Consider the following 56,402-nt stretch of genomic DNA (forward strand, 5'->3'; position numbering starts at 1 on the left):
AAAAATATTGTATTTTCAAAACCGAAAGTAAAAGATGCAAAAATAAATGTAAGAACGGGAAGCATAAAAATAGCGCACATAGAACAGATCTAACACTTCTTAGACTGTGAATTTGGATGGGTCGCCCAAACTTAACTATCACTTAATTTCCTCTCAAAACCGAAAACTACTGAACCAAAATGATATAGTGCCTAGTCAACAGTTTTTTTTCAATTGTTCTTGTGCTAGTTTCACAAGTATGTGTGGAATTTTCAAAATTCTTAGTACAAAACTCCAAACAGGAACACTTGTTATGCAGCCAGTCTTAAAGTCATTGGTATATTCCCACCGGGCACAGACGTCAGTTCAAAGTCTAGTTGATTTTCATTTGCTTGAGTTGTCAACTAACGTGAATTCAATGTGAAATCAACAAAAAAATGTCAGCTTGTCATATGATTTAGGTTCAAACTTGGATTAAAAAAAATATGAAATCCAATCAGTTTTCCGTGTTGATTCAATGTCATAAAATGTATTTTGGGGGGTTTAAATGACGTGGAAACAACGTTAATTTAACCAGTTTTTGTACAGTGCATTGAGACAATAAGCAGCCTTTCTGGTCTAGTCTGTTTAGAAAGGTGGATTTGAATCATAACAGAATGTGGTGCAGCACAATAGTGTTGGGTGAGATCTCAATCTTGTGGTGTTATAGGAGATGTTTCAGAGAAAGACAACATTTGTGTGTGTCGTTTTTTTGAGCACACTAAGTAGGCTATGGTAACGAATATTTCAGCTAACACACATACACACTCCGCTTTTGTGTTCACTGACAATTTTACAGTTGAGCCAGGACCTCTTTGTGCAAGTTTATTTTGCAGTATCTGTGTTTCTGCAAAATCATGCCACCACAAAAATAACCATATAACAATGCTTTTAATTCAAGACACCTCGTAACACAAATAAGACTTTTGGACCAACAAAGACTCTTTTATTTGGATTCTTTCATTTCATTGTGTACATTCAACATCACTGTACAATGATCATTAAGGGGTTGTGGCAGAGGTCTGTGGACCACTCTATGAAGGTTGTGGCTGTTCAATACCCCATACCTTACATTTAATCAAATTCTAGGGATCTTCTTCCATTTCTTGGCTGTAAGTAAGATAAGGAAATGTTACTGATGAATGAAATCAAACAAACATTTTAACAGAGTTTATTCCTGTCCTCTGAATGTGTGTATTCATACCCGATACAAGAAGTATCCTCTGCTCTGAATTCCCTCAGGTCCTTGGAGATCATCCTAAACAGAAGGCACAGCAGGACAGAATATATTAATGAACAGGTGCTCTACATTCAGGTATGGTCTCATGAGTATGGCAGTATTTATTCAGCCGACAACTGCTTCCAGACTAAAAGAATGTCTTACAATTTCAGTTGGAACAGAAAGCAGTGTGCTAGATGTTGAAGCTTATTTCCACTTATTTCATTCTTTCGTAGGCAAAACCATTAGAGTAGAGATCACTCCCATTGATTTTCCACCGTAAACAGACACACACTAAGCTGAGCACTTTTCCTCTCACATTTCTGCTGTAGCTACTATGTCAACGCCAATCCCATGTAGGATGAAGGATTAATTATGTTGAGTTTAAACACAGCAATGTGGAAGTTCACCTGTCAGATGCACTAATTTTAGACCGTAATTACCTGCATCATGGAAAAGAACAGCTAATGTAGACAGAGCGAGTACAGAGTGACAGTATGTGTGTAAAAAAGGTAGCCTCGATACGCACAATGAATCACATGCTTATACTGTACACACAGACATCACATACACAACAGTCTCATAATAGGGTAACACACTGAAAAAATGACAAATCCTGTACACATTGACAAAGTGAAAAGAGCATATCCTCCAGATGCCCTATATTGACTTCTGAGTGGTGCAGCAGCACTGCATCTCAGTGCTACAGACCCTGGTTCGATCCCAGGCTGTATTACAGCCAACCGTTTTTCGGGAGTCCCATAGGGCGGCGCACAATTGGCCCAGCGTCATCCAGGTTAGGGGAGGGTTTAGCCGGGGTCTGCCGTCATTGCAAGATCTTACAAGATCTTTCATTTGATCATTACTATAACAAAGTATGGTAAATTGTGGTGGCTTTGTTGTAAACTCAGCAAAAAAAGAAACAGCTCTTTTCAGGACCCTGTCTTTCAAAGAGAATTAGTAAAAATCCAAATAACTTCACAGATCTTCATTGGAAAGTGTTTAAAAACTGTTTCCCATGCTTGTTCAATGAACCATAAACAATTAATGAACATGTACCTGTGGAACAGTCGTTAAGACACTAACAGCTTACAGACGGTAGGAAATTAAGGTCACAGTTATGAAAACTTAGGTTTGGGCGACCCAACCTAAAGAGGCCTTTCTACTGACTCTGGAAAAACACCAAAAGAAAGATGCCCAGGGTCCCTGCTCACCTGCGTGAACGTGCCTTAGGCATGCTACAAGGAGGCATGAGGACTGCAGATGTGGCCAGGGCAATAAATTGCAATGTCCGTACTGTGAGACACCTAAGATAGCACTACAGGGAGACAGGACGGACAGCTGATCATCCTCGCAGTGGCAGACCACATGTAACAACACCTGCAAAGGATCGGTACATCCGAACATCACACCTGCGGGACAGGTACAGGATGGCAACAACAACTGCCCGAGTTACACCAGGAACACACAATCCCTCCATCAGTGCTCAGACTGTCCTCAATAGGCTGGACTGAGGGAGAGAGGCTGGACTGAGGGCTTGTAGGCCTGTTGTAAGGCAGGTCCTCACCAGACATCACCGGCAACAACGTCGCCTATGGGCACAAACCCACCGTCGCTGGACCAGACAGGACTGGCAAAAAGTGCTCTTCACTGACAATTCACGGTTTTGTCTCACCAGGGGTGATGGTCAGATTCATGTTTATCGTCGAAGGAATGTGCGTTCCCCCGAGACCTGTACTCTGGAGCAGGATTGATTTGGAGGTGGAGGGTTTGTCGTGGTCTGGGGCGGTGTGTCACAGCATGAGCTTGTTGTCATTGCAGACAATCTCAACGCTGTGCAAGACATCCTCCTCCCTCATGTGGTACCCTTCCTGCAGGCTCATCCTGACATGACCCTCCAGCATGACAATGCCACCAACAACACTCGTTCTGTGCGTGATTTGCTGCAAGACAGGAATGTCAGTATTCTGCCATGGCCAGTGAAGAGCCCGGATCTCAATCCCATTGAGCACACCTGGGACCTGTTGGATCGGAGGGTGAGGGCTAGGGTCATTCCCCCCAGAAATGTCTGGGAACTTGCAGTTGCCTTGGTGGAAGAGTGGAGTAACATCTCACAGCAAGACCTGGCAAATCTGGTGCAGTCCATGAGGAGGAGATGCACTGCAGTACTTAATGCAGCTGGTGGCCACACCAGATACTGACTGTTACTTTTGATTTTGACCCCCCCTTTGTTCAGGGACACATGATTCCATTTCTGTTAGTCACATGTCTGTGGAACTTGTTCAGTTTATGTCTCAGTTGTTGAATCTTGATATGTACAAATATTTACACGTTAAGTTTGTTGAAAATGAACGCAGTTGACAGTGAGAGGACGTTTCTTTTTTTGCTAAATAAATAATAATAATTTGGTGGGTGCCTATATTCTATTTCACACATGTACAAGTGTGTATTAATACGCATGTGTGAATTAGAATAGTTTTTTTTGCATATCCGAAATCTCCCTGAGACACTCTTGGAGAATGGGGCCATGGTCTGCTATTATCAACGGCAACCCTGGAGCAATTAGGATTAAGTTCCTTGCTCAAGGGCATACTGACAGATTTTTTACTTTGTCGGCTCGGGGATTCAAACTAGTGACCGGCCCAATGCTCTAAACACTAGGCTACCTGCCACCAGCTAATACAAGATTACCATAGGGGTCTCCAACAGGTCAATCGTGAGCTACCAGTAGCTCGCAGACCACCTATGAGTAGCTAGCCAAACAATTATGAAAGTACATGCAATGTTCACGTGTTCCGGAGCAAGCTGTCATAAATAAATCTCACATATATCAGACAGCCAAGCTCCCAGCTACTGTCTAACCAACACAACATTAACATTATCCCACACCCGGTAAGCCACTATTGGCTTAAAAAGCCAAACCTAACACTAACTGGCAATTAGTTTCCAGCAATATTGCCCCTTTATATCTGTGCGGTGCGGACCTTTGTCTATCACTCCGTGTGTAGCCAGTAGTGATGGGTCGTTCGTAAACCATTGTCTCTTTTTGAACGCCTCTTTTTGGTGAACATTGGCTCCCATATTTGCATACTTTTACCACTGCTTTTTGAACTCCAGGCATCGATTATCTGCAGATAAATTATAAAAACATTATCTGAAGATGGTAATTCCTCAGTGCAGGAACAATATAGTGAGGAGAGCCTCATCCTAGTCCAAGCAAATCTTTTCAGTGTGTAACTGTCTTCATTTATTTTGTAGGCAATCTAATAATTTGGTCAGGAAATGTTTTATTTGAACTCACATTTCACGATCTGACATAATGTTAGGTAATGTTTTAGGCTTTAAAATGGTTGTAGGTCCATTTCTAAGCATTACCTAACAAAGAGCCACTTGGGAGCCATAGGTCTCTTTTAGGTGAACTGAACCAAATGATCCGGCTCAAAGAGAAGACTCGGAATGCCCATCACAGTTGATGTGATAACCATCTTGTGGGATGACAGATAGTTTTCCCAAAACCTTCTCAATTAAATGTTAACTGCAAAGTAGGCTTACCTGGCAGAAATATATCATGAGTAGGTACAGTATATAATTTGTATCTATTGTTATTTTCAAACTTTGCAATGAAATGAGCAGCAACAGTACAGAACCATTAGTAGCATGTGACATGTTTCATTTTTTTAAAGTAGCTCTCATGCTAGAAAAGGTTGGAGACCCCTGGATTAGTGTGATATTTCCTCTCCAAAGAATCAATGTTTTATTTGTCACATGCGCCGAATACAACAGCTGTAGACCTTATAGTGAAATGTTTACTTACAGGCCCTTAACCAACAGTGCATTTAATAAAAATACAAATAAATCATTAAAGAGCAGCAGTAAAATAACAATAGCGAGGCTATATACGAGGGGTACCGTTACAGAGTCAATGTGCAGGGGCACCGGTTAGTCGAGGTAATATGTACATGTAGGTAGAGTAATTCAAGTTATGACGCAGATATGTAAAAAGGAACATGCAGATGGTACATACGCGGACCACAAACTCCTCTCCTCTCTCTCGTCTGGTATTGAGTTGAGGAACTAGCTGCAGGAGGGGATGCATCACAGGGGACTGACACATCCACAAAACATACAGACAGACATGAAGAAACATGAGAACCATGAACAACTGCTCTGAGACAGAGACAAAGGGGTGGGAGCTGTAGAGAGGACTCCATATACACTCACAGTACCACTAGACACCCCATCCACACCCCCCACACACACCTCAGTACAACCCTGTGTTCATTTGCAGACTCTGCATTCATGTTTAGATCAACAAAGCACATAGTGACAACACGCCCTCCCCATGCAGGCCATGCACAATGTCTAGGAAATACGTCCTATTTTCATTGTTATCTGGTTGACATATTTTACATTTTGTCAACTCAGCTTGATTTTCCTGTGCTAACATCCTCTGAGGATAAACTATAACAAACCTTTGCAAAGCCAATCTCTGCCCAGTGACTGTAAACAAAGCTATATCCTAAATGAATAAATGAAGCCTTCACTAGAAATGGAGGATGGCATTTTGGTTCCATTACAATAACTTGGAGACTTGAGAAGAAAATGATTGGCACTTAAAAATACAGTCTGCCATGAATTATTCAGATGGGGCAGAAAATGTGTCCGTTCCTTGTCATTTCTGTTTATCTAATTTACACTGATGGTGTTCCCCACGTCAGTCAAACTGATGACACAGCGGAAGGGAGGGAGGCATGAGGAATTCAAAGTAACTTGTGCAAACAAGACAAGATATATGGATGTGGACACATGCCGCACCAAAAATTGTTTCCAATAAAGTGTGCATCTTGCATGTAGAGCAAGAGACAAGGAGAAGGGAAGCACTGTGACAGGTGGAGCAGTGTTTTTCAAACTTTCTTTATACCACAGAAAACTGGTATTCTCTATACCAAGAACCAGAAATGTAGGGGACTATCTCCTTGGAGGACAGCTATTGAGAACTGACTATGTTAACAATCTGAGGGACTGGGCAGCAATAGGGTCTGTGTTTGTCTGCGTGCATGCATTTTGAGAAGGTAAGAGCTGGGTAATGTAATATGCAGAAGAGTGTGCAATTCATGCCTCATAATATTTTGGTTACTCTGGAAATAAAAACTAAGCTAAAACGTAACACTTTTTCAGGATAAAAATTCATGTTCTAGAGTAAATAAGTCATACAATACTAAAAGCACAGTACAAGTAACAAAGAATAAAAAAATTCAGTGTGCCTTGTCAAGCAGTGCAAAGTGAACTTTAACCCAACTTACCACCCCCTCTGTTAGGCCAGCACCTTGTTGCTTAGCATAATGAAATAAAAACTATACACAAGCAAACACACACACACACAAAAACACACACAAACAAATAAAATTGTTGATTGCATTGATAGGTGTTCACTAAAGGGAACATATTTGAATAGACAGATGAAAGACTTGATGAAGCAGACATGATAAAACCGACAATGTCACACTTACCCTTTTACTAGGATTGTCCCGCACTTTCATGTCCTGCAATGACAGGAAAACAAAACTACATTTACGATTGAAAATGATTAAAGGAGTAATTCACTATTTTACAACTTGATGTTAGATGGTTCCTCACCCTGAAAGTAGTCTATGAGCCAGGAGAAACTGTAATCCATGGTCCAGTTTCTTGAAACAGCCATTACAAACTTCAGCTAACTTTAACCACTGCTATTTAAAAATCTATGGAAATGATAGTGGCATGTGTGCATGTTTAAAAAATATATGTCCAAATCACCTGAAATCAACTATATTTGGTTTGATGTTACTTAAAGGTGATTTGGCCATTTAAAAAGAAAACATGCTCACGTACCGCCATCACTTCCATAGATTTTTCACTAGAGGTGGACAAAGGTAGCTGAAGTTTGTAATGGCTGTTTGAAGAAAACTGAACCATGGATTCATGAACTACTCCTTTAAACACTGCATATACACTGAGTGTACAAAACTCTTTCCATGACAGACTGACCAGGTGAAAGCTACGATCCCTTACTGATGTCCCTTGTTAAATCCACTTCAGTCAGAGTAGATGAAGGGGAGGAGACAGGTTAAAAAAATGATGATTTAGCCTTGAGAGAATTGAGACATGGATTGTGTATGTGCCATTCAGAGGGTGAACATACAGCCAACTTGACACAACTGTGGGAAGCATTGGAACAACATGGGCCTGCATCCCTGTGGAACACTTTCGACAACTTGTAGAGTCCATGCTCCGACAAATTGAGGCTGTTTTGAGGGAATCTCAATAGTAGGAGGTGTTCTTAATGTGTTGTACACTCAGTGTATGTGCAACTGTGCTGTGCTCACAGAACAGAATAAACCACTATGTGTGTACATGTGATATGATTATTGTTTGAGCTACTATGCTGGAACATGAAGGGTGGAATACCTTAGACTTCTGTACAAGGATTAACACACAGAGTTCTCCCAAAACATCAGGTGTCTAGAGTAGCAACCAGAGAGCAAGGGGGAGGAGGTGAGAGAAAGAATCTGATACAGTTGTACAGATACAGTTAATTTCAAGCCTGTAAGTGACTACCGTAGTTCAATTTGATCATAATTGGAATTGATCCTGAACTTGAAAATATACGAAAGTGAGAAAACATTGAACATGCATCTTTCCCTTCAGTGCTTTTTTTGTACCTTTATTTAACTTCCTTTGATCATTTCATTTTTCTCGTCTTACTCACCCGAAATGGCAGGTCTGCAGAAAAGTAGGATGAGCACACATCTTCAAGCTATGGGAGACAAGACAGGTGAGTGCTGTTATGAGAGGGGGAGTGAAAAATACACATCTCTTTGTTTCAAAGGAAAGCAACACCTCACAGTCTTAGTATGGGAAAATGTATTAACACAGAGAGAGCGAGAGAGAGAGAGAGAGAGAAAGCGATGTGCTGTGGTTCTGTGGCCTACCTGGTTGAGAAGCTGGTCCTGGTATATATTTGCACTCTGCTGTTGTATTGGAACACCTTCCATTGAAACAGACAGACACAAGAATCATTCCATCTCTATCATCATATTGATGATGTAGCAGTAAGGTGGTGGGAGTGTGCAGATTGTGATTACACAGCCATAACAATCCACTTCCAGTACATCACGGACATCAATTCATGCATTTTAACAACATAACATAAGGATGGGGACTTGGAGAGTGCATTGAAGCTTTCCTACACTCTTAGAAAAAAAGGGTTCCAAAAGGATTCTTTGGTCATCCCCATAGAACCCTTTTTGGTTCCAGATAGAACCCTCTGTAAAAAGGTTACTTCAAAGGGTTCCCCTATGGGGACAGCCAAAGAACCCTTTTAGGTTTTAGATAACTTTTTTTTCTAAGAGTATGTTATGCTGTAATCATATCTGTTCATATTCAAAAATTCATAGTGACCAATAAATTAAGGCTGTGCTTCTACATCTGCATTGCTTGCTGTTTGGGGTTTTAGACTGGGTTTCTGTATAGCACTTTGTAACATCGGCAGATGTAAAAGGGGCTTTATAAATAAATACATTTGATTGATTGATCAGTCAAAGCCGCATCAAATCGCTCAATGTCACAGAAAATAACCCTTAACAAATATAATTTCTCACCTCACTGAAGAGGGATTGACACAGTTGCCATTGTAAATATATGTATGTTTCAATTATTTGTGATATTATTGCTGTTTGGAGCCAAATCCAAGCCACTGTTAGGAGTCATTAAGGTTTTGCCTGTTTGTCAATGCCACGGTTTGCCTGCATCAGATTAGGCTGACATGCCTCTGCCCCATGCATGGCTGGGGAGTTAGAGAGGGAGAAGAGAGACATGCATGAGAGAGAATAGAGAGAGAGTGAAATTACCAATGCAGTAAGTACTGTTACAGGTTTAGGTTTTTCCATTTATCTTTTGAGGTTGGACATTAACACGTAGGGCTCACCGATTGGTGTCACCTCATTAGTCAGTATGTGTTACACCTGTACTGGTTACCATCTTGTTAGTGGGAAGGTGTTTCACCTGTGCTAGCCCAGGTACTATTTAAGAGTGGCTGGCCCAGTGCTCCAGTTGTTTTGATGGATGCGGAGGGTTAAAACCTTTAGTTGGCACACCCTTTTTTGTGTTCTATACAAACAATCCTATATTTGATTTTGTTTGCTTCCTGTCTTTATTAAGTTTGGTGTGGGTTTTTCTTTTGTTTGCAAATTTAGTGGGCGCTCATGGTGGATGTCTTTAAGGTTTCAGTTGTTGTTGCTTGTCAACTTTCAGTGGACAACCCCATGAGTGTCTTTCAGAATCCCTCCTAAAACCCAACATGTTTCATTTTGGTTGTTGGTCAGTGACTCTTTGTTAGTTCCCCTTCTGTTTGAGTGACATGTTTTGCTTTAGAACTTAACAGTACACTCAAATTCAAATTTTACAGAATATTACCAAAACATTAGGACTTCCTCTCCAACTGATATGTTATGTATATGGTTATGTGGAGGCATTCGAGTAAAAGTATAATTACGTACTAGAACAACAGGCTGATGTCGCATTAGGCCTACTGGTGGGTGCAGCTTCTATATGCTTTAGGCTACTATGCTGCACAGATTAGAATAAATACAATTCCAGTCAGAGAAAATCCCATATCGAAAATAGTCTTGGATAATAGGTTATAAACCAACAAGACACCAGGGCCTCTTCATAACAAAATAAAATTACAAATTGAAAGTGCTGAAGTATGTCAAATATTTCTCAAACCTTCTCTCCGTTGCGCAAATTCACAAGAATGCGTAATTAGTTTAAACATTTATGGGTAAATTCATATTGTAAACAATTCAAATATACTGTACCTTTGGTCTACAGTTTTATTTAAGGAGAAGTAAACTCATTGCACTTTAAACCTATAACGTTTTATTTTGTAAGGTAAACAAGTTCCTTTCAATATTGTCAACATATTGTTTTTTTTGCAAAAAATGAAAATGCAAATAGACTTGAACTGAATGATTTAAATTAGCTTGTTGATTACCAATTTATGTTGAATGGTTTTGAACAACTATATTTTTCCTAAACTATTCAATTAGGCTACATCAGATCCGCAAACATGTTCCATGGCCCAAAGTTTTACGTTTTTACATCTTGAATTGGACCTACAGCAATGCATACGTCTGTCCATATTCTATACCCAAAGCATGGTCAAAATATGTATATTTACTTACTTTTGCAGACTGGGATCGCTGAGATGAGGAGAACGAGAAGCGTGAGGCTCGTGCTGCTGAGCGTGTTCATTGCGCTGGTGCTGAGAACGCTCACGTAGCTTGCGCTGCCGCTCTGAGAGACTCAGGTTTGGCACTGAGAGGTCTTCATCATTACCGTTCTCTGGTTGCTCTTGGTTTATGTTCTAGCCGATCTGTGATTTCTAATCTTTCACGGGAACAATTTTAAAGCACGAGGTCACCCCCTCTCTACATCAATGACACTACACTGCGTCATTAATTCCACGCGTGCATACACTAGGGCCTATCTAATTGATGAGTAAGGCTAGGAGGGAACGTGGTGCTATAACAGAAATAACATTCTGCCTGAAAAAATCAACTAATAAGATATAAAACACCATATGTTTGACATAATATCTGAAAATATTATTAGTTTTACAATTATTTTATCGTATTGTCTAAATCCAGGCCTTTATAACACCAAACCGTCAGTAAAAGGAAATTTATATTGTAGCTTAATGAATTTATATCCTCATTGTCAATCAAATGGGTTCAGACATGACAAGAAAGTGACAAGAAGTAATGAAAACACGATATTTTGCCTGCAGGAACTCGCTCTTTTTCACTCGGTCCACTCGTCCAAGTGCCGATGTATTTTGTGGCATGATGTGAACAGTACAAATTTGTGTCACTACCAAAGTCTAATGGTTTTAAATGACTGTTTTGTATTGTCTGGAAACTCACTTGTAGAATTCGCTTGCAGTAGGTCTCTTAAAAAATAGAAGAAGTGCAAGGTTATTAAACAGAGGTGCCTAGTTATTATTCTTTTGTTGATATCAGGTAACGTGCAACCTAACCCTGGCCCTGATATGCAATGTTTCCAAACCCCCTCTGATTTTAAATCAAGATCTGGTTTTGGTATTTTTCATTTAAATGTAAGCAGCCTGTTGTCAAAAATGGATGGGGTTAGGATTGGGGCTAAATCAACTGATGCTGATGTAATTGTGTTTTCTGAAACCTGGCTCAGCAAGTTGTTTTTGATAAGGATATTTGTATAAGTGGTTACAATGTTTATCGCACTGATCAGGTTATTAAGAAAGGTGGGGGTGTGGCTATATATGTCAAATCTAAATTCCTTGTAAGTGTGGCAAAGTCTGAAACTATTTGTAAACCGTTGGAATTTATTGCTTTGAATATTGAGGTTTCAAAGGGCCTCTCTATAACTGTGATTGGCTGTTATAGACCCCCCTCTGCTCTCTATAACTGTGATTGGCTGTTATAGACCCCCCTCTGCTCTCGGTGATGCATTTTCTTCTTTGACGCACCTTATGTCTAAACTTCTTTACAGTGAAATGATCTTGATTGGTGATCTCAACTGGTGTTGGTTAAAGCCGGTGTCTGACGATTTAAAAAAAAAAAAAAATGTAATTCTATGAATCTTACCCAGTTGATTAACTCACCCACTCGCCCAATTCTTAAATGCCCAGATAAATCTACCCTGATTGATTTGATATTGACGAATGTAATAAATATTCTGCGGTTGGTGTTTTTTGTAATGATTTAAGTGACCATTGTGCTGTTGTGCTGTTGTTGCTGTTAGAAATACTAAGGTTCCAAAGACAAACCCACGTTTTATTCGTAAGAGAAATTTGAAGTGTTTTAATGAGCATGCTTTCTTTCATGATTTGTTTTATTTTGACTGGAGCAGATTGAGCTTATCCCTGATGTGGAAACTGCCTGGAAATTCTTTCATTATGGTTTTTCCCAAATAGTAAACAAACATGCCCCATTCCGCAGGTTCAGGGTTAAAGGGTGGGATAATCCATGGTTTTCTTCTGAGCTGTCTTGTATTATTCACAACTGTAATCTAGCCTGGGCTAAAGCAAGGAAATCATGTTCTGATGCTGATTGGCTTATTTTTAGGCAGTTACGAAACAAGTGTTCTTTTCTTCTCAGGAAGGCCAAGTCTGAATATTTTATGTCTGTTACCACTGATATCCTGAATGACCCTAGAACGTTTTAGAAGGCTATTAAGTCTATGTCTGGTAACAGTAATGTTAATGAATTACCGTCATGTGTTTTGAAGGACTCTGTTGCTATATATGACAAGTGAAATGCTATATTGTTTCAATGAGCACTTTGTATCATCTGGTAGGCTGTTTGATTCAGTGTCCTCTGTCTCTGTACAACCCTGTGTGGATGAACCAGTGAGAGCTGGTCAAACTTTTAGCTTTTTGCCATTCTCAGTGCAGGTGGTACATAAAGCCCCGAAATCCTTAGATCAGAGAAAGCCTGCAGGTCCTGATCTTTTGGATCCCTGCTTTTTAAATCTGGCAGCTGATTTCATAGCTGAACCACTTTACATCTCTGTTCAATCTAACCCAGGAATGTAATGAAATTCCAAAGATCTGGAAATTAGCATTTGTCCTAACACTTTTAAAAGGGGGAGATCCAACTCTTTTAAATAATTATAGGCCAATCTCAAAGCTGTCACCCCTGGTGAAAATACTTGAAACCCTTGTAAGTGAACAGCTAAAAGAGTTTTTATTTACTAACTCTATTTTATCAATGTACCAATTGGGCTTCGGGAAGAAGCATAGCACAATTACAACAGCCATGAAAGTTTTAAATGATATCACTGAAGCCATTGACAAAAAAGAGCACTGTGTCTCACTTTTTATTGATCCCTCTAAGGCTTTTGATACAGTTGATCATGCTATACTAAGGCAGAGATTGTCGAGTGTAGGTCTTTCGGAGCATGCAGTTACATGGTTTGCTAACTATCTGTCTGATAGAACTCAGTGCACTCAATTTGGTGGGCTTATGTCTGTTAAATTGTCTGTCTTGAATGGTGTGCCCCAAGGCTCTGTACTTGGTCCTCTCTTATTCACTATTTATATAAATTATCTAGACAAAAATGTCCAAAATGCACAACTTTATTTTTATGCTGATGACACTGTTATTTACTGTTGTGCCTCGTCTCTTACAAAAGCTTTCCAGAACTTGCAAACTGCTTTTTATACTGTTCAACATACCTTGTGTCAATTGAAGCTTATCCTCAATACTGACAACTAAACTAATGGTGTTTTCTAATGCAAGAAATAGACCTCTGAACCTTTCACCTATTACTACCTGTCAGGGCAAGGAGATTGAGGTTGTAACCTCATATAAATATATTGGAATTTTAATTGATGACGGCCTCTCTTTTAAATTGCATATTCAACAACTTACAAAAAAATTGAAGCTGAAATTGGGATTTTATTTTAGGAATAAGGTTTTTCTTTTGAAGCCAGAAAGAGGCTAGTATCAGCTACATATATGCCTTTACTAGACTATGGGGATATTTTATATATGAATGCTTCCGCTCAGTGTTTGAGATCAATTGACACTGTTTACCATGACACTTTGAGATTTATTTTAAACTGCGAAACCCTTACGCACCACTGCACTTTGTATACTAGGGTTGGCTGGCCTTCTCTAGTCACTCATAGGCTCAGTCACTGGTATACTTTTATTTTACAAAGCCATTTTGGGTTTACTACCTTCTTATTTGTGCATTTTTATTGTTCAGAAATGTGGTGGGTAATCTCTTCGTTCGCTGGACTTTATCCTGCTAACTGTTCCAAATGTCCGAACTGAATTTGGTAAAAAGGGCTTTTTTGTACTCTGCGCCATCGTCTTGGAACACCTTACAAAATACTTTTAAACTGGAAGAACTTGTCCCGATTGGTGTTTTTAAATCACTGATGAAGGATTTTGAGGCTGATTCCCTGACCTGTCAATGTTTTTATTTAGCTGTTTTATACTCTTGTGAATTCAATGGTTTTTACTAGATTACTTGTAGTTTTTCATGTTGTCTGTCTGTAATTTTTTTGGAATGACTTGGTGCTGCCTATCTTGGCCAGGGCACTCTTGAAAAAGAGATTTTAATCTCAATGAGCCCTTCCTGGTTAAATTAAATAAATAAATAAAATATCAAAGATCAAAACTTTACTATTTTAGACTGTGGGAATTGAACAGTAGACTATTCAGACCTACTGTTAAAATAAATATTCAGCTTATATGTTTTAAAAAATAACTTAAAGTTTGCAAATTTGATAGCGATTCATTGGAATTCATCAACTCTGTTGGAGAAGAAAAAAAGTGTCTTTCTGGTATGTGGAAGATCCTCCAGTGAGGCAGCACTCATCCATTAAGGGTATTATGGAGGCAGGAAATTGCATAATCAGGCGAGTGCCTTTATGTCAAGAGGTCCTATGAAACACCACGACTGCCTTGTATGTGACTGCTGTTTTTCCACCCCACTCATGTAAGAAATGGAAGGGCCATTTTACAGTCTTTCAAACAATGTAGTCTGGAATAGAAGATTTGAGGCCCCCAGCCTGCACAGCGGGTCAGCGAATCGAGCTTCACCCCAAAATAGAACAATAAGAAGGCAGGCAGAAGAATATCAAACTTGATGTGGATAAACTAATACACATTAGCTGTCACGCATCACCACCCAAGGGTCACCAGGACAGAGCCATGTATTGTAGACTACTGTGAGAAGTTATGGTTGACCTGTATAAGACAACTTTATACAAACAAAAGTCTTATGAGAGAGCCTTATGAGAGAGCCTTATGAGAGAGCCTTATGAGAGAGCCTTATGAGAGAGCCTTATGACATAATCAGACAATGAATTGTATAGAAACAAAGCACACATTACTTCATACCAAGCTCAGGTTGACATTGTCATCTGAGACTTTTTAATTTATATCCAGAGCAATTGTAACTGTTATGTGTACCCTGTTTCAGAATAAAAAATACTGTTGCACAGTAAACCCATTAGAACGATTAAACATCTGTTAAACTTCACTATTTATCAAAGTTTTACATAACAAATTAACACCATCACAGATTGGTTCAGCAACCACATAGATGCTGAGCCAGTCAACCATTTTATTCAACCCGTCAGTTCTCTGTTTCCATCTTCTCAAATGTACTATTTAAGTAGCAGTAGTGTGACCCCAGTTCTCTCAAAGCCAGCCTTTTCTCAGTAAGTTCACACAATTAGACCACGGCAATGTGCATCTGTATTCTTCAATTGATATCTATAAAACTGTAATCAAGTTTGTCATTACTATCTGTACTAAATGGCCAACGGTCCATCATGTCAACATCAGTTAACCCATATTCTACGCCTGCTGTGTTGAATATGGCTTCAACTGAATAGTATACTACACTGTTAAAATTAAGTGCTTTGTAACACTAAATCTAGTAGTAACTGAGCTGCCATCACCTTAAAGGAGCCAAAACCTTAACTTGGCTGGAGTATTGAAACATGGTTGTGAGGGTATTGGGACAGATTTAAGGTGTACTGAAACATTCATCCGGAGGTGTTCTGAAACATGACATGGTGTGTTGTAACATCACATAATCAAGAGTTGTGCAACTCTTGGAAACACTATGATGGTGTTAGAGCCCTGTGTAGAGCAGAATTAGATCCCTTCTCTTTTGGTGTCGTTTCCTCTCTAAAAGCTCCTAAACACTATGATGGTGTTAGAGCCCTGTGTAGAGCAGAATTAGATCCCTTCTCTTTTGGTGTCGTTTCCTCTCTAAAAGCTCCTAAACACTATGATGGTGTTAGAGCCCTGTGTAGAGCACAATTAGATCCCTTCTCTTTTGGTGTCGTTTCCACTCTAAAAGCTCCTAAACACTATGATGGTGTTAGAGCCCTGTGTAGAGCAGAATTAGATCCCTTCTCTTTTGGTGTCGTTTCCTCTCTAAAAGCTCCTAAACACTATGATGGTGTTAGAGCCCTGTGTAGAGCAGAATTAGATCCCTTCTCTTTTGGTGTCGTTTCCTCTCTAAAAGCTCATAAACACTATGATGGTGTTAGAGCCCTGTGTAGAGCAGAATTAGATCCCTTCTCTTTTGGTGTCATTTCCTCTCTAAAAGCTCCTAAACACTATGATGGCGTCTCAAATCGTGTCTAGTGCAGAATTAGATCCCTTCTTCGGGAGTTTTCAAATACTGTAAATGGGAGTCCCTTCTCTTGTATAATATTCCCTGCTCTTATTTGGTGTGTTAATAAACTAGCCTCTCTACACTGGCTTCCTGTTAAGGCAAGGGATGATTTCAAGGTTTTACTGCTAACCTACAAAGCATTACATAGGCCTACTCCTACCTATCTTTCCGAAGTGGTCCTGCGGTACATACCTACACGTACGCTACGATCACAAGACGCAGGCCTCCTAATTGTCACTAGAATTTCTAAGCAAACAGCTGGAGGCAGGGCTTTCTCCTATAGAGCTCCATTTTTATGGAATGGTCTGCCTATCCATGATGAGTCTTTATTGAAGACTCATCTCTTCAGTAGGTCCTATGATTGAGTGTAGTCTGGCCCAGGCGTGTGAAGGTGAACGGAAAGGCACTGGAACAACGAACCACCCTTGCTGTCTCGGCCTGGCCGGTTCCCCTCTCTCCACTGGGATTCTCTGCCTCAAACCCTATTACAGGGGCTGAGTCACTGGCTTACTGGTGCTCTTCCGTGCCATCCCAAGGAGGGGTGCGTCACATGAGTGGGTTGAGTCACTGACGTGATCTTCCTGTCTGGGTTGCCCCCCCCACTGGGTTGTGCCGTGGGGGAGATCTTCGTGGGCTATACTCGGCCTTGTCTCAGGATGGTAAGTTGGTGGCTGGAGATATCCTTCTAGTGGTGTGGGGGCTGTGCCTTGGCAAAGTGGGTGGGGTTATATCCTGCCTGTTTGGCCCTGTCCGGCGGTATCGTATGTCACCAGAATAAGACCCTCAATATTTATTGGAAAGGAGCAGCAAGCGCATCACCTTGCACTTTCACCACCCTGTGAAGTTCATCCTAACTGATTTCATCTGTAGCCTAACGTTGTGTGGGAGGACCACACAATGTGTCATCACATGACTTCAAGTTTACTTTGATAGGATGGTTATTATATCAGTGGCTCAGTGGTCTAAGGCACTGCATTGCACTACAGGCTGGGGTTCGATCCCAGGCTGTGTCACAACCAGCCGTGACCCAATTGGGTTAGGGGAGGCTTCCCTTGGCTCATCATGCTCTAGCGACTCCTTGTGGCGGGCCGGCACCTGCAAACTGACTTTGATTGTCAGTCAAATGTGTTTACTCTGGCACATTGGTGCTTTCGGGTTAAGCGAGCAGTGTGTTAAGAAGCAGCACAGCTTGGCGGGTCATGTTACTGAGGACACATGTCTTGACCTTCGCCTCACCTGAGCTCGTTGAGGAGTTGTAGGATGAGAAAATATCATAACTAGCAATTGGATATGCAATTGGAAAAATGGGGCAAAAAAAATTGTGTTTCCACTGACATTTCTCACATAATTTATTTTACAGACACAAAAAGATCCCACCTTGTCTTGCGTATTTTGTTTTGTGCTGACATTTGGAAAGTTTACCAATACATGTTCTGTTTCCATCAGGCCTGTCATGACATTTCTTATCTGACATGTACTTTACTGGAAACCTGGTTATTGAGTGAATTCCTTTTCTGTTTCCTTCTTCAACCTGGTCTCAGAGCATTCCGTATTCTATATGCAAATCCAAGACACTCCATTCGGTATATGTTACATTTCATATGGTATGTATTCATTTATGGATGTCCATCACCCATTTCATATGATATGTTACGAATTACAATTTGTATTTTATGTTATACATTTTCTAAATGTACAATATGTTACAAATTTGCAAAACATATGACATGTTACGAGTTACAGTAGTAGGATCTCTTCTGGATGTTGGGGTTATAGTAGGTTAGAGAAACCTAATGCATATATATGCGTGTCATATGTAAAGCTAAACCACAACTCATCAATGCTATCCACATTAGCTCTATTTCATAAACATCTCAGGTGACTAATACAAAAATGTGTTGGATGATTCTCTAACCTTTATGTGTGTGTTTTCACTGTTTCACTCCAGTTATACAGTAACTGATGCACATGTGGGAACAATATCTGATACACACAATATGTTCAGCGCCATTGGGAAATATACCGCAAATATCAGATGAATTAATAAATATGAGAAGATCCCTTACAAGAGGGTTATTGCTTGAGCTGTAATTGGTCACATTGATGATATAGTTGTTCAAATGGAATACAGATTTGCATTTATAACTGATGAGGAAGAGGATGGAGATATTGAGGAAGTTGAATAAGAGGTAGTTAAAGAAAATCAAGGACAAATATGATTAGGATTTATTTATTTATTTTCAACCAATGACTCCTAAAGATCTACCTTTCCCACTGGCATGTAGAAGCACTCAAAACAAAATATAATTCTGCAATCATTCAGCGCTAAAGCCCAGAAGTCATATCTATAGAACGTGAATCAAAATGATAGCAACGGCCCACCTGAGTGTATTACACTCTAATACTTGGATGTGCCATTAGATTATTAGAGCATCCATCCAAAAATGTCTCCTCTTTTTGGGTCCAGCTGTTACATTATCTTTTACCATATTAACCTGAGACCGACCCTTAGCTCAAAGGCGTGGAGGAGTGCAGTAATGAACCAGTACTATTTCCTGTCAGTGTTTACACTTGACTCATCCACACCCTTCTGCACTTCCTACGCTAATCTGTAACTGTCTCTCTCTAACTCAAACTCCCTCCTTCTTGCTTGATTACTGTAAGATGGGTTCATCTGTGGTCATTGTGATTGTCATTTTCCTGATTTGTATTACTACCAAATAGTAGCTCATGAAATGCGAAACACAATGGCTGTATCTGAAGACAGTACTAGTTCCAAGGGAGGAGCCTTTGATCCTCTTGTCCAATGTGCTTTGAAAGGGTTGAGGAATTGGAGGAAACAAGTATGGAGGAAGCAAGGATTTGAGAACAAGATGCAACTTTTGGGACTCATTAGTACTCAGGGAGATCTCACTTCTCAAGAGTCTTAACTACATTCCCCAATAAACATACAGTACCACACAGCGGCACAAATTGGGTACGATGAGCATAGCCTTCTTTACACTGTATGTGGTCGTGATATGTACAGTTTTTGTTTCCTTCCAAACCTGACTGCTAAATCCTCTTGTTCTTCAATGAAACAGATGCCTTTGGCTGAAATGTGGTGAAATGTCACAACCTTTTGTGAGTTCTAGATCACGCTGCAGTCTGAGTTTAGAGATGGGTATGAGGTCTAGATTGGCATTTGTATGCCCAGCTCTAATTGGCTTGTTTGAGATGGGACCAGAGCTATTGTGGGAAGGTTACTTTCTCTGTGACGTATCACTGGAGAAATTACATTTAGCCATGCTCACCTCAACTTCTCTGATCATAGCACTGTTTTCCTCAGTACTGTTTTCCTCAGTACTGCCTGTAGAGAATGTGTCATGAAGTGAATCAATATATTTCCTATCCAGACATGTTGCTTATATAAGCCTAGCATACATCATGTCCATAAAGGTGATTTTCAATTCAAAGAACAAACGTCCTCTTATTCAGTCTATCATTTTATTAATTTAGGATGATTTTGGATGGAGATTATTCCATTCTCAAATCATTTTTCCTGTCCTATTGTTTACAAACTGCCCAGAAGAATCACTCACAGACAGGTGTTGTCTTCCTATAAATAAATAAGATTAACCTTATCAATATGGCAAGTCACTGACAATATTGCATTTCTTGGGGAAATTTATGATTAGAAAACAGCTGTACACAACTCATATACCAGTGTCCTGTGAGTGTCTACAATTATCCTGTGTTTTTCCATCTTTAGTGAGCTGTGGAAAAGCCCCTCTGGAAGCAGTAAATACTGATGTGCAACAATGATAATATAGCCCTCATTGTGTCTCTGAGAAGAGCAGGCAGTTATCAAGATCCATTTGTCTGGTGGGGAATCTCAATAGAGCGAAGCGAAGACCGGTCGACACTATCATAGAATATGATTGAATATTGTCACTCTAATAAGATATCCACACTAGTTCATGTCATATAAATGAAATCACACATTCTAGTTCTGTGGTTCATACTTTACCCACTGATCACAATTTGCTAGTTCATCCTACTAACAAGAGTTTATACTATACCATAAATATTATTTTAGCTCTAAGGTTTTCCATCTAGGTCATTCGTGACTCCATGATAGAGAAATCCATGCTCTTGAAATCATGGTCAAACTAATATCCTTTACCTTGGTCTCACTTTACATAATGAGTAATTATATTATTATAACAATAATGGTCAGCAGAGTAGCAAAAGTAGCATGCATGTTTTTCAACCCTCAGTGAGGTCAAAAACTGACCACACAAATGTAATTCTGAACATTGAACAGGGGGTTTTGGACCACAAACAAACCCTTACAGAACATTTTGTTTGAGAAGCAACAGTTTCTATATAAACGAGGAGAGGAGTTAAAAGTCCTCTATTATATATGCCAGAGCACACTACAGAATGTGAAGTGGAGATTAATATAATCAACAAAATCTTAAACCACCTGCTAAGGCCACAGGCACCAATGGTAATTACACTTGCTTTCATATTGGGTAATTATTTTTTAAATCAGATTCTATGCTCAACTAATTGCTTATCATCATCTTTTTGTATTAATTTTAAAAATGTCACACAGATACACACCCTACCCCCTCCCTACCACCACCACCATCTCAAACTGTCTCTGCTTTGTACCATTTCTACAAATATTTATATTTATTATTATTTCTATTTCTATGGGCAGGTGGGACGGTAGCGTTGCAGAGCGTGAAATTCAAAAATACCAAATTCAAATATTTAACATTCTTGAAAATATATGTGTTATACATCAAAATAACGCGTAACTTCTTGTTAATCCAGCCGCTGTGTCAGATTTAAAAAAAGGCTTTATGGCGAAAGCAAACCATGCGATTATCTGAGGACAGCGCCCCGCATACGAACACATGAAAATCATATTTCAACCAGGCAGGTGCGCCACAAAAGTCAGAAATAGCGATATAATTAATGCCTTACCTTTGAAGATCTTCTTCTGTTGGCACACCAAAATGTCCCAGAAACATCACAAATTGTCCTTTTGTTCGATAATGTCCTTCTTTATGTCCCAAAAATGTCAATTTATTTGATTCAGAAATACACCGGTTTCAACTCGCCCAACTTGCCTAAAAAGGATCTAATAAGTTACCTGTAAACTTGGTCCAAACATTTCAAACAACGTTCCTAATCCAACCTCAGGTACCCTAAAACGTAAATAATACAATTTAAGATGGAATAAACTGTTTCCAATATCAGATAAAAAAAACATGAAGCATGCTCCAGTTCACGCGTATCAAAACAATAGAGTACCCCTGGAGTGACACTTATCATGAATAGCACTACTTATTCATTTCTCAAAAGAAAAACATAGAACGATTTCTAAAGACTGTTGACATCTAGTGGAAGCCATAGAACTGCAACCAGGTTCCTAATAATAAGGGTATCCCATAGAAAACAAATCGAAAATCCTATGACCTCACTCAACATTTTTTCCCTGGATGGTTTGTCCTCGGGGTTTCGCCTGCCATATCAATTCTGTTATACTCACAGACATTATTTAAACAGTTTAATAAACTTTAGAGTGTTTTCTATCCACATCTGCCAATCTATATGCATATCCTAGCTTCTGTGCGTGAGTAACAGGCAGTTTACTTTGGGAACGCTTTTCATCCGGAGGTGAAAGTAATGCCCCCTACCCATCCTTGTACAAGATGCCGAGTTACATGGTTAAATATAACACAATCTCACACACCACCTATCATGACAACCATTGAGCTCTACTCATCCAGGACCTCTATATCAGGCCGGGTGAAAGGAAGGCCTGGAAAATCGTTCAAGACTCCAGGCGCAGCGGTCTAGGGTACTGCGTCGCAGTGCTTGAGACGTCACTACTGACCTGGGTTCGATCCCAGGCTGTGTCACACCCGGCTGTGACTGGGAGACCCGTGAGGTGGCGCACAATTGGCCCAGTGTTGTCCGGGTTAGGAGAAGATTTGGCCGGTCGGGATGTTCTTGTCCCATCACGCTCTAGCGACTCCTTGTGGTGGGCCAGGTGCCTGAAAGCTGACTTCGGTTGCCAGTACGGTATTTCCTCCAAAACAATGGTGTGGCTGGCTTCTGGGTTAAGTGAGCCGTGTGTCAAGAAGCAATGCGGCTTGACAGAGTCGTGTTTCGGAGGACGCATGGCTCTCGACTTTCACCTCTCCTGAGTCCATACGGGAGTTGCAGCCATAAACTGTTCTCTCTGCTTTCACACTGCAAGCGGTACCGGTGCATCAAGTATGGCACCAACAGGCTCCTGAACAGCTTCTATCCGCAAGCCATAAGACTGATAAATAGCTAACAAAATGGCTACAAGGACTATCTGAGTTGATCCATGTATTTTATTTTATAAAAAATGTTGCACTGTCTCTATGCACACTCACAGGGCCCTACACACTCACGCACACTGGCACTCCTTCACACACACACAAACACTCCATCATTTGCACACACTCACATAATATGCACATACATTTATACTGATTCTACACACATGCACACCCACTCACATACAAATCATCATATACACTGCTGCTACTCTATTTATATCCTATTGCCTAGTAACCTTACCCCTATCATTCCAGTATCCCTGCACATTGTAAATATGGTACTAGAAATTACTGACTCTGTATACAGTGAGGGAAAAAAGTATTTCATCCCCTGCTGATTTTGTATGTTTGCCCACTGACAAAGAAATGATCCGTCTATAATTGTAATGGTAGGTTTATTTGAACAGTGAGAGACAGAATAACAACAAAAAAATCCAGAAAAACGCATGTCAAAAATGTTATAAATGGATTTGAATTTAATGAGAGCAATAAGTATTTGACCCCTCTGCAAAACATGACTTAGTACGTGGTGGCAAAATCCTTGTTGGCAATCACAGAGGTCAGACGTTTCTTGTAGTTGGCCACCAGATTTGCACACATCTCAGGAGGGATTTTGTCCCACTCCTTTTTGCAGATTTTCTCCAAGTCATTAAGGTTTCGAGGCTGACGTTTGGCAACTCGAACCTTCAGCTCCCTCCACAGATTTTCTATTGGATTAAGGTCTGGAGACTGGCTAGGCCACTCCAGGACCTCAATGTGCTTCTTCTTGAGCCACTCCTTTGTTGCCTTGGCCGTGTGTTTTGGGTCATTGTCATGCTGGAATACCCATCCACAACCCATTTTCAATGCCCTGGCTAAGGGAAAGAGGTTCTCACCCAAGATTTGACGGTACATGGCCCTGTCCATCGTCCCTTTTGATGCGGTGAAGTTGTCCTGTCCCCTTAGCAGAAAACCACCCCCAAAGCATAATGTTTTCACCTCCATGTTTGACGGTGGGGATGGTGTTCTTGGGGTCATAGGCAGCATTCCTCCTCCTTCAAACACGGCGAGTTGAGTTGAAGCCAAAGAGCTCCATTTTGGTCTCATCTGACCACAACACTTTCACCCAGTTGTCCTCTGAATCATTCAGATGTTCATTGGCAAACTTCAGACGGGCATGTATATGTGCTTTCTTGAGCAGGGGGACTTTGCGGGCGCTGCAGGATTTCAGTCCTTCACGGTGTAGTGTGTTACCAATTGTTTTCTTGGTGACTATGGTCGCAGCTGCCTTGAGATCATTGACAAGATCCTCCCATGTAGTTCTGGGCTGATTCCTCACAGTTCTTATGATCATTGCAACTCCACGAGGTGAGATCTTGCATGGAGCCCCAGGCCGAGGGAGATTGACAGTTATTTTGTGTTTCTTACATTTGCGAATAATCGCATCAACTGTTGTCACCTTCTCACCAAGCTGCTTGGCGATGATCTTGTAGCCCATTCCAGCCTTGTGTAGGTCTACAATCTTGTCCCTGACATCCTTGGAGAGCTCTTTGGTCTTGGCCATGGTGGAGAGTTTGGAATCTGATTGATTTATTGCTTCTGTGGATAGGTGTCTTTTATAGAGGTAACAAATTGAGATTAGGAGCACTCCCTTTAAGAGTGTGCTCCTAATCTCAGCTCGTTACTTGTATAAAAGACACCTGGAAGCCAAAAAACTTTCTGATTGAGAGGGGGTCAAATACATATTTCCCTCATTAAAATGCAATGCAATCAATTTATAACATTTTTAACAGGGGTTTTTCTTGATTTTGTTGTTGTTATTCTGTCTCTCACTGTTCAAATAAACCTACTATTAAAATTATAGACTGATAATTTCTTTGTCAGTGTGCAAATGTACAAAATCAGCAGGGGATCAAATACTTTTTTCCCTCACTGTATATACTGAACAAAAATATAAACACAACATACAACAATTTCAAAGATTTTACTGAGTTACAGTCATATAAAGAAATCAGTCAATTGAAATAAATGTATTAGGCCCTAATCTTTGGATTTTACATGACTGGGCAGGGGCACAGCCATGGGTGGGTCTAGGAGGACATAGGCCCACCCACTTGGAAGCCAGGCCCACCCACTGGGAAGCCAGGTGCAGCCAATCAGAATGAGTTTTTCACCACAAAATGGCTTTATTACAGACAGAAATACTCCTCAGTTTCATCAGCTATCCGGGTGGCTGGTCTCAGACAATCCTGCAGGTGAAGAAGCTGGATGTGGAGGACCTGGGATGGTGTGGTTACACGTGGTCTGCGGTTTTGAGGCCGGTTGGATGTACTGTCAAATTCTCTAAAATGTCATTGCCTTTTATTGTCCCCAGCACAAGGTGCACCATGTAATCAAATCAAATCAAATGTATATATCAGCTGATATCTCAAAGTGCTGTACAGAAACCCAGCCTAAAACCCCAAACAGCAAGCAATGCAGGTGTATAATCATTAGAAGTTTAATGTCATGCTGTTTAATCAGCTTCTTGATATGTCACACCTGTCAGGTGAATGGATTATCTTGGCAAAGTAGCAATGCTCACGAACAGGGATGTAAACAAATTTGTACACAAAATTTTAGAGAAATATGCTTTTTGTGTCTATGGAACGTTTCTGGGATCTTTTATTTCAGCTCATGAAACATGCTGTGTTTATATTTTGGTTTCAAAATATATTTTATTTCTCTTGTGTTTTTGTTCTACCTTATGTTATTTTTAGTATTACGTTGTTATTGATTACTTCATTGTTGGGTTCAGAGCTTGCAAGAAAGACACAGTTGTGCATGTACAGTGCCTTGCGAAAGTATTCGGCCCCCTTGAACTTTGCAACCTTTTGCCACATTTCAGGCTTCAAACATAAAGATATAAAACTGTATTTTTTTGTGAAGAATCAACAAGTGGGACACAATCATGAAGTGGAACGACATTTATTGGATATTTCAAACTTTTTTAACAAATCAAAAACTGAAAAATTGGGCGTGCAAAATTATTCAGCCCCCTTAAGTTAATACTTTGTAGCGCCACCTTTTGCTGTGATTACAGCTGTAAGTCGCTTGGGGTATGTCTCTATCAGTTTTGCACATCGAGAGACTGAAATGTTTTCCCATTCCTCCTTGCAAAACAGCTCGAGCTCAGTGAGGTTGGATGGAGAGCATTTGTGAACAGCAGTTTTCAGTTATTTCCACAGATTCTCGATTGGATTCAGGTCTGGACTTTGACTTGGCCATTCTAACACCTGGATATGTTTATTTTTGAACCATTCCATTGTAGATTTTGCTTTATGTTTTGGATCATTGTCTTGTTGGAAGACAAATCTCCGTCCCAGTCTCAGGTCTTTTGCAGACTCCATCAGGTTTTCTTCCAGAATGGTCCTGTATTTGGCTCCATTCATCTTCCCATCAATTTTAACCATCTTCCCTGTCCCTGCTGAGGAAAAGCAGGCCCAAACCATGATGCTGCCACCACCATGTTTGACAGTGGGGATGGTCTGTTCAGGGTGATGAGCTGTGTTGCTTTTACGCCAAACATAACGTTTTGCATTGTTGCCAAAAAGTTCAATTTTGGTTTCATCTGACCAGAGCACCTTCTTCCACATGTTTGGTGTGTCTCCCAGGTGGCTTGTGGCCAACTTTAAACAACACTTTTTATGGATATCTTTAAGAAATGGCTTTCTTCTTGCCACTCTTCCATAAAGGCCAGATTTGTGCAATATACGACTGATTGTTGTCCTATGGACAGAGTCTCCCACCTCAGCTGTAGATCTCTGCAGTTCATCCAGAGTGATCATGGGCCTCTTGGCTGCATCTCTGATCAGTCTTCTCCTTGTATATGCTGAAAGTTTAGAGGGACGGCCAGGTCTTGGTAGATTTGCAGTGGTCTGATACTCCTTACATTTCAATATTATCGCTTGCACAGTGCTCCTTGGGATGTTTAAAGCTTGGGAAATCTTTTTGTATCCAAATCCGGCTTTAAACTTCTTCACAAAACAGTATCTCGGACCTGCCTGGTGTGTTCCTTGTTCTTCATGATGCTCTCTGTGCTTTTAACGGACCTCTGAGACTATCACAGTGCAGGTGCATTTATACGGAGACTTGATTACACACAGGTGGATTGTATTTATCATCATTAGTCATTTAGGTCAACATTGGATCATTCAGAGATTCTCACTGAACTTCTGGAGAGAGTTTGCTGCAATGAAAGTAAAGGGGCTGAATAATTTTGCACGCCCAATTTTGCAGTTTTTGATTTGTTAAAAAAGTTTGAAATATCCAATAAATGTCGTTCCACTTCATGATTGTGTCCCACTTGTTGTTGATTCTTCACAAAAAAATACAGTTTTATATCTTTATGTTTGAAGCCTGAAATGTGGCAAAAGGTCGCAAAGTTCAAGGGGGCCGAATACTTTCGCAAGGCACTGTAACATTCAAACTTAAATTGAAACTTGAAAGAGACTACTGCTTAGTAAAATTGCAACAGCTTTTGAGCATACTGTACTTCAGTTGGGAAGACCACCAGTATCTTTATGTTTAAGTGCAATTTGCTAATGACGACGAGGACTATCCACATAAGATGAGGTTACGAAGTTGGGTATGCAGTCAACAAACCTGTTTCCTGTTGAGATTATGTGAGCCCTAGTGAGCCCTGTTCATGAGTGCTTGGACATAGGGCTCAGTATTACAGGGGAGGCAGATGACACTACTCTGCCACATTGGTTTAGATGACATGTGGAGAGGAAGGTCACAACAACAACACAGCAGTAATACACACTTCAATGGTGCAGCGGATACCAACACAAGGTCAATTATATTGGAGGACCCTTGAAAGAAAATAGGGTGCAGGATTCTCATACTCATTTCCTACACAAAAAGTACATCTTTTCAACAGCTTTCACATACCAAATTAATATTTTGCTGATCGCCTTGAACAATTGTATACAATCTTATTTTAGGTTTGCAGTATAGTAGCCAAGAGTACTCATATTATTCAGTATTATTAATTATAATCATTCATATAATTTGCTTAACTACCCTCTATGTTATTCCTGGCAATAGAACAAGACATGGACGAAACACAGATATGACCATTTGAACATGCTAATACAGGGCCACACAAAATGTTCACCTGATATCAACTCATCATAAAATGCTTATTTAGATACCTTTCTGATTATTAATCAAAGATAGAAAGGCTGTCAATGTTTTCATCACCAGTGTGAATGTACACACAGATTCCATCAGTCTCCCTCCACGCTGCAGTTCCGGTGTGAAAAAAACTTTTGTTTGCAGGTCACATTTGCATGTTATTTGCTGTAAGGGGTTCCCACAGCACCGAAGTAGGCTACACTCCTGCCAGGTTCATTTACAAGAGACACCTCTTGCCTCTGGAGGCGTGGCGGTCGAGCTTACAAGATGGGAAAAGTGGAGTGACCGGGCAGGTTTTAACACTTGTCCTAAATTGCATTCACACTTTGCCAAAGAGCTTGCTGGTCATATGCAGTTATTGCAATCAAAGTCGCTAGAGGTTATTGTTTTGTGTCAACACTTCTATCGACAGAATGTCTACATGGGCACTGACATCTTACTTTGACATTTTCAAAATATATAAATATGTGGACAGTGAGATCAAGCACAAAAATAGCAGGACCAGCGTGTGAATCACGACCACTGCAAGCAGAGCTTGTGGCATAAAATAAATGTGTGTTGGTAAAAGCTAATGGCTGTGTATGTGTGTGGGCTGTCAGAACCACAGGATATACATTAAACATGTTGGGCTAAAACAGGCTCCTTTTCCTCGAACGCACTGAAACAAACACACGCATCAGCATGTCACATTGAACTACTCAGGACTATTGTGAGAAGTTTTCTGGCAGAAGTCAATGTAAAGTGTCACCACCAAATTAAGAGTTTATTCCTAAATGCTATATATCCTTTTACTAAAATGTTGATCAATTTGAATTTCATTGTTTAAAGAACATATGAAAGATATTGGTGTGCTTTGTCACCATCTAATCATGGAATGGTGTTCAGTGACAGACATGTATTTGTTTGAAATCTATTTGAAATCTATCAGTTAATGGTTTCATTTCAGAGAGACAGAAAACGCTATATATCCTCCTCACTCTCAGAGAAATAAGTAGTACTGCTAGGTTTTACACAGTCAAATGTAACAAATAACACTTTTTTTTAAATGAAGAACTATACGAATGATGCATTTGTGACATCAATATAAAACTGTTTTATTTTTAAATGAATCACTACAGTTATATGAGTTAAAATATTTACATTTTACATTTTAGCCATCTAGCAGATTCTCTTGATTAAAGAGCATGATCATTTCACCTTGTGCTGGGGACAATAAAAGGCCACTCTAAAATGTGCAGTTTTGTCACACAACAAACACAATGTCACAGATGTCTCAAGTTTTGAGGGAGCGTGCAATTAGCATGCTGACTGCAGGAATGTCCACCAGAGCTGTTGCCAGATAATTGAATGTTAATTTCTCTACCATAAGCCACCTCCAACATTGTTTTTGAGAATTTGGCAGTGCGTCCAACCGACCTCACAATCACAGACCACGTGTATGGCGTCGTGTGGGCGAGTGGTTTGCTGATGTCAACGTTGTGTACAGAGTGCCCCATGGTGGGGGTGGGGTTATGGAATGGGCAGGCATAAACTGCAGACAACAAACACAATTGCATTGTATCAATTGCAATTTTAATGCACAGAGGTAATGTGACAAGATCCTGAAACCCATTGTGAGGCCCATTTTTTTAAGGTATCTGTGACCAACAGATGCATATCTGTATTCCAAGCACAGGAGGTTGGTGACACATTAATTGGGGAGAACGGGCTAGCGGTAATGGCTGGAGTGGAATGGTATCAAATACATGTGTTTGCCATTATTATGATCCGTCCTCCCCTGAGCAGCCTCTACTGATTCCCAGTCATGGGAAATTCATAGATTAGGGCCTAATACATTTATTTAAATTGACTGATTTCCTTATATGAACTGTAATCTTTGAAATTGTTGCATGTTGCATTTCTATTTTTGTTCAGTATAGCTTCAATGACTGTAATTTTCATCCATATTAAAGGGATCGTTCAAGATTTTTTACAATTGTATTATGTTGTAGCCAGCCATATTCATTAAATAATTTGAAAAAATCCCAATTTTTCTTTTTTCAGATTATATATATTTCTTATCGCAGACCCTTGCAGTACCTCTGAGAACCCCTAGGGAGCCACGGAACCCAGTTTGAAAACCCCTGATTTAAGACGCTCCTATTCAGCTGCTCATTTGACGCATGCACAATTCCTTTATGGAATTATTGCCATCTCTTTGACCTTATTATGAGATTAATTTGGACAATAAGTGATTGTGTACCAGTATTTTATTTAATGTGTCAAATGATAATGCATATAGGCTACTGTATAAACACTGCTCTACTTCACTTCTCTAAAAACAAAATGTAATATCACACTAAACATTTATTTTCATATTAAAGCAATAACTGTGTTCAAAGTCTTATTGTGGGATGTGAGAAGCTCAGTACGTCTTAGTGCACTCCTATAATCAGATATCCAACACCGCCAACTCCAACATCCAGTTATCTCTAAGAGCCATGCTTGGCCAGTAGTTCCCCATCATTCTTAAGACTCCAGGAGAGCCATGGGTACCCTTGGGCCCAAACCATGCCAGAGAGTTGAAAATGACTTGGCGAGAAACACACAGGCACTAACAACTGCTACTTAAAGTGTGGTTGTACCCTTTAAAACCCCTTACCCCAGAGTCTTGACCTCTTTCACACACTTCTGAGTTACTCACCTCATTGAATCTGCTTCAGACCTCTGGGACTATAATCTTGTTATCTCCTATTTCATATTAGTCTCCTATTATCTCCTATTTCATATTAGTCATATTAAACATATCCTTCTGGGTCAATATGTGAGAACTGCAAATAATTAGATCACAGTCGGGGGGCTATAAGGACACACATGTATGTTTTGGTTAGGACATGTTCAATTAACCTTTAAACCAATTACTGTGGAAGATCAAAAAGACACACTAATATCAGCATTACACCAAATTTCAAAATGACCCACCCCAAAGAAAACTAAATGAACACATTAAACCACCTTGGTTATTGTGAATATTGATAATGGGAACCGATGATACAATTGTAACGATGTGCACTGCCATGACGCACAGCCATGACATAGAAACAGAAACAATAAGGCCTGGGGAAGGAACCAAAGGGAGTGACATATATAGGGAAGGTAATCAGGGAAGTGATGGAGTCCAGGTGAGTGATGACGCGCAGGTGCCCGTAACGATGGTGACAGGTGTGCGCCATCATGAACAGCCTGGTGACCTAGAGACCGGAAAGGGAGCACATGTGACAACAATGACAGAGACAAGACACAAATATGTATTTGTTGAAAACAAAACATAATTGTGGAACCCAACCTCTTTCGACTGCCTCACTATATTACACTATCTCTATTATCTGACCAACCCACACAATTGATTGAATCACGAGATGTCTCTGAGGGACCTGTACAGTATGTAGATGGGGTTTACAGATCCTCCCAAAAGTAAAGATGATCTAGAGCACCCACTTAATTTGGTATAATGATGCTCATCTAGTGTATCCAGGACACTGAGACAAAATAATGTGTTTTTGAGACATTTCAGTATTCTTATCCAGCTATTTGAAATTATAGATAATTAATAGGACAATTGTTATCATAAATAGTTATCTATATGTTACATAAAGCTGTGAGTAAGGAAACAGATGAATGTTGCCATCTGATGTTCTTTGATTGAAATTGGGTCCTGGTGTGAGTCTCACCAGAGGTGTAGGCAGAGAGGAGAGAGCGATGTGTTGTGTCATGTCCACAGGGACTAGCTAGGCTGTAAAAGTGAGAAGTGGTGTCCATTTGGTCCTGAAAAGGTCATTCTAACACTTTCAGCAGAAATCAAACAAGCTAGCACATTGTCCATGCCAGTCACCAAAATAGAGTCAGGAACAGTCACACACAACCATACTCAGTAAAGACACACACAGTTTGTGCTTTCACTGAGTGACATCAGGGCTACATATTTGAGTTTGTGCCAATTTAATGTGATTCTTCACTAATAACTTGGAAAAGTAGACAATTCCCACTTATTTAGATAAATTGATTACAGTAGGCCTCAATTCGCAATCGGATTAGATATTCCGGGGATTGAGTCTCACCTTGGTGTCTGAAAACTACATAAGCCTGTGTGTTCAACCTACAGAAAACGTACTGCCTATACACAACAAAAACATGTTTACATTTATTTAAAAACTAGCTACGTTTCTTCATGAATGATGGAAAAGTCTTCACCAAGGACCAGACTGAAAGAGGCAGGTTGTGATGTGACTCGTCATCAGCAGTGCGTCACGTGACTGGTCCAGCCCATCCCGGAAACAGAAAACAGCAGGGCAGTGGCCGAAGAAGACTGTTTACCGTTTTCCTTGATTAGCGATTGGAAAAATAACACAATTAAATGAAAATAAACAGTGATTAAATGTCTTGTGCATGACTTGTTCTATTCACATCCCATTTGAGGTAAGTGTATAAAACTTGGGGCGGGAGGTTTTAATTTTATTTAACTTGGCAAGTCAGTTAAGAGCAAATTCTTATTATGACGACCTACTGGAGAACAAGTTAACTGCCTTGTTCAGGGGCAGAACGACAGATTTGTACCTTGTCAGCTCGGGGATTTGAGCTTGCAACTTTTCGGTTACTAGTCCAACACTCTAACCACTAAGCTACCTGCCGCCCCGAGGTAGCCTAGTGATTGGAGTATTAGGTCAGTAACTGACATGTTGCTGAATCGAAACCCCAAGCTGACAACGTAAAAATCTGTTCTGCCTCTGAACAAGGCAGTTAACCCTTATTATTTAACCCCGGTAGGCCGTCATTGAAAATAATAATTAGTTCTTAACTGACTGGCCTAGTTAAATAATAAGATAAGACATAAAGTTAGCGTGGTGTTCATACGTTTCTAGACAGCTAACGTTATATACCTGAAGAAGGGCACTGTCTTCACTACAGAACGACATATGTAGCTAACCTAATTGCACTTGTGTCCAAAAGCTTTCTGGCCTCGCATCGTGATGTGACGCATGTTTAGTAGCTAGACACGCCCAGAACCATGTTAGTTCGCTTAATAGCTACATGCTAGCCAATCTTTGTTGCTTTACTTGACTGCACCATTGATCAGCAATAATGTGATGTCAATGGTGCAGACGTTCTTGGTAATATATATTTTAGGAAGGTCGGAAAATGTTATGGTACAAATCTTGAATATGGTACTTAACTAGTTGTACTTGTAAATTATAGTGTCATAGGCTTTGCCCCACTGGGAGGAGTACAATGGTGTTTTCCTGCAGCAAAAATTAAATATGTTTAACGTTAGTTGTTTTCACATAAAGGTTATGATTGCAGTAATGGTGCAACAATTGGGAACTCAAGGGTAAAAAACGAGGTCAAATCATGACGTCAGTGATCTTCAGGTCAGAAAGTCAGAACTCTAAAAAGAGGCCCGATTTCCTGACTTGATATTCCATTTTTTACCAAGTTCCCAGTTGCCTTGAACACACTGAAGTCGGAAGTCTGAGATTTCCCAGTTCCCAGCTGTTTTGAAAGCAGCATAAGTCTGTCTGATTTATATTTTACAGTCACCACAATGACAGCCATCAAGCACGCCCTCCAGAGGGACATCTTTACGCCCAACGATGAGCGTCTCCTCAGCATTGTCAACGTCTGCAAGGCGGGGAAGAAGAAGAAGAACTGCTTCCTGTGTGCCACAGGTAGAGCATAAATGACTTTAAAGTCTGACATAAATCAGCTAATTTCACCATATCAGTGTGAAATAATGTACACATTCAAAACATGAAAACCACTGTCAGAGATTTAACATCAGAATCAAATGTCTCTGAACAGTGATTTCACTGAAAATACTAGTTATCAATGGATCCACAGCTCACTCACACCACAGTATTATAACTGTTTGATGTTTCTACCCCAGTCACCACAGAGAGGCCTGTGCAGGTGAGGGTGGTGAAGGTGAAGAAGTCAGACAAAGGGGATTTCTACAAGCGACAGATGGCCTGGGAACTGAGGGATCTGGCTGAAGTGGATGCAAAAGATGCCAGCAAGGTCAGGGAAAGACTGCTTTTTCTCATCTTCCTCTCACTGCCTGAATGTAATTTCTCATAACTTTGTCTTTCTCTCCTCCTCTTCCACTCCCTATGGCCATTCTTATTTGTCTTCCTTTCCTCTTATGCTTTGTCCTCCTGCTAATTTATTTGATATTGACATTTGGCATCTCTGCTGTTCTTGTCATTCAGGAGAACCCAGAGTTTGACCTCCATTTTGAGAAGGTGTATCGATGGGTGGCCAGCAGCACAGCTGAGAAGAATTCCTTCATCTCCTGCATCTGGAAGCTGAATCAGCGTTACCTGCGGAAGAAGGTGGAGTTTGTGAATGTCAGTTCCCAGCTGCTGGAAGGTATGACGGCTCTCTAACTATGGGGGAGGATCACAAGCTTGTGTGTTTTCTAGTGACTCTCGCTGTCCCCTGTGCCTTGCATCTATGAGACTCTTCTTTCTTGCCTGTTCCCAATCTCCTGAACTCAACCTGAAGTGTCTATGTAAGATGTGAGTTGACCTTGGTGTGGCTTAACACGTCTTTATTCTTACTCTTCTCTCTTAAACTCTCACTGGCCAGAGCTTCCTAAAGCGGAAGGTTGGTATCACTTAAACTTCTTTTCCCATTTCCTCTCCATTGGGATTTCACTGTGATGAGTAACCATTCTCATAGTGGACTCACACATCTTTGAAAACTGTTGCGATTGTTTGCCTCCTTTGGCTATTAAGTGAGTGGCTGTTGAATGGGTGCTACTGTATGAATAATAATAGTCTGTTCTGCTTTTTGTTTAGTTTGTTGTATTATGTAGTGTATATGTGTTTTTTGATGATATAGTTGAACGAATAGCAGGGTGATGATTGTTTGTTTGTTTGTTTGTTTGTGTTCATTTGTGTGAACTGTGCTGTATGCGCATAGCACAATGTTAAACCATCCTGTCCATCCCTGGTTTAGAGTCAGTCCCCAGTGGTGAGAGTCAAAGTGTTGCCGGGGGTGACGAGGATGCTCTGGATGACTACCAGGAGCTGAATGCCCGTGAGGAGCAAGACATCGAGGGCATGATGGAGGTGTGCGAGTACGCCATCTCTAATGCTGAGGCCTTTGCTGAGAAACTCTCCAAAGAGCTACAGGTTCTGGATGGGGTGAGTAGACAGCCATGGAGCCTTGGGTCTTCTTGATACAGAGCTACAACATAGACTTGAGTTGGCTGACATATACAGACTACACTGACCATTGTACTATGGTTTATCTGTGGTTGAGCACATTAGTGTGGTTTAGAGAATGATAGATAGAGAATGATAGAGGCCATAGAGAATGATAGAGGCCTCTAGTGGCCAAAAGGCCATCTTAGCATGGTCAGCGCCATTGAGGGCTTCCACTAAGCGTCCGCCATTTTAAAGTCGTTAACTGGGTGGGGATTCCTATTGGTTGTAGCCACAGTGGCGCTGCCCATGCTGTCACAGATGCTAAAATGGCACAGATGTAAAGATGAGTCCTGTTTATCTTCCCTAATCCCAGGCCAACATCCACTCCATCATGGCATCTGAGAAGCAGGTGAACATCCTGATGCAGCTGCTGGACGAGGCTCTGTCAGAGGTGGACACCATCGAGGGCAAGATGAGCAGCTATGAGGAGATGCTGCAGAGCGTCAAGGAGCAAATGGACCAGATCTCCCAGAGCAACCGCCTCATCCAGATCAGCAACACCAACAACGGCAAGCTCCTGGACGAGATCCAGTTCCTGGTGGTGAGGATAGGGTTTAATGTTTCAGTTGGTTTGGTTTTTTGAGATGGCGTTGAATGATGAATGCCTGTCTCTCAGAACTACATGGACCTGTCGAAGGGACACATCAGGGCCCTGCAGGAAGGAGACCTCTCCTCCTCCAAAGGCATTGAGGCCTGTATCAATGCCTCTGAGGCTCTACTGCAGTGCATGAATGTGGCACTCAGACCAGGTCATGAGAAACTGATGTCTGTGAAGCAGCAGCAGCACCTGTTCACTGAGCTCAGAGATACCTTTTCCCGGCGCCTCACCAACCACCTCAACAACGTGTTCGTCCACCAGGTAATCTACACACCACGGTAACACTTTGCTAGTCCACAATGGTCTCAAGATTTTTATTCTGATTTAAATTAAAAACACAGACACCTGAACAGCATTCATGACTAGATACCAGGCATAACAGTGCACCATATTTGTGTTTCTTGTTACAGTATTTTAGTCTTTCCTCATTTTGGCAGGCAGCTCTTTCTGTCCTCCTCATCCACTTCTTGGTTAAGTTCTAACTCCTCTGATCCTGTCTTTTCCTGTCTCTGTCCTGTTTTCTTCCAGTACTGCTCTGGTCATCCTATTCTTCACTCTCTGCCTCACTCTAAACCACCCCACTTTGATCTCTCTGCTCTCTGTCCCTGTACTTGTCAGTTCAACCACTTCAGTCACTTCAAAATGACCATCCCTCAGTTCTATAGGTCCTCCTGTATGTCACTTCCAGTGAGTAGTACCCTCACAGCACCCCCCTTGACCATCCACTCTAAACTACGGCCTTTCTTACTTATCTACACACCGTGTTCTTTTGTTGCAAAAACGCATTAATGACCGTATGGGTTGTGCTGCTCGTGACTACATTGCTAACCTTCCTCTTTCATCTCAATGGGTCTAAAAGCCTCGGAAGTGCCTCAGACTTTCCTCCTTCATTGAAGGCCTTGGTTCTTCTTGTCCTGACTGTCAGTGTGCTGTGCTGGCGTGCCAAGTCATTATACCTCTGCCTGTCTGCTCTGCCTGCATGCTTGGTTGCAGCACCAATGGCAAGTAAATAGACTGAGAATGGTAGAATATGAGGAAACCTACTGATATGGGAATTTTAGCAGCAAATTAAACACGTGTTATTGGCAGTGAAGTTATTTGATTTTGAATGCTAAGGTCTGGGATATGGACTTAAGAGTAAACTCAGCAAAAAAAAGAAATAACTTCACTAATCTTCATTGTAAAGGGTTTAAACACTGTTTCCAATGCTTGTTCAATGAACCATAAATAATGAATGAGCATGCACCTGTGGAACGGTCGTTAAGGTCACAGTTATGAAAACTTATGACACTAAAAAGGCCTTTCTACTGACTCGGAAAAACACCAACAGAACGATGCCCAGGGTTCCTGCTCATCTTGCGTGGACGTGCCTTGGGCATGCTGCAAGGAGGCATGAGGACTGCAGATGTGGCCAGGGCAATAAATTGCAAAGTCCGTACTGTGAGACGCCTAAGACGGCACTACAGGGAGACAGGACGGAAAGCTGATCGTCCTCGCAGTGGCAGACCATGTGTAACAACACCTGCACAGGATTGGTACATCTGAACATCACATCTGCGGGACAGGTACAGGATGGCAACAACAACTGCCCGTCCGCAATAGGCTGAGAGAGGCTGGACTGAGGGCTTGTAGGCCTGTTGTAAGGCATGTCTTCACCAGACATCACCAGCAACAAGGTCGCCTATGGGCACAAACCCACCGTCGCTGGACCAGACAGGACTGGCAAAAAGTGCTCTTCACAGACGAGTCGCGGTTTTGTCTCACCAGGGGTGATGGTCGGATTCGTGTTTATCTTCGAAGGAATGCGCGTTACTCAGAGACCTGTCCGTCATGGTCTGGGGCGGTGTGTCACAGCATCATCGGACTGAGCTTGTTGTCATTGCAGGCAATCTCAACGCTGTGCGTTACAGGGAAGACATCCTCCTCCCTCATGAGGTACCCTTCCTGCAGGCTCATCCTGACATGACCCTCCAGCATGACAATGCCACCAGCCATACTGCTTGTTCTGTGCGTGACTTCCTGCGAGACAGGAATGTCAGTGTTCTGCCATGGCCAGCAACGAGCCCATATCTCAATCCCATTGAGCACGTCTGGGACCTGTTGGATCGGAGGGTGAGGGCTAGGGCCATTCCCACCAGAAATTATCGGGAACTTGTTGGTGGAAGAGTGGGGTAATATCTAACAGCAAGAACTGGCAAATCTGGTACAGTCCATGAGGAGGAGATGGACTGCAGTACTTAATGCAGCTGGTGGCCACACCATATACTGACTGTTACTTTTGATTTTGACCCCCCCTTTGTTTAAGGACACATTATTCTATTTCTGTTAGTCACATGTCTGTGGAACTTGTTCAGTTTATGTCTCAGTTGTTGAATCTTGATATGCTCATACAAATATTTACACATGTTAAGTTTGCTGAAAATTAACGCAGTTGACAGTGAGAGGATGTTTTTTTTTTTGCTGAGTTTTTATTAAATGGTTAATCTTCTACTAACACCAGTTTTAATGGTGTATTAGGCCATACATTTGTCCCCAATCCCTATGATTGCAGGGGATGGTCCAAAAGAGTCAAAGTCAGTCTATCTCTGCCTGTGTGTGAAACTGAGAGTTTGTGTTTCTCTATTTGTCGAGCCCTTGTTAATTCCCTGTGCTGTCTACGTCCAGGGCCATGACCAAAGCTCCGTGCTCTCCCAGCACATGGCAGAGCTGACCCTGCCTAAACACAGCCCCCTACACAGGGACCTGCTACATTACGCCAAGCTCATGGAGTGGCTCAAGAACACCCAGAGAGAGAAGTACGAAGGCCTGTCCAGGGTGAGTGGCTTTGTCATCATCATTACCACTATCTGGTATCATCAGTGCCTCTATCAGGTATAATCAGTACCACTATCAGGTATCATCATTATTATGATCAGCACCACCATTACATCTCTATTTATATCATCATCACCAGCAGCACAACGATAACGTCTTATTGCATTTCATGACAATTAAACAATATATATTTTTTTTTTTCAATTTTCAGACTTATGTTGATTACATGACAAGATTATATGAACGAGAAATCAAAGATTTCTTTGAGGTGGCGAAGATCAAAATGGCGGGCACAGCCAAGGAGGGGAAGGGAAATAAGTTTGGTAAGACCTTGAGTGTTTTTTAAAAATGTGGGATGTGTGTGTGTGATTGTTTCTTTTCTTTTCTCTGTGTAGCCTTGTAGTTTGCTGTGTTGTTTGTTTGAGGTGTTTACCCAATTAGTTGTTGTTTTTCCCTTGGGTTGTTGCGTGTGGTTTGTATTTGTGTTGTGTGTGTACTGTATGTGGTTTGATTTTCAGGTAAGTGTGTGTGTATATTTGTTCAATATTTGACCAGCATTTTCTGCATGGTTCAATTCAGCAAACATGTACTTACCTGGTCATACTGCCTCCTGTTTCGTAGCCTTTCACTGCCTAGGAAATGCCCCTGTGTCATGTCATTGTCCTGCTCAGTGTTGCTAGCTGGTGTTTTGCTCAATGTTATTTTCCTATTTGGCTGCTTACTGTATGAAGCCATGACATAAACCAAAGTCTGATATTATCCCTACTACTCATTCTGACTTCAGAGTATGACTTCACTATTTGAGTGTTTTAAGACCAACTGGAGATCCTAAACATTACAAGAAGAATGAAAACACGCATTTACATTTTCCTGTAAAGTAAACTGATATATATCAAAGTAAGGGCTCGAGTCAATCCCTAGCGCGGAAGATCTGCGATGTAGCATGGTTGAAATTTCAATGTATGTTCTGTTTTAGCCGACACGCAGCATTTACCATGAATGCAGTCTCCACGAACGCGGAAACATTGCCTTTAAATGTCAATCACGCTATAACGCTAATGTTTTGCAATAAGAATTGAATCAGCACTCAATCAATTTACAGTGCCTTGCAAAAGTATTCATCTCCCTTGGCGTTTAGTAGTAGTCCAAATTGGTGAAGTTAAATGAAAAACATTACATGTTTCAAAAAATTCAAAAAAATGGAAAAGTGGTACGTGCATATGTATCCACCCCCTTTGCTAAGAAGCCCCTAAATAAGATCTGGTACAACCAATTACCTTCAGAAGTCACATAATTAGTTAAATAAAGTCCACCTGTGTGCAATCTGTGTCACATGATCTGTCGTGTGTGTGTGTGTGTGTGTGTGTGTGTGTGTGTAGTCGTGGCCAAAAGTTTTAAGAATGACAGAAATATTAATTTCCACAAAGTTTGCTGCTTCAGTGTTTTTAGATATTTTGTCAGGTGTTACTATGGAATATTGAAGTATAATTACAAGTATTTCATAAGTGTCAAAGGCTTTGATTGACAATTACATGAAGTTGATGCAAAGAGTCTATTTGCAGTGTTAACCCTTTTTTTTTAAGACCTCTGCAATCCGCCCTGGCATGCTGTCAATTACCTTCTGGGCCACATCCTGACTGATGGCAGCCCATTCTTGCATAATCAATGCTTGGAGTTTGTCAGAATTTGTGGGTTTTTGTTTGTCCACCTGCCTCTTGAGGATTGACCACAAGTTCTCAATGTGATTAAGGTCTGGGGAGTTTCCTAGCCATGGACCCAAAATATCAACGTTTTGATCCACAAACCACTTAGTTATCACTTTTGCCTTAAGGCAAGGTGCTCCATAATGCTGGAAAAGACGTTGTTCGTTACCAAACTGTTCCTGGATGGTTGGGAGAAGTTGCTCTCGGAGGATGTGTTGGTACCATTCTTTATTCATGGCTGTGTTCTTAGGCAAAAATGTGAATGAACCCACTCCCTTGGCTGAGAAGCAACCCCACACATGAATGGTGTCAGGATGCTTTACTGTTGGCATGACACAGGACTGATGGTAGCGCTCACCTTGTCTTCTCCAGACAAGCTTTTTTCTGGATGCCCCAAACAATCGGAAAGGGGATTCATCAGAGAAAATGACTTTACCCCAGTCCTCAGCAGTCCAATCCCTGTTCCTTTTGCAGAATATCAGTCTGTCCCTGATGTTTTTCTTGGAGAGAAGTGGCTACTTTGCTGCCCTTCTAGACACCAGGCCATCCTCCAAAAGCAGCTGAATCAACTTTAGGAGACGGTCCTGGCGCTTGCTGGACTTTCTTGGGCGCCCTGAAACCTTCTTCACAACAATTAACCGCTCTCCTTGAAGTTCTTGATGATCCGATAAATGGTTGATTTAGGTGCAATCTTACTGGCAGCAATATCCTTGCCTGGGAAGCCCTTTTTGTGCAAAGCAATGATGATGGCACGTGTTTCCTTGCATGTAACCATGATTGGCAGAGGAAGAACAACGATTCCAAGAACCACCCTCCTTTTTGAAGCTTCCAGTCTGTTCGAACTCAATCAGCATGACAGAGTGATCTCCAGCCTTGTCCTTGTAAACACTCACACCTGTGTTAACGAGAGAATCACTGACATGATGTCAGCTGGTCCTTTTGTGGCAGGGCTGAAATGCAGTGGAATTGTGTTTTTTTTGGATTCAGTTCATTTGCATGGCAAAGAGGGACTTTGCAATTAATTGCAATTCATCTGATCACTCTTCATAGCATTCTGGAGTATATGCAAATTGCCATCATACAAACTGAGGCAGCAGTGTATATTTGTGTCATTCTCAAAACATTTGGCCACGACTGAACACCTGTTCTGAAAAGCCCCCGATTCTGCAACACCACCAAGCAAGCAGCACCATGAAGATCAAGGAGCTCTCCAAACAGGTCAGGGACAAAGTTGCAGAGAAGTACAGATCAGAGTTGGTTATAAAAAATATCTGAAACTTTGAACATCCCACAGAGCACCATTATATCCATTATTAAAAAATGGAAAGAATATGGCACCACAACAAACCTGCCAAGAGAGTGCTGCCCACCAAAACTCACAGACCAGGCAAGGAATGCATTAATCAGAGGCAACAAACTAACCAAAGATAACCCTGAAGAAGCTGCAAAGCTCCACAGCGGGATTGGAGTATCTGTCCATAGGACCACTTTAAGCCGCACACTCAACAGTGCTGGGCTTTACGGAAGAGTGTCCAGAAAAAAGCTATTGCTTAAAGAAAAAAATAAGCAAACACGTTTGGGGTTCAACAAAGGCATGTGGGCGACTCCCCAAACATATGGAAGAAGGTACTCTGGTCAGATGAGACTAAAATGTTGCTTTTTGGCCATCAAGGAGAACTCTGTCTGGCGCAAACCCTACACCTCTCATCACCCCGAGAATACCATTCCCACAGTGAAGCGTGGTGGTGGCAGCATCATGCTGTGGGGATGTTTTTCATCGGAAAGGTCTGGGAAACGGGTCAGAATTGAAGGAAGGATGGGTGGCGCTAAATACAGGGAAATTCTTGACCTGTTTCAGTCTTCCAGAGACCTGAGACTGGGACAGAGGTTCACCTTCCAGCAGGACAATGACCCTAAGCATACTGCTAAAGCTACACTTGAGTGATTTAAGGGGAAATATTTAAATGTCTTGGAATGGCCTAGTCAAAGCCCAGACTGTGGTATGACTTAAAGATTGCTGCACAACAGCGAAACCCATCCAACTTGAAGGAGCTGAAACAGTTTTGCCTTGAAGAATGGGCAAAAATCTCAGTGGCTAGATTTGGCAAGTTTATAGAGACATACCCCAAGAGACTTGCAGCTGTATTTGCTGAAAAAGGTGACTCTACAAAGTATTGACTTTGGGGGGGGGGTGAATAGTTATGCATGCTCAAGTTTTCAGTTTTTTTGTCTTATTTCTTGTTTGTTTCACACACAAAAAAATATTTTGCATCTTCAAAGTGGTAGAGATGTCGCGTAAATCAAATTATACAAACCCCCAACAAATGTTTGTTTTCCAAAAGGCTGTCTTCAGGGCAATTACAGACTTTGTAGCGCATGTCAGTCTGTTACCTTTGACCTCTTAACGTGCCCCCATGCTGCATGTCATGAGCCTATGTCTTTGTCTCTGATGCCTGCCTTTCTAACCGTTCGCCAGCCACGCTTCCGCGGAAAGAGAGTGCTTTCAAACAGGAAACGGAAAGTAAGTATCCCATGTGGTTCACGCAGTCCCACATCTGTAACCTGCCCACACCCCTACCCACCTGCTCCCCACTACTATGTCCCTGATACTGCAGCACAGCCAGGACCCCCTTCCCCCTGCTCAGAACCCTCCTCCCCTACAGACTTACTCTGCCTAGAGTACACCCAACCTTCCATTTATAGAGCACATAGATGTTAATTTATCAGACAAAAACAATAAGCATGTACATTCTGTATTTGTGGCATAGGATACTACTCATTCACAATACAAAAGGATACATTGAGGTCAACATATCCAGCATGTTTCTCTGATAATGAATGTCCAACATCCATAATAAGATTAATTTGAACTCTTACAAATGGTCTTTATTACCAAGCACACATTTAAATGTTTCATATTTTCTTATCTCTCAATTGTCTTCAGCTGTTCATGTTATGTGTAATTACTGTTAAACAATCATTTTTTCATTTTTTAAAGATGCATATTCACATGTGCTTTGTGACACACTTTCAGATGCCAGTTATTTATTTTCAACAGCACAGTTGCTCTGCTTTTAAAATAAGTCAATGTGAATGCAGCTTTGGTCTCAGGGGCTATAGATAGGGCAGTGTTCCAGAGACTAGTATTTAGCCTGTGGTTTGAACATGTTTTCAACTGTTACCTCTCTCTTGCCCCAGGCCTGCATGGCAGCTCCGGGAAGCTTACAGGCTCCACCTCCAGTCTGAATAAGCTGGCAGTGCAGAGCTCCAGCAGCAGGCGCTCCCAGTCCTCCTCACTGCTGGACATGGGCAACATGTCTGCCTCAGACCTGGATGTGGCCGACAGGACCAAGTTTGACAAGGTGATAGTCACTGAGAGGACCATAGCCACCATACTACAGTCTTTATCGTGCAGATACTACCTGTGGGTTTTTGTTAATCTCTTTCTCATTTTAGATGCGTAATTAGTTTTGTGTGTTTTTTTATTTATGTTGATCAATTGATTTAGGTGTCTCTCTGTAGATCTTTGAGCAGGTTCTTAGTGAGCTGGAGCCTCTCTGTCTAGCAGAACAAGACTTCATCAGCAAGTTCTTCAAGCTACAGCAGCACCCCACCCTGGCTCAGGTAAATTACATGCTAATCTGACTGGCTGAGTGTTTGCAATTGAGATTATGAACAATTTTCAATTAACCAGTTTTTTTCTATCAGGGAGAAGTGGAGGAATCGGATGGGGTGGTGCCCTCCAGACAGCCACCTCCAGGGGAGTACAGACACTTCATATCATCGACTGAGTGAGTAGCTAGCTTCTCATTTCTTACTGACATTTACTGTATGCTCTTAATGTCCATCAATAGTACTAGGGGCACTAAACATGCAACAAATATGACAAGTCCATATGTCATCTTTCATGGTCCACCTCTCTGCTATCCTCTTCACTCTTCCCATATTCTCTTTCCTTCTGTCTTATCACCTGTCTGGGCCTCCTCAGGAAGGACATGGTGCGGTTGATGATGAACAAGGTCTTCCAGAGCATTGAGACAGAACTTAACAGCCTCATCACTCTGGGAGACAAGATTGACACCTTCCACTCCCTGTACATGTTGGTGAAGATGAGTCATCACGTGTGGACGGCAGAGAATGTGGACCCTGCCTCCTACCTCAGCACCACCCTCGGCAACGTGCTGGTCACCGTCAAAAGGAACTTTGACAAGTGCATTGTGAGTAGCGCTCACGTCAATTTTTTTTAAAGGAATCTGTGTATCTAGTGCTGTTAGACTATTAGCTGTGTGTGAACCAGTTCTTTTTCCGTCTCAGTCGGGTCAGATCAGACAGATGGAGGAGGTTAAGATCTCTAAGAAGAGCAAGGTGGGCATCCTGCCCTTTGTCACTGGGTTTGAGGAGTTTGCTGAGCTGGCTGAAACCATCTTCCGTAATGCAGAGCGCAGAGGAGATCTGGACAAGGCATATGTCAAACTCATCAGAGCTGTCTTCATGAATGGTGGGTCTAATATTTGCTTATGATTTGGTGGACAAGTTAAATAGAGTCATGTGGTTGGGAAGCAGTGCTCTGATTGGTGTTGGTCTTGCTGTGGGGTGTTTCCAGTGGAGAAAGTGGCCAATGAGAGTCAGAAGACGCCCCGTGACGTGGTGATGATGGAGAACTTCCATCACATCTTCTCCACACTGTCCCACCTTAAGATCTCCTGCCTGGAGACAGAGAGGCGAGAGGCCAAACACAAGTACACAGACCACCTGCAGTCCTATGTCATCAACTCCCTGGGACAGCCCCTAGAGAAACTCAATGTGAGAGAGAGGGTTTATACTTGGCAATGTTAAAGTGTTGTGAGGGAGTGCGCCATGGGTGTAGAAACTGAATTGAATTTGTTTCATGGTTGTATTTAATCTATACATTGTATGATAAATATAACTCATTAGAACTGTCAGATATTTCAGACATACTCAAAACGTAATCAGTTATGCCCCTCTATGCTTTGCAGCACTTCTTTGAGGGAGTGGAGGCACGTGTGGCCCAGGGCGTACGTGAGGATGAGGTGAGCTACCAGCTGGCGTTCAACAAACAGGAGCTGCGTAAAGTGATAAAGGAGTACCCCGGCAAGGAGGTAAAGAAGGGACTGGACAACCTGTACAAGAAGGTGGACAAGCATCTGTGTGAGGAAGAGAGCCTGTTACAGGTGACAGACAATCTAGCAGTTTATAATACATATATTCTGTTCAGTTTAACAGCTGGTTATGTAAATGTGTTGTAATGGTTGATCCAAGTTCTTTGTACAACAGTTGAATGAATTCCCCATTTTCTCCACTAGGTGGTGTGGCATTCCATGCAGGATGAGTTCATCCGTCAGTACAAGCACTTTGAAGGCTTGATTGGCCGTTGCTACCCTGGGTCTGGAATTACCATGGAGTTTACCATTGGAGACATGTTGGAGTACTTCTCAAGCATTGCTCAATCACATTAATTGCAAGTGTGTGTGTGTGTGTACGTACTGGACAAAAATATAAATGCAACAATTTCAAAGACTTTACTGAGTTACAGTTCATATTAAGAAATCAGTCCATTTAAATAAATAAATTAGGCCCTAATCTATGGATTCCATATGACTGGGAATACAAATATGCATCTGTTGGTTAGATAACTTTAATAAATAAAATAAAAATTAGATAACTTTAATAAATAAAATAAAAAGTAGGGGCGTGGATCAGAAAACCAGTCAGTATCTGGTGTGACAACCATGTGTCTCATGCAGCGCGACATACCTCCTGTGCATAGAGTTGATCAGGCTGTTGATTGTGGCCTGTGGAAGGTTGTCCAACTCCTCTTCAATTGCTGTGTGAAGTTGCTGGAACACGCTGTCGTAGACGTTGATCCAGAGCATCCCAAACATGCTCAATGGGTGACATGTCTGGTGAGTATGCAGGCCATGGAAGAACTGGGACATTTTCAGCTTCCAGGAATTCTGTACAGAGGGGCGACATGGGGCTGTGCATCACGCTGAAACATGAGGTGATGGCGGCGGATGAACGGCACGACCATGCTCCTCAGGATCTTGTCACGATATCTCTGCGCATGGATATTGCCATCGATAAAATGCAATTGTGTTCGTAGTACGTAGCTTATGCCTATCCATACCATAACCCCACTGCCACCATGAGGCACTCTGTTCACGTTGACATCAGCAAACCGCTCGTCCACACCGCTGCCATCAGCCCGGTACAGTTGAAACGGATAAATCTGGGGAGCACACTTCTCCAGCGTGCCAATGGCCATCAAAGGTGAGCATTTGCCCACTGAAGTTGGTTACGACCCTGGTGAGGACAATGAGCATGCAGATGGTCCCGCAGGTGAAGAAGCCGGATGTGGAGGTCCTGGGCTGGTGTGGTTACACGTGGTCTGCGTTTGGGAAGCCAGTTGGACGTACTGCAAAATTCTTTAAAACAATTTTGGAGGTGGTTTATGGTAGAGAAATTAACATTCAATTTCTTGCAACAGCTCTAGTGGAGTCAGCATGCCATCCTGCAGTCAGCATGCCAATTGCACACTCCCTCAAAACTTGAGACATCTGTGGCATTGTGTGACAAAACTGCACATTTAAAAGGAGCCTTATTGTCCTCGAGCACAAGGTGCACTTATGTAATGAGCATGCTGTATAAACAGCTTCTTGATATGCTACACCTGTCAGCTGGATGGATTATCTTGGCAAAGGAGAAATGCTCACTAACGGGGATGTAAACAAATGTGTGCACTTTAGAGAAGTAAGCTTTTTCTGGGATATTTTATTTCAGCTCACGAAACATAGGAACAGGACTTTACATGTTGCATTTATAAGTTTGTTCAGTATAACATTACACATGCTCTTTGTTGCGTCATAGTGCTTCACACAAAATAAACATTATTTACTGGAATCAATCCGGCGTTGCTGTGTGTGTGTGTGGCCAATATAAAGTACATTGAATGAAACTGATTGAACTGCACTTGAAATTGTCTGGAAGGGAATGAATTGAACAGTTGTCAAAAGGTAGTGTGTGTGCGTCTGTCAGGTAGCCTAGTGGCTAAGAGCATTGGGCCAGTACCCGAAAGGTTGCTGGTTCAAATCCCAGAGCCAACTAGGAGAAAAATCTGCCGATGTCCCTTGAGCAAGGCACTTTAATTAAGCCTGTAAGTCGCTCTGGGTAAGTGTTTGCTAAATGACTTCTGTGTGTGTGTTCATATTTGCACATGTTACTGATTTCTCATTAAATTGTAATTGTGTGATTTTTCTTCCTTTGTTATAACACTAATCACCTATACACAACAAACTCTTCAAAATTAAGAGGTTAAAATGTTGGCTTGTATGTCACTGCTCAAAAAATCTTAAACCCTCTGTGATCACTGATGTCTTTAACTTTGTAGAGTCACAGAATATCATCTACTGTCATCTACTCATCTACTGGAATCTTCATCGCAAATGTGACTTTCAACAGAATGCCATATTGCCAAATACATTTCTTTTTTGTATGTCCATTTTTACACTTTTATTTTATACTTGATAGTACTACAGCCTATGAATAATATAGACAGTCACAGTTGTCCTCTTTTGTAAAATTGGATGAGGACCGATTAGATTTGGCATTAGCCCTGAGCTCATTCACGTTCTAAAATAAGAACTAGAACTGCAAGACAGTGCATTTTCTCACGAGTTTACCATTTGTTGGAGCTTTTCACTGGCGCAGGTTCATGGGGTCCGTGCTATCCGGGATCCTGTCCTTGGGACAAAGATTTGCATAACTAAACCATCATTGTACGATCTGTACTTGGGACGTCCCTAACCCATTGAAGTTGACATAATGTTACAATTTCGTGTTAGTGTAAAGGTAGAGACGTCCCAAGGATACTAGATAGTACTGACCAAGGTTCACGTGTCTCGTTTCCATGGATAAAGTAAAGAGATGTGGGCTGTGTGCTTCGGCGCCATTTTCAAACTACTTTACCGCGGACAAAGTCAAACAAAAAGCTAGTTCAGGTCAGGACGAGTCGAATGAGATAAGACCCAGAGTTACCTCTGCTGCATAGGATAAGTTCTTTAGAGTTACCATCCTCAGAAATTGCAGCCCAAATAATCGCTTCACAGAGTTCAAGTAACAGACACATCTCAACTTCAACTGTTCAGAGGAGACTGTGCGAATCAGGCCTTCGTGGTCTAATTGCTACAAAGAAACCACTACTGCACTAAAGGACAAAAATAATAAAAAGAGACTTGTGCTTGGCCCGGAAATCTGTCCTTTGGTCTGGAGTCCAAATCTGAGATTTTTGGTTCCAACTGCTGTGTCTTTGTGAGACGCAGAGTAGGTGAACGGATGATCTCCGCATGTGTGGTTCCCACCAGGAAGCACGGATGAAGAGGTGTGGGGGTGCTTTGCTGGTGACACTGTGGGTGATTTATTTAGAATTCAAGGCACATTTACAGTGGGGCAAAAAAGTATTTAGTCAGCCACCAATTCTGCAAGTTCTCCCACTTAAAAAGATGAGAGAGGCCTATAATTTTCAGCATAGGTACACTTCAATTATGACAGACAAAATGAGAAAGAAAATCCAGAAAATCACATTGTAGGATTTTTTATGAATTTATTTGCAAAATTATGGTGGAAAATATGTATTTGGTCACCTACAAACAAGCAAGATTTATGGCTCTCACAGACCTGTAACATCTTCTTTAAGAGGCTCCTCTGTCCTCCACTCGTTACCTGTATTAATGGCACCTGTTTGAACTTGTTATCAGTATAAAAGACACCTGTCCACAACCTCAAAGTCACACTCCAAACTCCACTATGGCCAAGACCAAAGAGCTGTCAAAGGACACCAGAAACAAAATTGTAGACCTGCACCAGGCTGGGAAGACTGAATCTGCAATAGGTAAGCAGCTTGGTTTGAAGAAATCAACTGTGGGAGCAATTATTAGGAAATGGAAGACATACAAGACCACTGATAATCTCCCTCGATCTGGGGCTCCACGCAAGATCTCACCCCGTGGGGTCAAAATGATCACAAGAACGGTGAGCAAAAATCCCAGAACCACACAGGGAGACCTAGTGAATGACCTGCAGAGAGCTGGGACCAAAGTAACAAAGCCTACCATCAGTAACACACTACGCCGCCAGGGACTCAAATCCTGCAGTGCCAGACGTGTCCCCCTGCTTAAGCCAGTACATGTCCAGGCCCGTCTGAAGTTTGCTAGAGAGCATTTGGATGATCCAGAAGAAGATTGGGAGAATGTCATATGGTCAGATGAAACCAAAATATAACTTTTTGGGAAAAACTCAACTCGTCGTGTTTGGAGGACAAAGAATGCTGAGTTGCTTCCAAAGAACGCCATACCTACTGTGAAGCATGAGGGTGGAAACATCATGCTTTGGGGCTGTTTTTCTGCAAAGGGACCAGGACGACTGATCCGTGCAAAGGAAAGAATGAATGGGGCCATGTATAGTGAGATTTTGAGTGAAAACCTCCTTCCATCAGCAAGGGCATTGAAGATGAAACGTGGCTGGGTCTTTCAGCATGACAATGATCCCAAACACACTGCCCGGGCAACGAAGGAGTGGCTTCGTAAGAAGCATTTCAAGGTACTGGAGTGGCCTAGCCAGTCTCCAGATCTCAACCCCATAGAAAATCTTTGGAGGGAGTTGAAAGTCTGTGTTGCCCAGCAACAGCCCCAAAACATCACTGCTCTAGAGGAGATCTGCATGGAGGAATGGGCCAAAATACCAGCAACAGTGTGTGAAAACCTTGTGAAGACTTACAGAAAACATTTGACCTCTGTCATTGCCAACAAAGGGTATATAACAAAGTATTGAGATAAACTTTTGTTATTGACCAAATACTTATTTTCCACCATAATTTGCAAATAAATTCATTAAAAATCCTACAATGTGATTTTCTGGATTTTTTTTCTTCTCATTTTGTCTGTCATAGTTGAAGTGTACCTATGATGAAAATTACAGTCCTCTCCCATCTTTTTAAGTGGGAGAACTTGCACAATTGGTGGCTGACTAAATACTTTTTTGCCCCACTGTATATGATGGGTGAGATGTTATGGCTTATATAGCATTGTTTAGCCTATCATGTTTTAGCGCCACTCACCCCCTAAGGTGAGAGTTAAGTGTTATTTAATATTCGTTTATATGCGGAGCATCTATAGATGACGAGTTAGTTCAAGCTGTATGTCTAGACACCCTAAGGTTTGTGTGTTAGTCAAGGAGTTCTTCTTTCGGGGAAGTCACTCAGTAATGGAACGGCAGGGGCGGTGGGGTCTGTTTTATGTTCACATTTATTAATACAGGTGGCATGACAAGCTCCAGCACGGCGGGACGTTTTTTCTTTTGGGCTTTGTATGACAGCAACAATTTTCTCTAAAATAAGAAATGCCACATAGTGACCTAGCACAGAGTAGGCCTGATGGAATAAAGATAGTCAGCTGGAACTATAATGGCTTAGGGCATGTCATGAAACGAGCTAAGGTTTTTTTCTCATCTTAATCTTAAATCACTGGGCGCTGACATAGTGCTTCTTCAAGAAACTCATATTAAACGCTCCGCTCAGGCCAAGCTACGAGTCGGCTGGATCGGTCAGATATACCAGTATAACTTTGATGCAAAAGCGAGAGGGGTAGCAATCCTGATAAGGAAAAACATTTATTTTATTTACTCATCCTCGATTTCAGATCCTAATGGTCGGTATATTATTGTGGCTGGTACACTGAATTCGAAACCAGTAAACTTGGTCAATTTATATGGACCCAACTTCGATGATCCATTATTTTTTTCAAATTGCATTTATGGCCATACCAAATATCTCGGATAAAGTGTTATTCTTGGAGGTGACTTTAATTGTACGTTAGATCCTCTTTTAGATAAACAGCTATCAAGGTCACTTCAACAATCAAATGCCAGTGTCTGTCTAAATACGTTGATAACAAACCTTAACATTGTCGATATTTGGAGACTGACACACCCAATAGATATGGATTATTATTTATTTTCGTCAGTTCATAAATCATATTCCAGAATTGACTATTTTTTGTTGGACTCCAAACTAATTTCAGCAGCTGCGTCGGTTACCTATCACCCAATTCTAATTACGGACCACTCTCTGTCCATGGTGCTGAAACTCGACAATATGTCGACAGGTCGGCTACGGTGGCGCTTAGACGCATACCTGTTGAAAGATTATACTTTTGTCAGTATTTATTAAAGGAGCAGATTGCCTTTTTCCTCGGAGCTAACGACACGGGGGATGTTGACGACTCCACCCTTTGGGAATCTCTAAAGGCTGTGATTGGAGGTTACATTATTTCATACACAGAGAGGAATAGGCTGAGAGAAATTGAGAGAGAGTTAAGGGAACAGGAGAACGTTTTTAGGACGAATTCCTCGAATGCAGTCGTTGAGAAGATCACAAAGTTGAAATATGAATACAATACCATCCTTTCGAAACGGGTGGGCTCTTTACTTGCTGGAACGCAACAACGTTATTTTGAACTGGGTGACAAACCACATAAATTATTAGCAAGACGGCTAAGGCATGTACAGGCATCTAGAGCTATTCACAAAATAAAAGACAAGAAGGGTGAAATAGTAACAGATCCGCAGGATATTAATAAGTGCTTTGCGCAGTTTTACTCAGAGCTATACCCATCCAAATGCGATGCTACTGAACCACAAACTACGGAACGCTTTCTCACTGAATGTGAACTTCCTAAACTAGACAGGGGGCAGCTGAAGCACTTGATGCTGGGATAACTTTAGAGGAAATTAACACAGCGATAGCACAATTTCCAAACAGCAAGGCACATGGGCCCGATGGATATGTAATAGAATTATATAAGAAGTACTGCACCAGTCTAGCTCCACTTATGTTGCGAATGTTTAAACAAGCCAAAGAAAATGCCAAACTCCCGCAAACACTGTATGAGGCTACAATAGCACTGATCTTGAAAAAAAAGAGATTCCATGGAGATGTCGTCTTATCGCCCTGTGTCGTTACTCCCCATAGAAAATAAGGCGTTGACAAAGATATTGACAAACCGACTGAAAAAATATATTTCTGACATCATACACCCTGACCAGACATGTTTTATCCCGGGCCGACATATATACTACAATTTGAGATGCATTTTCAACGTAATGTATCATGAGGCAGTGGTAATAGCTCTTGACGCAGAGAAGGCATTTGATCAGATTGAGTGGAAGTATATGATATCAGTTCTGGAGCATTTCGGGTTTGTAAAGGATTTTTTTAATTGGATAAAAATTATTTATGCACACCCAATGGCATCCGTGGTAACAAATCGGGAAATGTCGCAGTCATTCCGCCTGTTCAAGGGCTGCCGACAGGGGTGCCCTATTTCGCCTGCTCTCTTCGTTATAGCTATGGAACCCCTTGCTACTCGCATTCGGGCATGTGCCGATATTGCTCCAGTTAAAATAAAAGACACGCAGAACAAAATTTCCCTATATGCAGACGATGTTCTTTTGTTTTTATCCCAGCCTAAAACTTATATTCCCCCTTACTTAACTTGATATATACATCCGGCGCCTTCTCTGGCTCCAAGATAAAACTGTCAAAAAAGCGAATTGATGCCGATATCACTTCCTGTGGATATGCAATTTCTGCAATCTACCCCATTTAGAACAGTGATGGACAAGTTCACAAGCCTTGGCATTGTAGTGACAAGAGACCTTGATCAGCTATTGAAAGCGAATTGGGACATGAACATTTATCAGCTTAAACAAAATATAGATTTTTGGAAAACTCTGCCTATCTTCTTAGTTGGTCGTATAAACGCTGTTAAAATGGTTGTCCAACCGAGGTTTCTTTACCTCTTCCAATGTATACCCAATTTCATACCACAAAGCTATTTTAAGAAACTGGATTCAATAGTAATTCCATTTTTATGGGATAACAACATTTATGCAAGTACAATATAGAGGGGGGCTTTGGCCTTCCTCACTTTAAACTGTATTATTGGGCTGCTAATCTGAACATTGTGTCTTTCTGGAGGGAAAGTTGACCTGGGATGCGACATAATATGTCTTCATGGCTTTTGATTGAGCAGGCCTCCTGTCAACGTTACTCACTAGCTGCACTTGTTAATAGTCCAGCATATGTGAAAAAAGCCACAATCCAGTCATTTGTCATAATCTTAGGATCTGGAAACAGATTAGTTATTTTCTTAACATACCCACTGTATACACTGACAGCCCAATTTGCCTGAATCATGCTTTCCACCCTGCATTGGATGATATGGTGTTTTCACAGTGGAGGGAGAAGGGGCTCACAACGATTGGTAACTTATACATAGATGGTCAGTTAGCTTCATTTCAACAATTACAGGGTAAGTTTAACATGCCAACAACACATTTTTTCAGATACCTCCAAATCAGGAATTTCTTCAGGACATATTTTTTTTCACCTTTATTTAACCAGGTAAGCTAGTTGAGAACAAGTTCTCATTTGCAACTGCGACCTGGCTATGATAAAGCATAGCAGTTCGACACATACAACAACACAGAGTTACACGTGGAATGAACAAAACATACGGTCAATAATACAGTAGAAAAAAAGAAAACAAAGTCTATATTGTGAGTGCAAATTAGGTCAAATAAGGGAGTTAAGGCAATAAATAGGCCATGGTGGCGAAGTAATTACAATATAGCAATTAAACACTGGAATGGTAGATGTGCAAAAGATGGATGTGCAAGTAGAGATACTGCGGTGCAAAAGGAGCAAAATAAATAAATACAGTATGGGGATGAGGTAGATAGATGGGCTGTATACAGATGGGCTATGAACAGGTGCAGTGATCTGTGAGCTGCTCTGACAGCTGGTCCTTAAAGCTAGTGAGGGAGATGAGAATCTCCAGCTTCAGTGATTTTTGCAGTTCGTTCCACTCAGTGGCAGCGACCAAAGAAGGAGTTGGCTTTGGGGGTGACCAGTGAGAAATACCTGCTGGAGCGTGTGCTATGAGTGGGTGCTGCTATGGTGACCAGCGAGCTGAGATAGGGCGGGGCTTTACCTAGCAGAGACTTGTAGATAACCTGTAGCCAGTGGGTTTGGCGACGAGTATGAAGCGAGGGCCAGCTAACGAGAGCGTACAGGTCGCAGTGGTGGGTAGTATATGGGGCTTTGGTGACAAAACGGATGGCACTGTGATAGACTACATCCAGTTTGCTGAGTAGAGTGTTGGAGGCTATTTTATAGATGACCTTGCCGAAGTCAAGGATCGGTAGGATGGTCAGTTTTACCCGGGTATGTTTGGCAGCATGAGTGGAGGAAGCTTTGTTGTGAAATATGAAGCCGATTCTAGATTACATTTTTGATTGGAGATGCTTAATGTGAGTCTGGAAGGAGAGTTTACAGTCTAGCCAGACACCTAGGTATTTGTAGTTATCCACGTATTCTAAGTCAGAGCCGTCCAGAGTAGTGTTCTATCTTGTCGGAAAATGTTATAGTTAGGAATGGAAATTTCAAGGTTTTTGGTGGTCTTCCTAAACCAGGATTCAGACACGGCTAGGACATCCGGATTGTTGGAGTGTGCTAGGGCAGTGAATAAAACTTAGGGAGGAGGCTTCTAATGTTAACATGCATGAAACCAAGGCTTTTACGGTTGCAGAAGTCAACAAATGAGAGAGCCTGGGAGATGGGAGTGGAGGTAGACACTGCAGGGCCTGGATTAACCTCTACATCGCCAGAGGAACAGAGGAGGAGTAGGATAAGGATGGCATTATCCACAGTATGGCATTAAGCCAAATAGTCATACAGTAGATAGCCTGATCCTTCTCAAACTCCATTCAAAAGGGTCAGTCTCTAGACTGTATGATGTGCTACAGGCCCACATAGAGGTATCCACCGACACTATTAAAAGGGCTTGGGAACAAGATCTTGGTTCAGAAATCTCAGATGAGGACTGGGTAGAAGCTCTCAGGAATATAAACCACAGTTCAGTGAATGCCAGGCACAACCTTGTTCAGTTTAAGGTTATACACAGGTTACATTACTCAAAAGTAGAACTGCATAAAATATTCCACTGTGTGAGGGGACGTTGACCCACTTATTTTGGACATGTCCAAAGTTACATGCTTACTGGGCTCTCATTTTTGATTACTTATCTAATGCCTTCAATAGAGTTCTAGCCCCAGACCCATTGATCGCTCTGTTTAGTACAATTGATGGGAATAACCAGGAGGGGAGACTGTCTCTCTTTGTACTCTATTAGCCAAAAGGCTCATATTGCAATTTTGGAAATTGGAGACTGTACCTACCTACATGTGGTTACGGGATTTAGGGAATGTAATACATATGGAAAAGATTCAATACAATACCTCCAATAGAAGTCCATTGTTTTACAAAATATGGCAGCCGATACTGGATAAATGGTCTAGTCAAGCTTCATAACTGGGTTGATGATCTGCTGCTACTCTGTGCTGCACTCCACTCAATTTTTTATTTTTGGCTTAACTGCACTGCTTGTAATGACTATATGCTGTCATCTTATACATGTACCACCTAATAGGATTTTATTTTGTGTATGTGTGAGTTAAGTGTTGTCCGGGTTAGGGAGGGTTTGGCCGGCAGGGATATCCTTGTCTCATCGCACACTAGCGACTCCTGTGGTGGGCCGGGGGCAGTGCACGCTGACACGGTAGCCAGGTGTACGGTGTTTCCTCCAACGCATTGGTGCGGTTGGCTTCCGGGTTGGTTGTGTTTCGGAGGACGCTTGTCTCTCGACCTTCGCCTCTCCCGAGTCCGTACGGGAGTTGCAGCGATGAGGCAAGACTGTAACTATTACCAATTGGATACCACGAAAATGGGGGAGAAAAAAGGGGTGAAAAATACAAAAAAAATTAAAATAATAATAAGACAACTCAATTGAAGTGTATCAGTAATTGGGAGTTTTTATTATCCGTCTTTGACATTGGTTGTGTGTGTAGGTTCAGAAAGAGCTGAGGCAGAGCCAGAGAGGATCAGAGTTGTGAACTGAGGTCCTGAGGTTAAAGAGT

General features: G+C 41.5%; 1 protein-coding gene and 1 pseudogene across 4 annotated transcripts; one reads left to right on the forward strand and one right to left on the reverse strand.

Annotated features, from left to right (window-relative positions):
* Positions 1–945: 945 nt before the first annotated feature.
* Positions 946–10,703, reverse strand: LOC115107424 (neuromedin-U-like; annotated as a pseudogene).
* A 21,597-nt stretch (positions 10,704–32,300) lies between these two features.
* LOC115108539 (exocyst complex component 1-like) lies at positions 32,301–47,622 on the forward strand. 4 transcript variants are annotated; one of them, XM_065009127.1, is made up of 19 exons: positions 32,301–32,448; positions 33,564–33,695; positions 33,914–34,044; positions 34,236–34,395; positions 34,987–35,174; positions 35,551–35,778; positions 35,854–36,096; positions 36,454–36,522; positions 38,500–38,649; positions 38,861–38,972; positions 42,829–42,873; positions 43,551–43,714; positions 43,875–43,976; positions 44,061–44,143; positions 44,341–44,569; positions 44,667–44,850; positions 44,956–45,155; positions 45,350–45,544; positions 45,677–47,622. In XM_065009127.1, exons 2-19 carry the CDS (start codon positions 33,572–33,574, stop codon positions 45,827–45,829), a joined length of 2,760 nt encoding a protein of 919 aa, XP_064865199.1. In that variant the 5' UTR covers positions 32,301–32,448; positions 33,564–33,571; the 3' UTR covers positions 45,830–47,622. The 4 variants fall into 4 exon arrangements, with proteins under 4 accessions (XP_064865199.1, XP_064865200.1, XP_029488870.1 ...); XM_065009128.1 differs by lacking the exon at positions 42,829–42,873; XM_029633010.2 differs by lacking the exon at positions 36,454–36,522.
* The last annotated feature ends 8,780 nt before the right edge of the window (positions 47,623–56,402 follow it).

The sequence above is a fragment of the Oncorhynchus nerka genome, linkage group LG24 (genome assembly GCF_034236695.1).
Source record: "Oncorhynchus nerka isolate Pitt River linkage group LG24, Oner_Uvic_2.0, whole genome shotgun sequence".
In the NCBI taxonomy this organism is placed as follows: domain Eukaryota; kingdom Metazoa; phylum Chordata; class Actinopteri; order Salmoniformes; family Salmonidae; genus Oncorhynchus; species Oncorhynchus nerka.

What these genes read in the sequence shown, in the direction of transcription:
- LOC115108539 (XM_065009127.1), top strand. Translation starts at nt 33,572, where the DNA reads ATGACAGCCATCAAGCACGCCCTCCAGAGGGACATCTTTACGCCCAAC. An exon ending in GGAACTTTGACAAGTGCATT is followed by an intron (nt 44,570 to 44,666) that starts GTGAGTAGCGCT and finishes TTTCCGTCTCAG; the next exon opens with TCGGGTCAGATCAGACAGAT. An exon ending in AGGAAGAGAGCCTGTTACAG is followed by an intron (nt 45,545 to 45,676) that starts GTGACAGACAAT and finishes TTTCTCCACTAG; the next exon opens with GTGGTGTGGCATTCCATGCA.